The following is a 72089-nucleotide window of genomic DNA, read 5'->3' on the forward strand; positions in this document are numbered from 1 at the left end:
ACCATTAAGGATGAAACAAGCACAGGGAGAATGATAATGATAAAAAAACAAGCTTTACTTTTGTTAGTTTTAGTAAAATGGTCTCTTTTGTTAATCTTAGAATCCATTCATCTTTCACAAATATGCGACAGACCCTTAAGTCTAAGAGGAATTCATTAATATACAAATCCACACACATGACACAGTCATTATTCACAACTGGATGAACCTGTTTAAATGAAGGATTAAGAGAAACTGAATATCTGGATGTTTTATTGAGTAAATACTTAAAGCAAGCAAAGCTTTAGTCCTATAATCCCATAATACACTCACCTCTTTTTATTGACTTCAGTGACTAAGAAAACAATCATTTAGTGATTATATGGTTGGTGTAACAAAAAAAGGGTGACACTGTCAACAACTGTGCTGTTTTCCTGACCAAGATGGGGTTTGGCATTTCATGACACTTCATGACAATCTTTACAGAATGAAGGTATAACATGTGTTAAAATTGCAGATTCAGATATTAGAACTAAAAGTGTATGGGTGTATTTTAAATGCATGGAAGATGGGAAATTAATGAATGTACTGGCCAGAGGCTTTCATTCAAATGCACGAGCTATATGATGCAACAATAATGTTGCTTATTCAGCTAATCAGCAAATATATGTAGTTCTAAAGAACAGTCAACTCATCATTTCACTGACTGTAAAATGTCACTGAAAACAGACAAAACATTAAAGCAAGAAAACTTTAGAGAACTTTTAGCATCTCCAAGGAAATAACAAACAGATCTGATATATGAAGTATAACCTAAACAATCAATGAATATCATAACAATTATTCAGAACAATTATTTTATATGAACCTAACCACGTCAAAATATATCTGAGATGGAATAGTATTAGACTACACTGCAGAAGAAATAAATAAATAAACAAACAAACAACAACAATAAAAAGCTGATCAGAGTAGGAAGTTCTACAAGCAATTTCATAATAAGTGACCAAATGTATGTACACACATATATTTAATTCATATCAATATTAGCACAATCCACCGAGAGCAGTTCAAATTTGGACTGCACTCCAAACAGGTGCGAGTGATGGTGAAGTGATGGTGAGATTAACATGACATCTCTTAACGTAAACAGTTTCTTAGACCCATACCTGCATAGACATTGTAGACTGTAAATCCAGGCAATTCAGATAAAAAAAAAGAAGCAGCATGAGGAAATAAGTATGCTCTGATATACTGGCTTACTGTATATCTGAAAGTGATGGGGACTGTGTGAAGTATTGGAGTTGGAGGCAGCTTACTCTGGACAAATCTGACAGCTCAGGGGGAGCCCGGGAATTTTCTAGAGAGGCGCAAGCAAGTCTGTTATATAAACCTGAAAACCTCAATGAATAACAGGTGAGATACAGATTTACAAAAGAATCTCACCACTTTTCATGAAGAGTTTTTCCAAATTACTTTGAATGACACATTAGCAGCTTATTGCAAGGTTCAGAAATTCTACTAACCCTGACAGAAGGAGTTTGTTCATTTGTGATGCTGCAGAGCTCTGTGTCAGTGCATTGCTGGGTAAAGACACACAGAGGCTTTAGTGTTATTTGCAGTTCTGATTGTCCTACTTGAAGTCGAAATGAGAGCAAAAACTCAGAACACTGAACTGTTCCACCCACTGCAAACGGTAACACTGGCATTAATACCTCCATAGCCCGCATGAATCTTTTATTGAGCAAGTATTCTTCCCTCCCTGTGTCCACCTCATTGCCTCCTGCAGTATTGAATCATGTTTATATTTTCATTTCAATATTGTCCTTGCAAAATGAATAAATAATAAAAGGTAATATCTAAGATGGCTCTACCGTAGCCTGCTCTTAGAGAGGCAGAAACAAGGGAGCAGCAGAAGAACCTGAAAGTCCATTTTGAAGACAGAATGATGTGCAAGTCACAACTGGAGACTCACTGGAGCACACAAGCTTCAGCTCAAATGACAGGCTCTGTCATGCTAAATTAACCATAGCAGAACTAGAAATTCAATGCCCTCATTGACTGAGATAAAATACTAGATTACTGAAATAATCAAAATATATATACCGTATTTCCCGGAATACAAAGCGCACCTGAATATTAGCTGCACAAGCTAAAATCAGGGGAAAATCCTGTTTTGTACATACATTAGCCGCACCTGACCAAAAGCCGCAGGTGTTTCAATGTTGACTTATCATATGTAAGAGAATATACACAAAGCGAATTGTCAGGAAAGAGATGGCTGTTTGGAGACACACCCCTTTTATTAATATTTTGAAAAACAAGTTATGGGTACATATTTGCATAACTTTTTAGGTATATGTACAAGTAGCGGTAATTACAAGTAGGACACATGTACTGTGCTTCATAAATGAGTAACAAATGTAGTACATAACAATAACCTGCAGCACACCAGAAAAATAGATTCAGACTACCTTTTAGGTAGAAAAGTCAGTCATTCACCACCATCTTTCTCTTCTTCCTGCGCACTAAAACCACCAAAGTCCTCTCCTCCAGTGTCGGATACGAAAAGGCTCAGGATGGCTTCGTCATCCACTCTCAGCTTCTTTCCTTCGTTGTCACTTTCAAAACCAAAGAAATCCTCGTTGTCAGTGTCGGAGTCAAACACCCTCAGAAGGGCCGTGGCGGTGTCTTCCTCTCCATCATGCAACAGTCCAGCCCTTTGAAATCCGTTGGTGATCGTGTATGTTTTCACACTTTTCCACGCTGTCAGAATCCACCGGTGGAATTGAGCATAACTTGCTTTTCGCAAGTTTATCGCTGCTCCTCATCCACGACTCCCGCTGAACACATAGCGCTACTTTGAAGTTTGTTTTTCGCACTACTTGTACGGCACTATGTTGCCTGGCGGATGGACATGTGACCAACATACCACTCTTGAACCCCGATACTGTGTGTCTGATCACATGCCCTTCCGCCAGGCAACGTAGTGCCGTACAACAGCGGAACAAACAAAACAAATCGTCTTACGATATGACAAAAATCATGGACAATCCATAGAAAAGGTTCAAAGCTTGTGCAAAAAGTAGCGGCTTATAGCCCGACAATTACGGTATATATATATACACAAACATATATCGATACTGCTCTTCCAGTATTGTTCCGTCTCCAGCCTTGGTGGTACTGTTCTCTTATTGTTCCCTTGCCACTGAGAGTACACCTTGGCTGGTTCCGTGGAGAACAGCTGGTTTATTCTCCTGCCTTCTATCTCTCTGGTGTACCTCCTCAAGCGGCTGGCCAAGGCTGTGAGTCGTTGCTTGGCAGTTTCCAAGGCCTCAGGTATGGACAGCTTTCTGTACTTCTTAGGCACCTTCCTCATTGCGCCTTCCTCATTGTTGGCTAACCTCCCTCCATGCTACCTTGATCTTAGCCTCTAGCCTCCATGGAGGATACTGCCCCTTGTGGCTGTTCAACTTGTAGCCAAGCACCTCACTGATCACTGCTGCCGTATTGTAGATCAGCTTGTTAGTGTCGGTAATCGTGGCTGTAGGTATTGTCCGTAGTGCTGCATTAACATCATCTAGCAGACCTTCTGAGGGTACTTCACGTAATCTTGGTAACTGGCTACGGGGGTTCCAGGTTTCAAGCTTGGCCATGATCCTATCTTTCAGGTCAGTTCCTCTCGCACTCAACAATCCTTCTCCTATTGCACTTGGGGCTTGGTACCCAATCTCGGGTGGGGGTGATGATATCTCCCCCCTGACCTGGCGTCCTGGCTCCCCCTTGCCGTAGCATTTATGTTGTATCTCGTCAATCTCTAGCTGTGATAGCAGTCCCTTCTTTCAAATGTTGGAACACTGAGCTACTAGTTGTTTTGCCGTCATTGTGGATGTTGGGTATCGAAGAATCCATAGGTCCCTCATCCTATTCATGTAACCCCTTCTGCCAGGGTTACTTGCGTAGTAGCATTCCAAAAACGCCCTGTTTTCATCTCTTGCCCATCGATGCCTTCTTGTTCCAGTAGCCCACTTCTCGTCAGGGTGCCCTGGTTCCTCAACACCTGACGCGGACCTTGTTGATCCGGGCGACGTCCGAGCCGGCATGCCTTCATATTTATATATATCTATATCTATAGATATAGATAGATATATTAGTGCTGTCAACATTAATCTCGTTAAAATGACGTTAACGCCATAACTGCATTAACGCGTCAACGCATTAGCGCCGTGCAGCCCCTCTCATGGGGCGATCGGCATTAACTTGCTAACGCAGATTTGCCACGCTAATGCAGTTATGGCGTTAACGTCATTTTAACGAGATTAACATTAACGCTGACAGCACTAATATATATATATATATATATATATATATATATATATATATATATATATATATATATATATAAGCATATATCAGGCAACTGATACATACACATACACATGTGTAGCCATGTGTGTGAATGAATAATTATTGAGTTACAGTTAACATTAAATAAATGATTATTGTCATAGAGCTAATGTAGAATTGTTACATACATCTCACAGATCAGTAAAATACTTTACAAATGTGAAGTGTACATATTTGTTCAGTAGCGCCTTTGTGAAGCAGGATTATATTTTTATGTTTCACTTCACTCAAAAAGAAAAAAAATGTTACTTTTAAATATTACAAGTGCATCCTTCACATGGGTTTACAGTTTTACTTTCCATCTGTGAAGCTTCCACCCACAAGACATCATGGCACTGGTGGACTGTGCTTGCAAGGTTTATTTACATCCCCCACCTGCTTCCATCGCCCTGCTCATTTGTGTTTTAGACTCAGGGGACAGAAATACTGTTTCCATTATATTATGCCAGCAGCAAGACAAACAAAGGAAAGGTCTGTGCACCAAACAACAATGTGAAATAAGTGAGGGTGTTGATTGCCAAAGTAAGGTCAATTCTTGTTCCATTTTTCACTCAAATAGCCAAACTTATGTTTGGTGGATGAAATATGAAAAGTGATTTTTGCATACATGCTGCATGTAATCATGCATATTTCATAACCGTATGATATCAGTACTCTCTGTGTCTGGCTCTGTGCATGTGTGTGTGTGTGTGTGTGCACTTCGGGTTGGTGTGAGGGTTAATGTTCAAATTTTTGTAACAGACTCAAAATGCCAGTCTTCAGTTTGAGCCAAATGAATAAATATTCTGCAATGGTTTTGCTGCTGTTGTGTGAATACGTTTGAATTACATGCACAGCAAGAACCCATCAACCATTATTTCAGAGACACATTAGCTTAAATGTGTTTTGAGCTGCAGATTTATGCAATAAACAGCAAAAAAAATATGCCAAACTTCCCGCAGCACAATCACAGTCAAACAATCATAATCACATGATGATTGCTTGCGACAAGGCAATTTCAGACAATTTCTCCAACTTCATCGATAAGAGAAATAAAAATCACAGCAGCGGGTCAAATGAATCCTCATTATGTTCCATCCATTAAACAGGGAAATTCAGATTCATTTAACAAGGTCCAGAGCACTTAAAAGCTCCTAATGCCCATGTGTCTTGATTCATAATACATTTCCATTTTACTTTTTTCCCTGTGGTCCAGCAGCCCTTTGCATGTCAGTGTGAAAGCACGAATTTGCCAGATGAAGCTGGCAAATTTGTGGCTGCATTGACAGTAAGGAAAATATGCGAGATTTGAAGCAAAAATCAGGGGATATTTGTAAAGGTTCTCAGAGGGTATCATCCCAAACACAATCTCAGAGTATGTGGAGTACGAAAGTAGGTGTTTGGAAGGGAGAGCTAAGAGAAAGAAAATGTTAAATAAACCAATGGCTCTCAAAAGTATATGAAAAAAGCAAGAAATGAATATATAAGATCTTCATCGGAGGGTAAACCCAGAAGAACTGTTCACACTCACTTCCACACCTAAAGCTAACATAACAACAACATAGTTCTATTCTGACATGTGGAAGGAACTCTACACGTATACGATGTAATGAAAAGTCATCAGAGTGTGCGACACATAACAGCAGCAAATCAGTTTAAACTGGACTAATGTGAACTGAAATATAGTAACACAATCTGCAGCCACAGCCATGTTGCTCAGGCATCACAACAGCCTTTCTTTCCCATGCAGGAAGAAAATAATACAATTAGCTAAATCTCGCTGATTCTCTTTTACCATAACTGATGACCACTGTGAGACTATAGAGGAGTGTGATGGACCGAGTTGAAAAACAGGAGGAGTCCCAGGAATTATTAGAAAAATATGGTTTTCATTTATTTAACCCCCAAAAATTATATTTACAAAAGCAATAAATGTCTAGCTCATAAAAGAGGTCAAAGAAACAAACTGAACTCTGACAAAGACTGCAAACTTAACAAACCAAATGACTGCCCAAACAAACATAATTGATCTAAACATGAAATGACATACAAGGGTATATATAATGGCTGATCAGACCATTGTGACACATGAGGGGTAACAAACAAAACACAATCATGAATCACAAATGATGCAGTACAATCTAGTTTGTTAATAAACTAAACACCAAAGAAGAAAATCAAAACCCATCAAACCCTAAACCTAAATATTTAATTAAATACAAATACTTTTTTTTTAAATCAAAGAATACACACATTCTCCCGTTCTGCAGGAAGTGGTGGTGTGGTCCAATTATCCCCTTTGCATTTAGTGGTTTCAAACCCTGGCTACCATCTTTTGTCCAGCAACTCCCAGGGATGATAGCAGGTAAGAAATAAAAGGACATGGTTAGTCAAAAATCAAAGCAATGAAGTGGTATGAATACATAAGTAAACTAAATGTGCATGCTTACCAAACCAATCAATAAAGTTATTGGAAACTAAAGTGTATTACTATGTTCAAATGAAGAAATTAAAATACAAGAGTTACCGACTTTAGAGTGTGGCCACGGGTTTGGCCATCACAAGGAGCATAGAGCATAATGGGTTTACGTTGCCCATGATGCACTGATCTGCATCTCTTTTTGGCTACAGTGTGGGTTTGTTCATAGCAGAGAAGTTTCTTATTTTAGTTATTCTGAAAATTCCAGCATCTTCACTTTCCATCAAAGAAGACACATCAATAAAAGTTGTGCATTGATTTAACTTCTGAATATGACACCACTTTACACTGTACTCCCTCTGCAAAAGTGGATCACTTCACTTATTGGAAAACTACTTCAGTTTTGTAGTATTAGTACTACAAATGTAGTACTCTGATGCTAATGACTGTCAAAGCTTTAGTTTCCAGCGTCCTGCACCTTTGGAGATTCTGTCCTGGATAAAGAGCTCCTCTCTCTGTTTCTAGTCATGTCACCCCAGTGATTTCCACCACACCAAAGTCCTACTGACTGCCATCAAATCTACTGAGAATGTTTGATTTTACGGCTGTTTTGTTCTTATTAGGTTTGAGCTGTGTACTGCAACACTCAATTCTCAGCTGGCATGAAGAATCTATTTTTTCCAAAATACTCTTCGGTTCCCATTAAATATGATGGATTCTGCACTGGACCTTTACTCCAGAGAGAGCTGAATGTCACTATTCATAGTGAGATCTATAGTATTCATACTGTGTGTATAAGACTTCCATATGCTAAAGGTTGTATGACATGTCTCAGCTGTTAAAGAGAGGAATGAGAGGAAGTCCACTGGCAATGACAGAACAGGAACAGAAAAATCAGAAAATCTATTTTTATTGATCTTTATAGATTACTGGTTATGACTTCTTACATTATTTGGTCATCCAAACATTTATTTTTCTGTACAAAGAAATGCATATACAAGGTAGTGGTCCAGCTGCTTTCTTTTGAATGATAGTAAGCAAAAACACTGTGACTCTCAAAGGGAACTTAAAATATGTGTGAAAACCAATGACTGTCACTGGTGAAAACTATAAGATTAGCATACAACAAGGCAGCCTACATTATTGATGATAGCGGGTTGTTGGTTCTCACACATCATCCACCTGCAGACAGTTAATAATGTTATGCGGCACATTATATTGACAAAAACACACGCATCGCTCTTATCCTAAGATCTGGCACTTCCTGTTATAGTACACGCAGTACTATAACGTTGCAATAAAAATATCTCTCAATAACAAAAATGACAAATAAGAGAACAGAGGAAAAATATATTCACTAGTAACTCAACACCGACAAAAAGCTTTGTTGGCCAAGGAGATGTTTGCACACATTATGCACAGAGTTGATATTCAATTAACCATTTGCTGTAATTGATTGGTAAACACACACACACACACACACACACACACACACACACACACACACACACACACTAAAGTAAAACTCTTTCAGCATGTCCCAAAAATCAAGTTCACACCTCGACCTCATGGCCCCTAAAACAGTTCCTCAACAGTGGCACGGTGAAGTGGACTCAACAAAAGGTGGGCCATTTTCACCAGCTGTCTAAAGCACTCTGATTCTGATGAACCTGATGACAGTTAGACAAAGAAAATCACGTAAATGCACATGGGACATATATGGAGTGATGTGACAAAAATCATTCTTTATTCTCATTATTAAAACATCAATTGAGGTAACTTTTTTTTCCTTTCAGGGAATGTTCTGTAGGGTGGCTGTAGCTCAGGAGGTTAATGCAGATAATCCAGTAACTGGAAGGTTGCTGGTTGCTCCAATCTACACGCCAAAGTATCCTTGGGCATGAACCCCAAGATGCTCTCAGTTGCGTTCAGTGGAGTGTGAATGTGTGTGAATGTTATACACAATAAGAAAGTGTTTTTTGTATGACTAGGTCAACGTGCTTTGAGTGCCCAAGTAAACTAGAAAAGTGCTATATAAGAGCAAGTCCTTTTGCCAAGGTAAGCTGTTGGCTTTTCCATTACAGTTTTTTACAGACGCTAGGACACATTTCTCAATACTTAGGTCACTTTTGCAAAACACTTCACACAATCCTCCTAACTGACCATCAGCTTGGCAAAGCAGTTCATTTCACATTCAAAATGCACTACAACTACCAAAACACTTCATTCAGGTCTCAAATAAACTCATTCTTCCAGAACACTAGCAAAGGTTGACAGCCGACAAACACACTTTGTCACCCACAAGACAATGACCTAAAAAAACACTAACAACATGTAGCATGACACAGTGTTTTCTTGTGTAAAACAAGGACACATCTCTGTTTATAATTTCAATATATGTTACTGGAATGAATCAGACATCATGCAGAATTCGTTAATATTTGTTTATGTGTTTTTATTTTTTTGCACTAAGTAATCCCAAAATACAAGAATTTGTATACACACCATCCACTGATACAGTTTTTCTCAAATGTTAAAACACAAAAGCCAATCCTGTAACCCAAATGACCAGTAGTCTAAACACATTTACCAAATGTAGCCACCATATTCCAGTACCATAAACACATGTCACATGAAGACACAATTCACAAAACACAACCCTCTGTACTCATAAATCTAAACACATTTTTCCTTGCTAAAACACATGTTGCAAAACAACTCTGCTCATATTCTCAAATGAAAGCCCATGTGATGCAAAATGCTTGCCACAGTCACCAATCTTTGAACACAGGGAACACACCTGGCGTCATTCACTACACACAATGACTCAAAATTGAAGACACTTGTTGCTAATGCTGTACCCACATGTAAAAGCAAGTTCAGAGTGCACAGTATGCTGAAGAGTCCAAACAAACACAATGGATGAAGGCAGAGTCAGGGGAAGAGGAATTTGATGCAGAGGATGGAGAAGAGCTGGCCCTGGAAGAAGAGGAGCAGGCCAATGAGGAAGAGGAGTTCAAATGAGAGGAGGAAGAGGAGCGACCAACGAGGAAGAGGAGAAGGCCAACATGGGAGAGGAGAAGGTCCAGGAGGGAGAGCAAGACAACCTCGCACCATCATTACGGACGAGATGCGAGCAACAGCTCAGCGACATGATGCCGCACAGTGATTGTGGTGTGTGTGGTGTGAATAACGTAAATAAAAAAACTTCACACCCTGTTCATGTTTTCAAGATTACTGTTGTGTGCAATAGATTCTGTTTTTGCATTGAGTTGTGTTACAGTAGTGTACGTACATGCAGGATTTTCTATAGATTTATACTACTCATATGAAACTCACAAATCTAAATGCCTAATCCTCTGCAGAGATCTACGACGATCCGTTACTGTATAGTTTCTAAAATATGCATTGGCAGTTATGAAACAAAGAACCTTCTCACAAATTGGGCATTGTGTTTTCAATAGTTTTGCTGTAGTGTGTAATGCTGTGTATAGTGTTTACAGTTTTGACAGCTTCGAGCTGCTCTCTTGGTGTGGGAGTTTGAGTTTTGCAGTGGGAAGGTGTGGTTGTGTTTATGTAGCTTTAGAGAAGGGTGTTGTGTTTAGACATTGGGGGACCTGGTGGTAACGTTTGTGACATGTGTTTTAGCATTTGAGAAAAACTGTAATCTACTCGGTCTTCTCCATTTGGCCACAGGTTCTCATCCACATCACATCTTATGTCATCTAGGGCAACACACCTAGGAAATAATCTTCTGGCATGCCAGAATTGAAGGAGTTGAAAAATTGAAGGAGTAACACCTGTGTAGATGTTCATCTACAATGAGAATCAGCTGTGGCTGGTTAAACTGCATTTTTAGATTTAAAATATGTTTCAATAAAATATTGCTGTTGGATTTTGCTGTCTTTTCAAGTTTTGCATTGTGTTATTGTTTTGGCCATAAGTTTAACAGTTTTGAAAACAGTATGTAAGCACATGCAAAATGTCCTGTACGTACAAAGATTTTTGGCAGTTGTTGTGTCTGAGTGAGAAGATAATTCATGAAATTTGAGAGATGTAGTCATTGAATGCATTTTGTGCCAAAACAATGATAACTGGTCCTCAGTTTAGCCCACATAGACTTCTGTTGTGCTCACTGTGTGAGGAGTTTTGCAAACGTGACCTAAGTATTGAGAAATGTGTCCTAGCGTCTGTAAAAAACTGTAATTTGTTCCCCATCTGTAACCACTTTGCTATGTTACCATAAATGAAGCTCAAACGTCAAACACCTTAGCGCTACAAAACAGAATACTTAGCTCCGCTGATTTAAAGCCCATCTAACTCAGCTTATCAGGTGATTTAATGTTCATTTCATTTCTTCATTACTAACAGTCGTCTCCCCACCATCTGCTAAGTTACAGTCCTGATCTGCTCAGAAGACACGTTGCAGTCTAATAGGATTAGACAAGTGGGGAGACGTGCTGAATAAAAACAGTTCTGCTCAATGAAAGTAGCTGAATTAGAAACAGAATGCCAAGTAATCATACACCACTGTGCTGACATGTAAACAAATCTGTCTCCCTAGTAGGAGTAGGTTTAGTGCCAGGACAAGGAACAAAACCGCTTTTGCAAATTAGAAACAAAGCAAAAGTTCCAAGTTGTTTTAGAAGTTTTAGGCCTGGGTAAGGAACGCTCCTTGGTTGTGATAACTGAAAAAAGTTTGGACAACGTTGAAGAATGGATGATAAAAAAAAGTAAAAGATTAACTAGGGAGAAAAGAGCATTTATGGGTACTAAATAACTAATGATTTTGTCATTTCCGATGAAAAACATTTCCATTCTTCAGTAATTTCTCTCTGTTCTTTTATCTCTCTCTAAGATGAATCAATCATAATAATTAAAACTCACATTTAAAACAATCACCTGCTTCTTAAATTAAATCAAGCACAAATGCATGTATTTTTTCACAGCCAAACACAGTACTGTTGTTGTGTACTGTCCATGATTAAATTAAGAGTTATTCCAATGCTGATCGGAACTGCAACCAAACTCACCTTAACTTTAAACCACATGTGCACTAACATTTATGATTCACAGCAGAGAGACTGCCTGTTTGTCCCTAACACACAGGAATGTTAGCAATAGCTGGAGCTTCAACCAGACATACATTGATGAACAATGTGAACTTTATGACTTATGAGGAAAAATGTCAACAACCTGAGTGACTTTGATTCTTCAGATTTCTCAGAATTCAACAAATCAAAATGTGTTTTTCACTTTTACCAGCGTCCTTCAAAAAAAAGTTCAATTTCAAGGTTTTATTGAATATGAGAGATACTTTTTTCTGGTAATGATAATAATAGGTAATAATAACACAAAAATATATTCTCAGTACCAAATTACCTGGACACTACCACACTCTGATGGAAGTGGACTCTGACACTGATGTTCAAGAACAGGGGTGATGTGTAGAGCTGTAGCATCCACAGCAGTATAAATATGATGAACCATATCATGAAGCTATGAGAAAGAGCTGACAAAGGTCAAGGAGAGAGCTGATGATCTGTGAGCAGCAGTGTGGCTTCACGTCGAGAAAGAGCACTAAAGATGCAAAGTTTGCTTTGAAGAGCGTTGATATAGAGAATATAGAGAAGTTCAGAAGGAGTTGAACTCTGTCTTTGTGGATCTAGATATTATGACAGAATGCAAGTAACTGTGACACTGCATGAGGAGAAGAAGAAGAAAATGTGAGGACAGTGTCCGTGGATAAACAACGTCGCAGTGGTCAAGTGTGTGGTAGGAATGACAGATCAAAGTGAAGGTGGAATTGGCTCTGACCCCTTTCTTGTTTGCTGACAGATGAGGTCAGCCAGAAGTCTCTGTAGACTCTAGTGTATGCACATATGATTGCGATCTGTGAGAGTAAGGAGCAGGTGGAGGTATACACTGGAAAGGAGATGCATGAATATAAAGCGTCTTGAGGCGACTGTTGTTGTGATTTGGCGCTATATAAATAAAATTGAATTGAATTGAATGAAAATCAATTGAAGCAAGATGGAATACGTGTGTGAATGAAATAGAGATAGGTGGAAAGGTGAATGATTTTAAATGCTTGGGGTCAACCATTCACAGCAACAGTGAGTCCACAAAAGAGGCGGAGAAGAGAGGCATATGGGGTGGAGGGGATGGAGTGTCAGGGGTGATTTGTGACCGAAGCATAGCAGCAAGAGTGAAAGGGAAGGTTTACAAGATGGCTTAGAGATATTGGTATTGACAAAACGACAGAAGCCAGAGCTGGAGGTGACGGTGCTGAAGATGTTAGGATTTGTTGGGAGTGACTCGATTGAACGGGATTATAAATGAGTATATCAGGGGACAGCCCAGGTTGAGTGGCTTGGAGACAGAGTTAGAGAGGTGAGGTTGAGAGGGTTTGGACCAGTGCAGAACAGAGATAGTCCAGGGATGTACTGGACCTGGACAAAGGATGTTATAGATGGAGCTGCCAGGCAGGAGGAAACAAGGAACACTACTTTATGAATGTAGTGAGAGAGGACATGCTGACGGTTGGTGTGATAGAAGATGATGCAAGGGGCAGCGTGAGATGGAGGCAGATGATTTGCTGTGGTGACTGCTAAAGAGAGTCTCTGAAAAATGATGAAGAAGAAGCACAAGTGCTTACAAATGTAAACAAAAGTTTTCAAGCGGAGGGTCCTGTTTCTATTCTAGTCTTCATTTCCTTTCAGACTGTTTGGGCGAGGATACAGTTTAGCACTTCGGAGAAGGTGTAAATGTTGTGCAGCTGCCTCTTGACTGAAAAATATGTAGGAATGTAGCCTTTTTTAACTTGTAAGAATCTTTGCTTTACACCAGTGTTTGAGTGAAAACTAAAAAAACAAACAAACACTCAAGGTACTGCCAAAAGGAATAAAATGAAAAACGTTTTGAGCGGTACCCAGTGTGCATGTAGATCCTGATGAAATACAGCAAACATTTCTTTTGATTCAGAGTGCAGGCATTAATCTCATTATGAGTTCTTTTGATATATTATCTTACACTTTTGGTAGTAAAGTGAGAAATTTCACACACATTTGATTAGAGATTACGTCTTGACTCTTTGACTGAATGAAACACCTTTGAATAATAATAACAATAATAATAATAACCATCATTATCATCATTTTAGAGGAGAAATCAAATCCTGATTAATCTAAGCACGCAGATTCCCCTTCACAGCTGTTACCACATTAATGACTGGAGTGGTTTGCCTGTTATCTGACAGAATTGCACTTTCTTCCTATGCCCTGTACCACTTTCCCCTTGATGTTGCTTTCCAAACAGAAATGCAGTATGAAATTATTCAGAGTGGAGCCACTGAATCAGTCTATTATCCAAAATTACACCCTGAAAAGCTGCAGAGGGAATGATTGCACTCAAAGAGGGATCTACATTTATGTAAGAAACAAAAAGGGACCCTGCTTGATGTACTTATTCAAAGATCAATGCATCTCTAAAGACAAATATCTATTTCTGTATGCCCCTCTGATTGGTGGTTAAAAAGCTAGGTGCTATAAAGAATGAAAAGAGTCACAAAGAAAACTTGGGTCAGTCTGTGTAAAATTGAAATTGATATTTAAATTTCCCTAAACCTATGCTGAAGTGGGAATCTTGATCAGTAAAAGAGGAAAACATGCAAGTGCAGCTAGATGTTTGGAAAACCGTCTCAGATCTTCTCTCTCATACTGTATCAGTCCTGCCCACTCCAGCTGTGACGGGCACCTCCCGGTAGTTTTCTGAGTGTGTAACCTTGGCAGTGGCTCAGAGATATGCTCCAGAAACTAAAAAGAAAAACATAAAGGAGTTACCTGCCTAATATTATGTAGGTCACTGCTGCCAAAGCAGCTCTGACCCACAGATGCGTGAACTCCACAACACCTCTAAAGGTGTCCTGTGATACCTGTGATCAGGCACCAAAAGGTTAGTAGCAGATCTTTTAAGTCCTGCAAGTTTTAAGGTCTGATGAACTGGATTTTTTTCCCCCACCACATCCCACAGCTCATCTGGATTGAATTTACATGTTAAACCCATGGACCGTTAAACCAGTTGCCAAAATTTTCACGGTGTGTGAAATGCAGGAGTAAGGACCCACATGCATGACGGGTGAGGAAGACTGAGTAAACAAAAAGCCAGCCATTTTTATTCAGGTGGATGCACAAAATCCAAATGGCGAGCAAACTGAAATCCAGAATGATCATAGGAATACACAAAGGGAACCACACCAGTGAAATAGTTCAACAAAATTAACAAACAGAAAGTAAAAGTGAAGACAAGATACAAGAGGTACTAAGTGGCAAAGATAAACAGGAAATAACCAAAAAGATACCAACTAAGTACGGAGACACAAACTCACACTGGACAAGATATGAAAGGAACCCTGGGGAGACTAAATAAAGAACAAGACTAAATCAAAATGGTAATTAAAAAATACAGAAACACAAAAATATAAACTATAAATACAATAGGAGACAGAAACTCCAACTCAAAAATTTTAGCAAAGAATTCCAAATAGAAAACAAGGATTTTACCTCGGGACCATGGCAAATTATTTTTGCAATATGGCACTACAGTGCAATACTTTCTGAAAAAATAACACTGGGATCAGGGAATATTGTTGCCATGAAGAGGTAAATGATAAATGCTGTGGCTGATATCTGTCAAAGTAACACCCACATAAATGCCAAGACACACGGTTTCCCAGCAGAGCATTACCCAAGACATCAGACTGATTCTGCCAGCTCACAATCTTCCCATAATGCATCCTGCTGCAATTCCTTCCCTGGGTAAATGATGCACTTATACTGTGCCATCATTCAATTCAGATGCTCACATGCCCACTGTGCCTGCTTGCAGTAGGCAGGGTCAGCAGGGCATTCTGATTAGTCTGCAGTTAAGCTGTGATGCACTGTTTTGTCAGGTACCTTTCTATGATAGCCAGCATTAATATTTTCAGCAATCTGTATGATAATACTTCTGTGGTATCAAGCCACACAGGTTAGGGTTTCATGATTTCATTTTATGTTGTACTTGTTATACTTTGATCTGATGCACTGGCCCTTGATCTATCCGGTCGTTAAGTCTGACGTCACTAGCCGTGTCTGGGCCTAAATGCCGCTGCAGGTCCATATATCAAATGATCACTATGGCATTACTGAGAGTTGAAAAACTGTCTAAAGTCTTTCATCTTTAATAAAATGATCAGCATTTTGCTCTACCAGGTGTAACAATTGAGTTTACCATCCAGGCATCCATGAAAACGGAATTTATGACATTTAACGGAGTTAGAAGTTAGCAGGAAACAAATTCAAACGTAGAGCTCTGTTATCACTTCCAACATAAATGAAGACAGAAAACTAAACAGCAGTGACGTTTGTAGGGTTACTGAAGTTTGGCTAGCTGGTATATAATGATGTGCTACGTGACCGCTAGCGACACAGCTATGTTAGCATAATATAAACAAGCTAACTTTTTTTCCACTCAATAAAAGTTAACGTGAGTGTTCTCGGTGGTCAGGAACAAATGTAATCGCATGGCAGGATGCTGTAAAAGGACCAAACTTCAGCCAGGAGAACAACTGAGATAATCCATCCACAATACAAGGTTAGTCATTCATATACCGCTGCATGGGCTGGGCTGTAGTTACATCCTAAGGTTTTAAAAACTGAGCTTAAATAAATGATTAGCAGTAATAAAAGCCGGGGGAGGTCAACAGTGATCACTGACTGTTTTAGGAGCTTTTTGAGATTAAATAGAAGAAAATACAAAACATTAAACATGTTAACAACACAAAAGCCATATTAAACGCAGACTACTTTAGGCCCGGAAGTAGGATTCGTCACATCATCACTTAACGACCGGATTGGATTGTTTCTCTACTTAACATTATAATTTTAAGTAAAAGGTAAAAAAGGCGTTAACCTGAGTCAACTGTAAATTATTCAGAAAAAAGAGGCAGGTTATTTTAAAATGTATGCTCACAACTTTGGTAATCTATATGCACTGGTACTGACACACTTTATTGTGAGCAGTGATTTTAAGCTAGCATTACATGGCAGCAGATTGTTTGCATTGTTGCTGTTATCCATTTATTTATCAGACATTAATTTATTAATTTTTGTACCACATCTGCACATTGGTGATAGAGAGTCTAGTAGTTCTTAGAATCCACTTAGATACTTGACCCTTCATTAAATGACTCTAAACCTAAAAAAGAACCTTTTCATTTTATTCTAAAATACAATTTTTCTTATTCCTCAGAAAGCTGCAATAACGCAGGTAAGAGTTATTTTGGACTTGACATTGAAAACAAAACTTGGAAATTTTACATTTTTCACATTTCTAACAAGCTTGAAATTCAAAATTGAATATGGTCACCTTCATTTTTGAACACAGCCTGAACTTCTTTGGCAAGCTTTTATATTATTTCTTTAAGTAAGTAGGCTTCTTGAAGGACACTTCAAAAGCTCTTCTTTAGATCTTTTGTTCCATTCTCTGTCATTTCATTTCATTTCATTTATTTATTTATTTCACACTTGGTACAACAGTTTCCACAGTTAGTTATTTCAGACAAACCAACCACACTTTCTATCAGTAAAGCACTGCAACCATGTGTGAAAAGGAGCAGGCAGAAGAAAATATTCTTATTAAACCCTGGGTTTCATTCTCTGTCAGGATGATCCCACACTTCTTCAATAATGTTGACGTCCGGGCTCTGGGGAGGCCCTTTCATGACTGATGGTATTCCATTGTGTGTTTTTCTATCAAGGCTTGCTTTTGCTGAATTGGCAGTGTGTTTGTGATCATTGTCATATTGAAAAATTAAGCCCCTGCTAATCATATGTTTTTGAGATAGTACTATGGTTAAAATGTGAAGGTAGTTTTTCACAAATCCGTAACTTTTTAACAAGATTCCCAAAACTGGCTGAAATGAAAAACGCTGACAAAGCTTCCACCATGTAGACACTCATTGTTGTATCTCTCTCCTGATCTTACAAATTTCCCACGTGTGGGACTAATAAAGGTTATCTTATCTTATCTTATCTTCTCTGTACATACTGATGGAAGAGACCATACATTTCAAATTTGGATTCATCAGTCCATAAGATATGTTGCCACTGATTTTTAGTCCAGTTCTTCTCATCTTATTTGGCACACCTTCCCTATGAATGGCTTCCACCCTTCCACTGAGACCAATTTTGATGAATTTTACCATCAGAGCAGCAGACCCTGAGACTTCCCAGTATATCATGTAAAAGTGTGTAAGAGAAAGAGAGAGTGCAGTACTGGGAGTTGTTGTATGTATCTAATTAAAGTCTAATTGGTAAATGGCCTGCATTTGTATAGCGCTTTTCTAGTCCATAGGACCCCAAAGCACTTTACACTACATTCAGTCATCCACCCATTCACACACTGGCGATAGCAAGCTACATTGTAGCCACAGCTGCCCTGGGGCACACTGACAGAGGCGAGGCTGCCGGACTCAGGCGCCACCGGGCCCTCTGACCACCACCAGTAGGCAAACACGGGGTTAGTATCTTGCCCAAGGATATTTGGCATGCAGCCAGGGTGCAGCCTGGGATCGAACCACCGACCTTCTGATTAGTGGCTGACCTGCTCTGCCACCTGAGCTACAGCCACCCTACTGTCCAGCTAAAAAGCTCAACAGCAAGCATTATTTACAATCTGTCTGACAGAGGAGAGGAGAAATAGAAACACAGCTTCATCAACGCTGCAGGGGAAAACAAATCTACAATGAAAGCTTAAGGAACAAGCTTGTGCTGTTATTGTTTTATGATTCATGGGTCTTATTTATGAGCCAGAGTGAGACACTTTGTATTTATCTGTATGTATCTGTGGAGAAAATGTCCACTGGCTCAAAGAACACACAAGACAAGGGCTAAGTCCTGTATTTATTTGAACACACTGATTCATTTCCTGTTCTCAGTGCTGCCAAATTGTATCAGACGCATAAATCAAGTGTCAACAGATTTATGTATCAGACAAATCAAAGCCACAGTAGAGCTGCGTGATTCAGTTACTCTAAACAATCCGACAGTTTAAAAGACATGAAGTACAGAGATTTCCTAGCAGTTTTTTTCAACAAGGTTAAAGATCATTCTCAACAGAAAGTGACACTTTCAGTATGATAGTATGATGAACTTGATGAAAGATGCCCAACAGATAGATCCCTACTTCAGCTCAAAGAGAACAACAACAACAACAACAATAACAATAGTAATAATAATAACAATAGGTAATGCCTGATTACTGTAAAAGAATCTGGACAATTGCATTATAATAACATCAATGATAATGACAATAATTAATGTAGCAGCACATGGTGTGTTCAAAGTCCAAAAGACGTTTCAAGTACACAAGTATTATCCCATTCAAATTCCTCAAATTAGCTCTTTGCTCCCACAAAACCATTTCCACCATTGACAAAATTTTATTTGTTGCTAACAGCAACTGGGGATACGCACAATCTTTACAAGTTAGCTTGTAGAAAAGTCAAGCCTAATTTGGGAGCTCTTTCAAGACTGCACTATCCACACCTCAGCCAATAAACTGGTGCAAATGTATAAAGGTTCAAAGACAACCGTCAGAACTGGATGACTATACTTCTGGTCTGTTAGGCCTACTCCATTTCCTCCTTGCTACTAACTAATACATGCTACTGACTCCGCTGAAGTGGAATTCTTGCATGAGTACAAAGCTGGTTTCAAGGTTACAGTGAAAAATAGTTTTTACTCCAAACATCATTAAGAATGCAGTTGTGTGGGAATGTAATTTTGAGTAGACCGTGTCCTCCGGTGTCCTCTGTTTGTCGACATTGAAAAATACTGTAGGCCTGTACATATGTTTCAGGCAGATAAACCATGAACTTCACTAAGTGGCTATGATGCTCTTCATGAATCTATAAATCATCTCGCACACTTATTTAGATTCATATTGAAGGCAGGCTTACATTAGTTCATCGTTTACACTCAAACACAATCTGACTAAGTAGCATTGTACCCAGTATACTTATTTAAACATAGATTTTTTTGTAGCAAAGGTAAAGATTTGTAACAAAAAAGACCACTCATAGGAAGAAAGAAAGTTTTTCTTTTACCTTTAGGCAGACTAAAGTGGAGATTTACTCTTTTCTTTTTTTCTTTATTGCTTGGTATATCTATCTTGAATCCCCTCTTGCATACTCATTGATTGTTTTTAAAGTTCTCATTAAATGTGGAAGTAAATTAAAAGATATGGACGGAGCCCTTCACTAGCCACAAACAAACAACAATGATAGATGGAGGAAACCAATTTCCCAAAGTTCAACAGATAGGTGCTTCCTTGCCTTTAGCAGAGAAAGATTCAGCAAGAAGGAATACAGAAAAAACAACTTTCTTTCTTCTCTGACCACTTCTACAAACACTGCTCACTTTAATTGAGTTTGACATTCATTTACGAATAGAAATGCTCATCTATCAGCAATGGAATTTCCCTTCAAGAAAGGACCCCAAAAACAAGGGATCTACACAATTCCATCCTCAAGGATATCTAAAGACGTATGGCTGCCACACCTTCTTTCCTCACATTTCATTTATGTATTTTTTAACACATCTGCTGCTGATAAGCTCATAGATGTGTCTTGGATAAACATTGGTACACCACATTTAAGGAGCATGGAGGTCTGGGGAGAATTTGACAATTTTCTTGATTTTATTTATCTTCATAGTTCCACATTATTGTACAGAAAAAACCCTTGTCATAATATAAGGAAGCACACCTGCATGGAAACCATGAACAAACTAAATTCTCACAAAATGCAATGAAAAAAATAAACATTTGCTAATTAGAGTAATTGCACAGTTACCCACAAACTATTTAAAATAATATATGAAAGTGTAATCTGAATGTGCCATCTGACCAATAAATCACCCTCTTACACTGATGAGAAAACTGACTAATGACGGTTCATCATTCCAAAACTTATTGCTGCTCCATCAAGTTAACTACAGATAAAATCTGATTTGAAGCACAAAATTAATCTCAGACGTTACAAAGAAGAATGATGAGATTTTTTTCTTTTTTTGATTTAGTTAAGTGGGAAACATAATAATGAAAAAAAAGGTTCATTTTGATTTTTGTTGAAATGAGCACATATTTTCTTCAGTTTTCCTCCACTGAGGTGAAGCCTCTTTGCAGCCCTTGCTGGATGATGAAAGAGTAGGTGGAACAGTGGGCTACTGTTGCTCTGTGATTGTAATGATACTCAGGAGATGGTGAACACTTACAGAGTGAATCATGTAAAAGACTGGAGCTCAGTCAAATGCACAAACTGGATCTTGAAACATGGTAATAAATAAAAGATATAGGCATTTTTGTTGCATTTGTTCTTAAATGTGTTGGATTTTGTTTCCATCAACTTGTATGTGATTTTTGCCAGATATGACATAAAATGTGCTGTATTATATAAGGCATTAGAAATCCTCCATAGGATTCTTAGACCCTGGGTTAAGAATAATTTGTTATGCTTAGTTCAAAAAAGCAAAAAACAAGAACACCACGCAAACTGAAAGTCTTGACCCACTACATTGGAACAGAAAACTTATCATGAAAACATTTTTTAACAAAGTGAAAAAACCCTCATAGCCTCAGTGTTTGTTGTACAACTTGCTGGAATAGCTGCACAGCATTCTGTAATGACTTTCAGCCAACAAATGTTAGTACATGACCTTTCAGAGGATGTGAAATTGAGAAAGTGTAGTGATTTACAGTAACTGCAGCTCCTGACATGTTCGGCAAAGGCATAGGGTCATATTTCAAGTGTAATTCTCAATTTCAGCGCTTCCATAGAAGATAACTGAAATATCATTTGCCTATGGAAAATAACAGAATACTTTTAAGAGAAGACAGTTACTCACACACCAGTTTCATTTTACAAAAGTCAACCCATAAATGCTCTATGAACAGCAACATCTCCTCCATACTCATAAATACATGTACTTCATTGTTCAATATTTTGTCTCTTTTGATTTAGATGTAACTACCATAAAAATAGAGTCTGTTCATTTCTTTTTAAGTGAGCAAACATAAAAAATGTAGTATGGGAGCAAACAATTATTTTCTTCACTGTAAAATCTCTGGTTGAATAGATCTCTGGAAATATATACTTGTTATGGTTAAAAATAGTCAACACAAAGCTTCATAAATGGACACAATATATACAGTGGCTTGCAAAAGTATTCGGCCCCCTTGAACTTTTCCACATCTTGTTACATTACAGCCACAAACATGAATCAATTTTATTGGAATTCCACGTGAGAGACCAACACAAAGTGGTGTACACGTGAGAAGTGGAACGAAAATCATACATGATTCCAAACATTTTTTACAAATAAATAACTGCAAAGTGGGGTGTGTGTAATTATTCAGCCCCCTGAGTCAATACTTTGTAGAACCACCTTTTGGTGCAATTACAGCTGCCAGTCTTTTAGGGTATTACTCTACCAGCTTTGCACATCGAGAGACTGAAATCCTTGCCCATTCTTCTTTGCAAAACAGCTCCAGCTCAGTCAGATTAGATGGACAGCGTTTGTGAACAGCAGTTTTCAGATCTTGCCACAGATTCCATGTGTTTACAAAGAAATGTGTGGTTGTATGTTTGTGATAGCTTATTATTGTACTGTTACAGACAGAAATGAGCAAGAGGTTTGAAGAGGTGCAATGTTTACTGATTAAATATAAATTTTCAATTAACCAATTCCAGTCTACTTCATAATCACAACAATTTTAAAGTTGGCACTGATGGTACCCAAAAGGAAAGTGCCATGTGCCGTGCAGCTAAACCAATGACAAGTTATGTGTATCAATAATTAATCCAAAAACCAAGTGCCAACTAAATATTTGGACAGCCTAATATTTCTGACTTCAATCCAAGTCTGGTCTCACAGTGTTGCATACCTTTCTTGTAAACCTGATTAGCCATCTGATTGTGTGATAGTGGACCTTTTGCATCTCAAGTCACAAAGGGGTTGCCATTTGGTTTCACTTAATACCAGCTGGAGCTCCCAAAGGCCAGTCGGTGCTCTGTGCTGTTCTTCCAATATTAAAGACTGATTAAAGGTCAACTTTTAACCTTTCGAACATATTACACACATTCCTCCCCTCCACAAAAAAGCATACTTTCTCTATTTATTTACTGACTTACATTCATTCTGCCTTCTATTGTGTCACAGAGTTCACTTATACTGATTCAGAATCCAACATGGACTTGGCACTGACTGCAAATTGCATGTTGAAACAGAAAACAATCAACAAGACCGAAGGACCTTTGTCTCGTTTTGCTAGTTACTTTAATATTGTGTATATGTGTGCATTTGTACCTGTGTATATCAAATACATTTCAAAGGGTAAAACTGTCTGTGAAATAACACAATAATACCTACTCAATGCCTCCCCCTTCCCCTTTCTTTTAGCATTTTACTTCACCAAATTAATAGAATGAGTTATAGGTTTTCCAAAAACAGTTTTAAGAAATTTACAGTACAGGAATTGCAGACATGCATGCAACACAGATAAAATTATACCTTTTTTATAGTTATATCTAGAGATGGACCGATCCGATAATACGTATCGGTATTGGTCCGATACTGACCTAAATCACTGGATCGGATATCAGAGAGAAATAAAAATGTAATCCAATCCATTGAATATCAGAAAAGCACCTCACAAAACTTGCGACACGGCGTAAGTCGGCTCATAACCGTAGCACGTTGGAGCAGTATGCGTCAGGTGATAGGCTGTGTGTATTTGTAGTCTCGCTACCAAACCAGCATTTCATCTCCGAGGAAGTTATCCCAGAGAGAAGTAAAGCAAGTGTGTAAGTTCATCTCTGAATGTTTGTAAAGCATTCCCACGTTAAGCTTAACAACTGATATATGGAGCGACTGCCTCTTCTCTCTCCCTCCCTCTTCTTGCTGCTACTTCAATCATGAAACTGCTTAATGATCAGCTGATCGGCTTTTCTGTCGGGAGTCCGTCTCTCTTCTTTGTTTATCGCTCACTTTGCACCAGAAAGAGGAAACCAGTGGCTGAACAACAGCAGCACGTTTAACCTTGATAAGCTGTTGTTAGAATTTATTTAATATTACTTTCTGCACCAGGATCTTTTTCTACGCAGCTGACGGCTGGTAACTGTGCAGGGGCGGATCTAGCAAAGTTTAGCCAGGGAGGCCGATAGGGCATTAACAGGGAAAAGGGGGCACAAAGACATACTTTTCTTTCTTATTCTCATTTAAAATGTCTAGCTTTTATTAAATAATTATCTGAATCTTACACCCAAATTTTAATCTGATGTATAGAAGTCCATTACTGTATATAGTAACTGTTAAGTCTAATATACCCTTTATAAATACAGGCCATTTACCATTTACCATTTACCCTAGTAAGCTATACTACCTTTTCCTTTGGGAAGATACCATCTGTGCAGTCTGCAAATCTGTCGAAGAAAGATGTTGAATCTATTTAATATTTCTTGAAAAATAATTGATTTCTGTGCATTTTTTCCCACACTGCATCAAATTAAAGTTGATTACGTCGATTAAGCATCATGAGGTGGAGGGTGGTTCCCTATTTTTTTTGCTGGGAGTTTGCAACCCTATTAGTTAGGTTGGTTAATATTTCTGCTAAGTACTCTTTAAAATACCAGAATAGGGAGGATGGAGTAGGTTTAAGTTTATTAGATTGATCAGTATTGCTGAACTATGAAATATTTTGTTTTATTTTTTACATACAGGTATAGCAGTATAGCTTTAGTGTTGTTGTTTATTTAAACTTGAGTATGAACTTATACAAAATGTAGCAAGATATTTTAAAAAAAGAGTTTTATTGATTAAAAAACACACTATATCGGATTCCTATCGGTATCGGCAGATATCAAAATTTATGATATCGGTATCGGTCATAAAAAAGTGGTATCGTGCCATCTCTAGTTATATCCCACATCAGCTATTCACAATGTGGGTACATGCCAGACATCATCTTTGAATAGGGTCTGCACATTCTTCCCTCTTTACCAGGTTATGTTTAGAGAAAGGCATAAAGGTTTTCATGAGTATTCATTGTTTATCCATCCAGCTCCAGGTGTTTGCACATTAGCTATACACGTTCAGCTCCAAATGAAAAACACGGATGGCACAATTAAAAAGTTCAGCTGCTATTAGCAGTTCCACTGAAACATTAGTTTTATATTAGATCAAGTCCCCCTGTGTCTCGCTGCATCCCCCATTCAATGTAAAACCCATTTCTATTCAGCGCAGCTGCTATAAGTTAATTGATAATAATAGACTCAGCATGTAATTTGGTGACCAGTCTTTTGAACTTGTTGATTAGATGACTGCTTTCCAACTGATTACTGCCAATTTTCTGTTTTCATCAGAGATGATTAATGACCTGTAATCAAATAATTGAAGCTGTGAACGTTAGTAAAATGTGGGTGAAAATACAAGTCTGTCTTCTGTGAACATCTCCATCCATTTCCTTCCACTTATCCGCTACAGGGCCAGATGATGAAGAAAAGCTCCAGCTGAGATTCAAATGAATTGACCTTCTTGCTGTGAAGTGACAGTGCTAAACATTGATCAACTAGATTGTTTTTTTAAATGTAAACTTAAAAGTTCTGAGGCGGTGAGGATTATTATTAGAATGTTACCGAATGCTGCTACATTGTTTAGCTAGCTCTACAAACTGACACTAAAGCACAAACTTATAGAGACAGCAAAATAATGCAAGATCAGCAGAGGCACAATTGGAAATTAAGAAAGAGTAAGTGAGCAGTTCATTTTAACTGTGCCAATTACTGACAGAGCTATTTACTATTTAAAAAATAAATGTGTAGCTTATTTGACTCCAACATGGCAGTTCATACATCCTAATAGTGCTGTGAGATTATGTGCTTCATTAAAGCGGCTGTGAAGAGACGAATCAAGCATACGTCTCCCCCTTGCTTTGTCCCTGCTTTATAAACACAGAGAGCAAAGACGTCACTCATTAAAACGTCAAAGTTTAATTTGTTCTAATTAATTTGACCAGTCATTTAAAAAAGTTACCCTGATGTTAAGCTGATGAACAGTGACATAAAAGGCAGCAAGAGGGCATCTGACTGGAGAGAAACATTGAAGCATAAAGTTGCAGATTTAAAGAGAAGGGCTGCTCAGTGATGCTTGATGAACTGCAGATTTAAAGCTTGCATGTAATTTCATCATTTATACATGTATACATCAATCATGTATTGGGTTTGTACATGATGTGTTTTGAGAAATTATGTATTTTCATATTGTGAATCACTGGGCAAAACAAACTGAGCTATACTAACTTTGTGCTATTCAAATGTTGCATGAAAACAGTGGGTAGTTTAGTCCAAGATAAACAGGTTAGTTTGCAGTGCTGTGGTGAATTCACAGCAAAGCACTGAGTTGGACTGGTGCTTCAGGAAGGTGAACGCGCGCAAAGCTACTGGTCCGGACGGGATTCCCGGCCGCGTCCTCAAGTCATGCGCGGCTCAGCTGGCTGGAGTGTTCACACACATCTTCAACCTTTCCCTCTCTCTGTCTGTAGTCCCAGCCTGCTTCAAAATGGCCACCATCGTCCCTGTACCCAAATCCTCCACCATCTCCTCATTGAACGACTGGCGACCTGTAGCCCTGACCCCCATCGTAAGCAAATGCTTCGAGAAGCTGGTCAGGGACTTCATCTGCTCTGCACTACCCGACTCACTGGACCCTCTACAGTTTGCATACCGCCACAACAGGTCCACTGATGATGCCATAGCCCTGACACTACACACTGCCCTGTCACACCTGGAGAAGAGAGACACGTATGTGAGAATGCTGTTTGTAGATTACAGCTCAGCATTCAATACCATCGTTCCCTCGAAGCTGGACAGGAAACTGCAGGATCTAGGACTGAGCAGCTCCCTCTGCAGCTGGATCCTTAGCTTCCTGTCTGACAGACGCCAGGTGGTCAGACTGGGCAGCATCACCTCATCCCCCATCACACTGAACACTGGTGCTCCACAGGGGTGTGTACTGAGCCCTCTCCTGTACTCACTCTACACCTACGACTGCACAGCCACTAACAGCTCCAACATCATTGTGAAGTTTGCGGACGACACTACAGTGGTGGGTCTTATCACCAATGGTGATGAGACGGCTTACAGGGAGGAGGTCAGCGCCCTGACCCACTGGTGTCAAGACAACCATCTCACCCTCAACGTCGCAAAGACAAAGGAGTTGATAGTGGACTTCCGGAGGTGCAGAGAAGTACACACCCCCATCACCATCAACGGCGCTGCTGTGGAGAGAGTGAGCAGCTTCCGGTTCCTTGGAGTACATCTGGCTGAGGATCTTACGTGGTCAGTACACACAAACAAAACAGTGAAGAAGGCGCAGCAGCGCCTCTTCTTTCTCAGGAGACTGAAAAGATTCGGCATGAGCCCCCGCATCCTCAGGACCTTCTATCACTGTGCCATTGAGAGCATCCTCACTGGATGCATCACCACCTGGTATGGCAACAGCACCGCCTACAACTGCAAAGCTCTCCAGCGAGTAGTGCGGTGCTCTGAACGGATAATTGGAGGTGAGCTTCCCTCCCTCCAAGACATCTACAGGAAGCGGTGCCTGAGGAAAGCGGGGAGGATCATCAAGGACTCCAGTCACCCCAGCCATAAACTGTTCAGACTGCTTCCATCAGGAAGGAGGTTCTGCAGCATCCGGTCCCGTACCAGCAGACTGAGAGACAGCTTTTTCCATCAGGCCATCAGACTGCTGAACACGTCATAGACACCTCAGCTTCACTACTGGAACTTCAACATTATGCACTCCACATAATTGAGTGATTTGATTTGATTTGATTTGCACAGTGACTGTGGCGCTCATGGTCAGATGTAGGTTACTGATGATGCTTAGATTCGTTAACTGAATTTCAACATTAAACCAACTACATACTTTCTAATATCAAGACAGTATAGGGGATGGACATCAGCCAGGATAGCTTGTCAAACCGCATACAACTTGTTGAGTTCAGTTGTGTAAATCCACAAAGAAAATCTACTGAAGCTCACATCAGAAATGATTGTGAGCTGTGAATCTTTTCCCCATGCCACTACACAGTTCTTAGGGTTCTCCAAACTGCCGAATCCCACTGTAACCCCTGACTGTACTCATTTTAATGTTTAAATTTGGAGGCAAAGTCACCCTCTGCCATGTAGACAACAGAAAGTATTTATTTTTTAAATTATCTTTCACTGCATGTGTCCTATATACCAGATTGAAACTAAATACTTTCATTAGAATTAGAATTTAAACGGGACAGGCAAAAAAAAAAAAAAGAATTAGAATTTAGATTTGAGGGATATTTGTATTCTCATGTGATATAATTTTATTATTATAATAATACAGCACAAAGTTCAGTTCCTTGGTACAAAAACGGTTAGCAGAATTTTTCTTCAAGGAGCTAGTACATTTCTAAGCCTGTACTTTTCCTTGAGTAAAGAAGTTGCTTCAGTACTTCAGCTTTTACTGAAGTACTTTTTAAAAAGAGGTATCTGTACTTTTACTTAAGTAAAGCAATTCTGTACTTTTGCCACCTCTGGTCATCGTTGATCAAGCACAATCCATTTGCAGGTTTGAGAGAATGTCCAACAGGAGGACATTTGTGGAGTTTGACATATACCAGTACAGTATATAAAAACTGCTGGGAGCTTAACTTATGTAATATAAACATTATTAACAATATTATCATTAACTATGTGGCTTTAAGGTCCATTAGGTGTTTTTGAATGGAAACACTATGGACAGACAGCAAGTCAACTATTATAAAAGATACCGATATTAATAGTTATTTTAAAGCAATGCGTACTTTTACTGCAAATTGGCCCTTTTTGAGTGTATTCATCAATGCATCACATACTCAAGTAAAAGATGACATGAGATATGTCATCCATGTGTAAGAGGAGTACAGGTTTAGACGTGGGAAGTATGAGGGTGAGTTTTTTTGTTTTTCGTGGAGCCTGTCAATATTAAACCAGGCACCGTTAAACTGAAGATGCAGTCTGTCTCAAGCAGAATGATGAAACATCTTTGAGATATGGAAACAGAAATCCCTCTAGCTCTCATGAGAAAAGTAGGTGTGCATGGCTTTTCTCTTTTTTTCTTCAAACTAGCTGCCTATCTTAAGATGCAGAGATATTTCTGGTCTTGTTTTTTATCTTTTAGGTTGGTGGTGAAACCCCATTCATATTAGCCTTGTAATTTCCTTGGTGTACCTGACTGTAAAAAAAACGACATCATCCAGTTGTGCAGTATTTGTGATTTTTTTTATTTTATTGAAGCAACACTAGACCCGACACTGAGTAATCACCTCTAACTCTCTACTCCAGTATATCTACCATTTTAAGCAGCTTCTTTTTAATAAGCCGCTTATGCAAGAAGACCCAGCGCAGTTTATGTAACAAGGCAGAAATGAACCAGTAAGTCATCAGTGGTTTGTCACTTTTAAATTAAACATACAAAGGCGGTGCTGTTATTTTTCCTTGTACTATGCTCATAACCATTTGTTTTTCACTGTTTCCGTCTGCGGGCCTAGAAAACCAGACCTCATGGTAGATTTTATTAATTTATATTCACCTCTTGTTTTAAGCTACTCATTTGTATTGTAGACTCACAAGAGACAGGACTGTGTTCAACATAATGTGCACAGAGTTGAAAACAACACAAGTTTAATTAATCAACTACATAAGAAAAATCAGGTTTCTGTTACAGTCAGAAAAATGAGCCTGCTGCTTCCCAAAGAGACGTGGCTGTTGGTCAAACTGTAAGCAATGCAATCACACTGCCTTTCTGTATATTCCATCCATCATTTTTCTAATTACTTGTGACTAAAATCTGTATGTTGCAATTCTGTTGTTTTACTGTGCATTTGTAAGCTCAGTGGTCAACAGAAGAAGAATAACTGCGTCTTAGTCGTTGAGAAAACTTTTCAGGAACATTTAGTCATTCGTTTTTTAAATAAAGCACAGTGGAAAAACAAAATTACAATAACAAGCAGGCAGCCGTCTGAACATCTCATTCTGGACTGCAGAGGTAAGAAAAACATTGTGGGTTATTTGAAAAACCAAAATGAAATGTGGTGGAAAATTATGCTTCATATATTTGCGCTTATAAAAGAAAACTATTGACTTGGCCCAGGCAAATTCCCATTTTAAATGGAACTGACTCAAAAAATAAATAAATACAGAAACTTCTGCCAGTTGCTGCACAAAAAATAGAGTTTTTTTTTTTTTTTTTTTTTTAACAGTACTGATAATTGCTGTGGAAATGCAAGTTAATGACTAGTGACAGCACTTCAGAACCATCACAAAGAAATTCCACCCCCTGCACCTCAGTTTAGACTGTTTGCGGGTAAATTCTATGAAGTGGCCCAAACAAACCTAAGAGCTACATCTCACACTCTACAGGTCTCCGTTAGCATGTTAAAACTCCCGACAGTATAATTTAAAAAATGACTGAGCAAGTGTGCCTTTGGAAGGGTTGTCAGGCAAAAAGCTTCTCTCCAGAAAGAACATGGCTTAGGTTAGCAAAGGTACATCTGAGCAAACCACAAGACTTCTGTCCTTTTGGGACCAAAGAAAAGATGTTTGGTCATAATGCACAGAGGTATATTTGACAAAAACCAAACACGGCATATTGGACAAACACCTCATACAAACTGTCAAGCAGGTGGAGGGGTGATGATTTTGGTCTTGTTTTGCAACCACAGGATCTACCTGGGCACTTTGCAGTTATTGAGTAGACCAAGAATTCCTCTATATGACTAAAGTCAAATATGAGGCCATCTGTGTGAAATCTAAAGCCTGGTATAAACTGAACCATGCAACAGGACAATGATTCAAAGCACAGCAGCAAATCTACAAAAAATGTCTCAAAAAGAAAAGAATCAATGGCTTAGTTCAGAGTACAAAGCTAAAATGCTGTGGCTGGACCTTATGAAAGCTGTGCATGAAGGAATGCCCACAAACATCAAGAACTGAACTTAATGTAGCTGAACATCTTAAAGAAAAGCAAGCTAAAATTCTCCCACAATGATGAACGATACTGAGAGTCACACGGAAATCTTCAAGGTACTTCAAGTTACTGCTAGAGGTCTTTCTACAAGCTAGAGAATCAGGCGTGTTCTAAGATTTTCACACATTGCATTTTAATTGTTGCTCAGTTTTTGTTTAATAAACAATGACACAATGACACCTGGCAGCGCGATGGTGACTTTTCATCCTTCATCGAACTCTCTCCGAGTGGGTACTCATTCATCAGCCAGCCTCGGACGTCGGGTCAAGGAGAAGGTGTCGCTGCGGTGTTTGGAAGCCGGTTTTACTATCGCGCAGTGTTGGTCAGACATTTTTCATCCTTTGAACTACAGCTGGTTAGAATTGGAAATAAAGATCTATTTTACTGCGCTGTAGTGTATCGTCCACCTGGCCTAAACAGTATGTTTTTAAAGGAGTTCAGTGACTTTTTATCCTCGACTTTGAAGCTGTCCAGACTGGTTATAGTTGGGGATTTTAATATACACGTTGATGATGACTCTGACCTCTTTGCTAGAGGTTTCCTTAGCGTCATGGATTCTTTTCATTTTACTCAGCATGTGTCTGGTCCCACACACACCAAAGGGCACACACTAGAGAGTGATATTATACCCCTTTCGTCAAAAAAAGTGACAGGTTACTTCCGGAGCTCCGGAAGTAATTAAATTATTCATGAGCTCCGGAAGTCCGAAGTAATTAAGTAATAAAAATATGATATTCATAAAAATATGATATTCATAAAAATATGATATTCATAAAAATATAATTGATTATTTAGAAAGTTTCTTGTATATCAAAATAGCATTCTTTTATTTCTTTAAGCAATTCAATTTTTATTTTTATTTTTTTATGCTCAAAAAACGCCATCTGGTGGCGGGTCAGTGTGTGTGCGCGCGCCTGCGCGCGCCCGAGGCTGTGTGTCTGGGCGCGCGGGGGCGCGCCCGTGTCTCCGGACCGTGCTCTCTCGGGCTCCGTGCTCATGTGTTTAAAAATGTATTAAACCATATTAAAATTGTTTAGTTAAACTTGTGCTTTTGTAACGTTCAGTATGGCCACAAACACATGCTGCATGCCTTGGGGGAAAACTTTATTTAGATTTATATGCATTTGTAGATTTAGAATAAAACTCATACTCAGAAAAAACTCGCGATCCCCTAACCCTCCTTAGATACATAAGCAGGGAAAACTCCTTAAAAAACCCTCCGCGATTTCTCCAAAACCCTACAATAACTTGTTAGGGTACCCCCCCTATTCCCAAAACCTTATATTCGATAACAGGGAAAATCCTGAAAAAATCCTTAGTCTTTTTTCTCAAATTCAGCGTCCCGCGGCTCCCTTCATGCTCAGCCAAACAAAGCCAAAACTCCTTTTAAAAATTTCTCCGCGATTTCTCCAAAACCCCTAGAATAACTTGTTAGCTACCCCTCTATTCCCAAAACCTTATATTCGATAACAGGGAAAATCCTGAAAAAATCCTTAGTCTTTTTTCTCAAATTCAGCGCCCCGCGGCTCCCTTCATGCTCAGCCAAACAAAGCCAAAACTCCTTTTAAAAATTTCTCCGCGATTTCTCCAAAACCCTAGAATAACTTGTTAGCTACCCCTCTATTCCCAAAAAAAAAAAAGCGCTATAATCCAAAAACATTGGGAAAGCTCCTTGTCAATGGAAAATTGTATTTAGTAGTCAGTATAATCTTTTAGTGATATAAGTTTGCTTATGGTAGGATGCTGTTTGTAGTTATTTGGTAGTGACAGGATGTGTGATTTTTAGCAGGCTTGGTTCACCCCCACATCCTGGGAGCATGGGAGAGATCGTACCTTGTTTTATTGTTTTAACGTAGCTATGTCTGTTTTAGTCTAAGTGCTTTAACTGCTGGACTTCCTCACCGTGCCATCTAGGGTGGGGGAGACTACCCTCTTTATGACCAAGGATGTACCTTTTGTGCTTTCATGTTATATGACCCTTTGATCAACACACACACACACACACCACACACACACCACACACACATACGCTCAATGGAGTATAAATAAAGACCGGGGCAGTTCTCTCACTGGAGTCTCTTAGAGTGGAGGCTGCCCTTGCTAGCAAGAACTTCTGTGTGTTTCTCTTCTCTGAGTCTTTACTGAAGAAGTGTTTTTGAACATTTTCCCTAACATTTACTTGGTCCTTCGTAGCCGGAGCAGAATATATCAGAACTGTTATCTGTGACTCTGTTCCAGGATCCAGCACTGATTCCTGACGCCGTGGGGAGCTGGCACCGACGTCTGTGCACAGCCCTCTTAGACGAGGAGAGAGTCCCAGAGCGTGAATTCGAGTCTGGGCCGGTGACCAGGTCCACGGCGCTGGGATTCAGTCTGATGATCCGAACCGTCAGTGGGACGTCAGGGGTGAGAAACACTATTTGGTATTTAAAGACGGCCGCAAAGATTTAAAGTAACGTGACAAATTAAAAATACGTTTAAGTAACGTGATAAATTAGGTTGGGTTCGCCGGAAGGAGCCGAATTTGACTAGTTTTAGAGGTAGCTGAAATTATCTCGTGACAAATTAAAAATACGTTTAACAAATGAAAACACGTGGAGTATATAAAACGGCCGCAAAGGTTTAAAGAAATGTGATAAAATAGGTTTAAGTTCGCCAAAAGGAACTGTGTTTCGACCAGTTTTAGAGGTAGCTGAAATTATCTCGTGACAAATTAGGTTTAAGTTCGCCAAAAGGAACTGTGTTTCGACCAGTTTTAGAGGTAGCTGAAATTATCTCGTGACAAATTAGCGCGCAAATGTCTATGTGTGTGTATGTGTCTGCAAGTAAGTTGATTTTACAGCACAATACGCTGCTGAACTACTTCCATTTTTGTTTTCTTTGCTGAGGCTCACGTTCTGGTGACAAAGGAGAACGGTTGAGTTTCATCTCATAAAACTGATACCGCTTCACCGTTAGGGTGAAGTCGAAGGCCGTATCAGTGAACCACCCTGAAGTCAAGCGTGCCAGTGACGGCCCAGCAAAATCTTTGAAAATGGGGGATAAACAAGTAAAATTAACACCTGATGAGAAAAGTCTAGAAAGACAGTAACTCAGAATAGGATAGCAGCTCAGGTGAAGAGAGCAGTTCAGACTAGGAAGAACATAATAATCCCTCACCCAGTGAAAATTAGAGATCATAGTAGTTTGAAGTAGTTTAAAAAAGGGTTGGAAACTGACCCGACTGAATAGATATAAATGCAAGAGGAGTAAAGTAAAATAAACAAAAGGCTAAATTACAACTTAATTTTAATGCATTCAAACTAATAATAAAAAGGATAACAACCTATAAACTGGTATTAATAATGAAAGCAGATAATTCACACAAACAGAACTGTGATAACTGGAGTGTGCAGCGTTTCCGTGAGCAGTTTTCCTGCATCTTGACTTGTGTATAGTGTTCATAACATCAGCATTATGTTTTTGTTTATTTGTTTTGTTGGGTTGAAAAATAGTTAAATAAACTGGTGATCATATTTATGGATCACCATGGTACATATCAGCTATGTGATTTATTTACGCAGATGAAAAAGTGAGTGTGAATGTGTTTGACGTCACAGTGTTTTTGTGCGCTGTGTAAAAATAATTGTTTTTGATTGTGAGAGCGGTGATTCTGCAGGTCACCAGCTATTTAAAATAATAATAATAATAATAATACAAACAAAAAAGAGTGAAAAAGAGACAAAATTTACATTGTAGATGAAAAATAATTAAAGGAAAAAGGTTTTGTGTTGATCAACCAAGAACAACTACAATCTTATTTTCTGCTTTTAAGAAAGGACGGTTCACAAAAACAGAGAGAGAGAGAGATGTGTGTTGATTAAGCAGTGATGATAATAATGAAAGTCTCTCAGTCTGTCATTTACAGGTGGGGAACGGACCTGGATCAATTCTCCACGGGCAGCAGTCAGAAGAAAATTATAGGTTGAAATCATTAGAAAAAATTAGAAACACCCAGCCAGAATTTTTTTGGCTGAATTGTTTTGCAGCTTCCCGTCCTCATCCCGAACAAGCAAGCTCCAAGGAAACGAATCTCTCCCTGAAGACACCGAGTGCAGTTTCAGAAGCACGAGCATGAACATCAACAGTGGACAGGAGTCCAAGAGACAATACAAGAGTACTGAGCAGAGAGGTCCAGGAGCGCTGTGGGTAAATGGCATCAGAAAGAGAAGAACCACCATCTAGATTGGATGGATGGAGATGCGTTTCCAGCCAGCTGCAACCTCATTGTGTGTGAAGGACTTTTGAGAAGACTGTCTGAGTTTGACATTTGCCATGTTTGGAGTGAGATGGCAATGAAAGAGACAGTGGGACAAAGAGAGACACGGGACAATGCTGAAAAAGCTGACTGCCACTAGACTGAAAAGTGGGAGAGAAGGAAAGGAGCAGAGGAGGACTGAGGCTGCTGTTTTAGTGTGGGCAATCAAATTAGGTTAAGGAATTCGGGGAGACAAGCGACTGCCTGGAAGTGGAGGATTGACACAGTGTCCAGACCACCACAAAAGGGGGAGGAAGACAAGCACTGAGGTATGCAAGTGTACTGTTAGAAGAATGGAAAGTGACACGACACATACAGATAATATGCACCAGAGATAAAAAAAATCATACACAAAGTGTTACACATTAAGAGAGGGCATTTGTAGAAGGGGTTAACAACACACAGTGTGGTTGCCGATGGTAACCTGCAAGCATTTGGGGTTTAGCTGTGCCTGACTATGACAGAGTTTTTTATTTAGATGTTTCTGAAACAAAATTTGGAGTGAACGGAGTTTTGTTTCAGAAAAAAAAGGGGGGAAGGTACATGAAAGGATACATAAAAACAGAACATGCATTAACCCTACTAATACAAACACAAAATAACTCATGAAGATTAGACAACATTTTAAGTGTGCGAGTGAATGAGATGTGTTGTAGTTTGTTGTGTGTTGAGTGGAGACTTTAAAACACTGAGTTTCCTGTTTTGATGTGCGAGTGAATTCTGTATCTAGATATACAACTCTGAATACGTCAGAACAAACGTCTTTTATGAAGTGCATGACAGCATGTCACATGTTTTATGATGAAGGGAAAAGGAAAATTGAATAAAATAGATCTGTGATTTAGATGAGTGAAGAGCACAGACCTGGTGATTAAACTCATAGCTAATAAGACACATTAGGCTTATGTGTGTGTTGTGCAGCTGATGATTGATTTGGAGTGAATCTAGCTGATGATTCTTCTCCTGTTGTGAAGTTGATGAGGAGTTTGTGTCATGACTTAACAAGGCCTTTTTATTTTGATACTTTTACAGTGCACTGAAAGTTTGGTTTGATAATCTCTGTTATTTTTCATTTTTATCTTTTGAACAGGCACTGATTTTGTTTGCCTATTTCTTTTCTTTAAGCAGATCTGCACGTCGGGAATTAAAAGTGCTATACGACCTGTCGAGAAAGCCGTTACAAGTGAGTTTTCTCCACATTAAAATGGGCTCAGGAGGAAGCCACTTATTGGGACAATATTAAATGAAAGTCCTGGCCTAAAAAGGATCCAGCGATGTAATCCAAACTAAAGTTCTTTTTCTTTTTTGAAATGACGTCATTTTGCTGAGAGTGGAAACTAAATGCGACAATCGATTCCATTATCAGCAAAGAAAGAAAGAATGAATGTATGAATGCGTGAGAGAAAGGAAAGAAAGCTGACTGACTGGTAAAGAAACTGTGAGAAAGTGTACACACCTGCGCAGCGCTAACATTTACATTTCTTTTTACAGCAGATGATTAATCATGTGTTTGATCATGTGGTTTATAAGAGGATTAGTTAATGGTTTTTTTTACTATAGGATTTCTGGGTTTATATGTGAATGACATTCTTTCCACGAGAAGGGATGGTTGACTTTATGGTCTTTTTATGGCACCTCTGGAACCTGTTGACCTGTGTCTGACCTCCATCTGACCACAGTCAATGTGTATCGCTAATGTTTGTTTCTCTGAGAATGCTGTGGAGGATTCGGCAGAAGCGGACAAGTGACATGAGTAAAACAAATAAGAGATTACGGTGTTTATGGAATAGTTTATTATGGGCTCATTTGCTGGCCACTTTGAGCCCATAATAATAATAAATGAGTGGAGTGACTTTGCTTAAGAGAAGTCACCGATTACATTAATGTTAACTGAGCACATGGGATGATCCATGTTTGAGGCGAATTATGGTAATGATCGTGATTTAATGATTTGAGAAAACCTGCACATGACACTTGTCTTGCCCGTGCTGAATGCTTATACTCTTATGATATAATTGTTTATAAGTGCGAAGTTTGATTTTACTTCTAGATTTTGTTTTCCAGGCCATGATGGTGTATATGCAGGCTCCTGGTGGAGCCAGTTTTTAAGACAGGGATCCAGGTTTGGTGAGTTGACGCATGAGAAGTGTCCATGCGTCAAGAGGTGGAGTCCAAGGATTAACATTAAACAATGTTTACTATTATTGTTGCAGTGATTTAACCGTTTATTTACGGGTATTAAACCTATGCAAGTGGTGCACCCATGTTCAGATGAGGCTTTGATGGTCTATAAGTTCACTGAACTAAAGAATGTGGTTTGATGATTGTTGACATGCTCTCCAAATAGAAGTTTTTCTAAAATACAGGTGCAGCAGTAATCTCCTGGGTAATCTTCAGAGGCCCAGTGAGAAGCGAGAACCATTCCAGGCATAGCTGACAGCACCAGGCAGTGGTTGAGGTCAAAGGTCAAGCTGGGTAGGGCCCATCATGAGATCAGATTTTAGAGCCACAGCAAGGACCATGAAACTGCGTTGGAATGAGAGCTGTGCCAAAGGGGATTTCCAGAGGCCAACAGAGGAGATTGTGGACAACAGATGGGCACCTGAAGGATGAGGGGAGCGTGCCAAGCTCCATCGACAGCGCAGAGGGAATCTAAGGATGGCATCATGATTCTGTGAAAGCACAGGAACCAGAAGCTATGGTGGTGATGACAGCAGTTTCCTATGAACATCACCTTGACCTGCAAAATAACGGAGAGATCCTCCTGGATTTATCAGAGCCACTGCAAAAAGGTTGAGGTCTCAGGAAACCCCGACACCCCCAAGACAGCACAGTAGAGAAATCTCACGCTTGGTTGCTTCATTGGTGAGGGGGGAGTGCTGATTGAGCCCCCGTAGGGTAAGCTCGCACTCCAACCTCCAGCCTCTGATCAACTCTAGGGCAACCAAGTGTGAGGTGTGATGGATCTGTGTGCAACCATGGGGAGGTGGACCCTCCTGGTTACCTTGACTACGATGCTCACCCTTACAGGATTTCAGCTGACCTCAACAGCAGCTGAACCAGGAGGCAGGCAGAAGAGATGGACACACGACAACTCTCACCCAAGGGACATGACGCAAGATCACATTCATCCGTGGATGAACAATGCCTGGTACCGTTATATCCACGGCAGAACAAAGGCAGAATTGGCAAATACAGACTGTTATGTCTGTTCTCATATGCCCAGCACGTCAACACACCTTCAGGATGACTGCAGTGAACACCACTTCTACACTACGCCGGAAAAGAAGATTAGCGATCCCTAAACTTCAACCACATGACCCGATATGGGGAGGCGACGTGCCTAAGGAGTTTAAATTATGGACTACTGGATGGAAGTACTACATTCATTGTTCCCCTGGGTGGGAGCTGGAAAAAACATGCTGAGAATTGAAACTCTGGATTACCGGTTTGGACTTTTCCTGAACGCTTCATGTAAGATCAATGAACAGCAGAACCAGGAAATTGATGCATTACGGATTACAGCGATGCAACATCAAGTAGCTCTGGACATGTTATTAGCAGAGAAAGGGGGACTTTGCGTCCTTTTTAATACCACATGCTGCACTTACATACCAGACGATGTACATTCATCAAACATGACTGACGCCCTGAATGTTTTGAGACAGATCCAGCAGGCTCAAAATCAGGACTATGTAAGTGATACAAGTGACTGGTTCTCTTGACTATAAACTGGCTCCTGGTTACAGGTGCTAAAAAGACTACTCATCGGAGTTGGGATATTTTTATTTTTATTTTGTGTTTTTGTAACGTGTATATTGCCATGCCTAAGACTCATGATTAACCGCATAATATTTTCTACTGTTGCTGCATATACAGCTGTGACAAATGATGATGATAACTTTGGCCTGTTGGAACATGAAGACTTTGTGTGATTAATGACGATGTGACAGAAAATGTACGACAAGACGTTACAAACTGATATCTCACTTTAAAAGTTTTTTCTGACAACAGGAGGGAATGTCAATGGAAAATTGTATTTAGTAGTCAGTATAATCTTTTAGTGATATAAGTTTGCTTATGGTAGGATGCTGTTTGTAGTTATTTGGTAGTGACAGGATGTGTGATTTTTAGCAGGCTTGGTTCACCCCCACATCCTGGGAGCATGGGAGAGATCGTACCTTGTTTTATTGTTTTAACGTAGCTATGTCTGTTTTAGTCTAAGTGCTTTAACTGCTGGACTTCCTCACCGTGCCATCTAGGGTGGGGGAGACTACCCTCTTTATGACCAAGGATGTACCTTTTGTGCTTTCATGTTATATGACCCTTTGATCAACACACACACACACACACCACACACACACCACACACACATACGCTCAATGGAGTATAAATAAAGACCGGGGCAGTTCTCTCACTGGAGTCTCTTAGAGTGGAGGCTGCCCTTGCTAGCAAGAACTTCTGTGTGTTTCTCTTCTCTGAGTCTTTACTGAAGAAGTGTTTTTGAACATTTTCCCTAACACTCCTCTTACTAGCAAGCTCTAAAATTCAACCCACACTCTAAGTTCTACCTCGCTCTTAATCTCCGATCCACAACTTCTTGCAGAGCACAATTTTTTCCTGCTTGTTCGCTCCCCGCTCTGCTCCCGAATGCGCTGCTTACCTCGTTCGAAATTTGCGCCGGAGACCAACTCCCCCCCTTACTTCGCCCCGCTGCCAATCACATAACTATTGCACCGCTCCCTTCGCACCCCGGTTAGCCAATCCGCTCCAGGTCCGATTTTTATGATCTCCCGCTCAGGTTAAGACTACCCCCGAGCTCCCAGAAGACCCCTGCCTTCAGCCATATCAACAACTGGAACCGCTCAGACTGCTTGCGAGTTCGCATAGGGAGCGGCCGATTTCAACAGCAACTTGCGTCTCTTTCCTTATCCGCATATCATTCGGTAAGTGTTAATCTTCCTCTCTAACTACATTTTTGCATTTTCCTTTTTACCATTCTGTCAATCCTTTCATTTAAAAAAATAAATAAATATCACAATGGTTTGTAACAGGTACAATACACCATCCATCCATCCATTCGCCTCCACTTATCCTTTTCTCAGGCTCGTGCGGTGCGCTGGAGCCTATCCCACGTACAATACACTTTAAAATATATATAAGCTCCACTTTTAACTCCCGTAAAAGTTTATACATTACATGTCTACATCACCTATCATGGCCTCATCGGGTATCTCATATCATCTTGTTATTGTTATGTTATGCTCCTTTGATATTTTGCTAGTTTGCGTGTTTTAAAACTCTTTTTGTTTTTCTTTATATTTTTAGACCCAGATGTGTTAACCTGATCCCTGCGAAACACCAGCTCTGCGTGGATTTTGACCGCGAGTGACCGGATGTTGTTTCCGGCCTGAGGTTGCCTGAAATGCCGTGAGGCTCGTTTGAAAGATTGCGCCCGAGACCAACTCCGCCTCCAAGGCATGCCTACCTTTAGCTGCCACCAGTGAGATATCAGAGCCGGGCTCCACATATCCAATCAGGAGCACGAGCAAGACAGCTTTTGCAGACTCTCCAGAAATATACAAGTCCTTACCAACTGCTCTGCAACCCAGTGTTTCTGGTCCCCTCACTAACATCGCTTTTTGAGATATTTTTTATGAACCACCAAAAAAGCAATTTTACCCCACAGTACAGAAGACTGGGTCTGAGGGCAGCAGCTGAGTGTGGCATTAATAAAGTCTGTGTCTATGTCAAAGCTGACGTTTAAATTCCTTTTTAAATTTACCAACATTTCTGATTTGCGGTTAAGACTGTGACATGTTTTCACCATTTGAAAGCCAGAAGAGTGATCACTCTTGAAGCCTGGTTGCTGCAGAATACTAGGACTACTAGTACTAGTTCTAGTACTACTGCTACTCCACAAAGCACATTGTTCAGGAATTTCACAAATTTGCTTACGTCTAATGTGTTGGCTTACAGGTAAACTTGTTTTGCAGATGGATAGGATGAAAACTTCCAGCATCACATAATGTTTTCCGATCAGTAGGTTTGGAGTAAAAAAGAACTGGACATATATTTGTCTTCTTTGGGCTACTTTTATGTCAAGAAAGTTAACTTATTTAGAACTGTGATCAAGGATAACACATAAACCCTTGCAAATGTGATGGTAAAAGAGTCTAACATCTAGGTGTTACATGGTGTTGCAGGTGATAAAGATCCATAAACTACTTCCATTTGTTTAGAGGTGATTGCCAGTTTTGTTGGGATTTTTAGAGATACAGAGATCCTGTTCTGCTTTACTTTAAAAAAAAAAAAGGATTTTCAGAGCTGTTGATATATTAATCAGTGTTCATAGAAACATGGATCAACCCTGTTTTGACAGTGAGAGTGTTACATTGTGACAGTTTCCATAAAAGTCTGCAAATTCTCTGAACAGGTAGCCATGAAGCAGCCATTTTTTTTTTAAGATTAATTAAACTTAATATTATTTGTATGGCCATATCACAACAACAGCATAGCCTTAAACCAGGTTTGGAGTAAAGAGAACTGGACATATAGTTTCTTTTTTGGGTTACTTTGAAGTGAAGAAAGTTAACTTGTTTAGAACTGTGATCAAGGATAACACGTAAAACGTTGAACGTTTCAATATAAAAAGTGTACAAACTCCAGAAAAGTGGCAACTGAGGTGGCAAAATTGCAGGCAATTTTCACTTAAGTAGAAGTACAGCTGCTAGTGTCAAAAACACTCGAGTAAAAGCTTGATAAAGTATCGGGTCAGAAATGTGCGCAAATTGAGGAAGTCAAAGTAGTAACCTAACTGAACCTTGTGCTATAATAAAAAAATAAAATAATATTAGTAGATAGGACTACAAACTTAGTCTGGTGGTAAAAGGCACAAAGGCCTCAGGGGGACATTTGGCAGCCAGGGTTAGAGCTCAGACACCTGGAGCCTGGGGGTTGGGGCTAACAACACTGACTGGTAAAAGAATCTAACATCCAAGTGTTACATGGTGTTGCAGGTGACAAAAAGCCATAAACCACTGTTTAGAGGTTGTTGTGGAAGTTTTCCGTTTAATAAAGCCTGCAGACAAGCGATGAGCGGTAGCTAACATTCTTTAATCAAGACAAAGAACAGAAATCAAGCTTGGTGAGGGACTGCCATCGCTGGGGCAGAGGGTGAGCAGAGTCTCTCACTGAGCCTAGCATGGCTCTCAGTTTTGTCTTTCCCGCAAAGAAAGTTTCACACTGCCTTGCTATCTTTTACAGTGGAGAAAAGACAAAAAGACTCTTCCTGTGGAGTTGTCTGCTTCCCCCCAACTTCCTTACCAGACCCCACTATCTGTTAAACTGTTTAAATTGAGTGTGAGGCAGACATGCTAAAACAGTGACCTAAAAGCATTACCAATAAACAATGGGATCAATACATAAATGAAAAAAATGCAGCTGATAAAAAAGCCATAAACTACTTTCATTTGTTTAGTGGTGATTGCCAGTTTAGTTGGGTTTTTTTTGAGACACAGAGAGTGAGAGATCCTGTCCTACATTACTTTAAAAAAGAAGATATTTTCAGAGCTGTTGATATATGAAGCTCTGAGCATTGAGTGTTGCATTGTGAGAGTTTCAGTAAAAAGCCTGCAAATTATTGCATTTATACTGGAGAGCAAAGAAAAATTAAATTCTACTTGTACTATGGAAAATCAGTTTCATAAAAGCTACATAAACAGAGCTGAAGAAGACTGCGTTTGTAAAACTAGCGGTAACGTGTGAGAATTATAAGTTATAAGACTGTTTCTGCTATCGATACAATTTGTGTTGTTAATCCTAAATGATTCACGGTGACAACATCATAAGAACAAGGTCATTTTACTCCACACACACACATTTGGAAAATCACATAGTTTGACCATAAAAATTCCCAGAATAATTAGTATTTGAGATTGCTGAAGCAACATCACTAAAGAAAAATATCCTTGCATGTCACTTTCGTTTAAAAATATAAAAAATGTGAAGTTTTTTTTTTGTAAAACATAAAAACAACAAAACTTAAGACCTTAAGAATCTCCTTATGAATGTTGTGAATATCTAGATCATTGGTGTTTGGATTTGAGGGTCAACAGGGCGAACACTGAGGCTGGGTATTAGAAATACAACATGGCAACATGAGACATGTTAACTCTGAGAACACTAACATCTAGATTAAGGTGTGAGAGGTAAATACATAACAGAAGCTAAAAAGGAGTTGCTTGTCTCTAGATTAGTTAAAATAAATTGAAAATAAACTGATTTGAATACGTTTGATGCATTATACAAAAAAAGGTTCATGATATAGTTCACATGATCTAAGCAAGAGTGACTCGGAATCTCAAATGTTAAAGTACACTTACTGATTGTACTTTTACTACATGAGCTAATGTAGATGCTCTAAAAGCACGCTGGCTGAAAAAGAACCACACGTTTGGAGAAACTGTGCTGTAACTTCTCATACTGTGAAGTTTTCTGACAAAAGTGAATTGAAAACTTATGCTGTACAGTTTACTAAGGGGTCCTTTGCTGGGCCATGTGCAATTACACAAAAGAACAAGTTAAATTTCACCATAACACTGACTGGAGAAAAGCCAAATTGGGATTCTAATTGACATTACAACTGAAATCAGTGCTGTGATAGTTAGTTTAAGATCACAACCTGATTTAAAACACAGTCTAACATCAACATTCTTGCCCCTGAAAATAGGTCAGGGTGGCCGAAAAATGTACTTTAAAAATGAGATTTTCTTTTTGTTTCATTGGAACAGTAAAGTACCATTACAAAGAAATGAGTACACCTTTGTAGATATCACTGATATGGAGTTTTTCATGTTTTACATACAGACTTTCTCATTTAAACCATGGTGACTTAAAAGTTTAGCAGCAAGACACTTGTTTCCTTTGTTCCATCAAACATTTCTTTCAGCCATCTGTGTTTATCAGAGCGATATGTGACTAATTTTTTATTGAATCACCAGAAAGTACACAAATACAAGATTAAATATTTTATTTATTTATCAAAGATACATAATTACACATTGATACAATGAATAAGGTGTCTATAAAAATTACACATGGTGTAAGAAAAACATTATAACATACAAATAAGTGTTTTAAGATAATCTGACATACTTTAAAAGCATAAGAATAAAAGTTTTTTTTTTTTTTTTAAATCATGTTCTTTGATGATCACATTACATGTATCACATTTTTTAAAGCATAACGTAGGGTGTTCACAAAAACAGTTTTATGATTACTTTTTCCACAGTGCTTGTATGCCTCTTGCAAAACTATGTACTTATCACCATATGACATAATAACTCACGATTATGCAAGACCAGCCATGAAATGTCCGTCGCTTCATTACAATCATTTGTCCCCGCTGCTGCCCTCAGACCCAGTCTTCTGTACTGTGGGGTAAAATTGCTTTTTTGGTGGTTCATAAAAAATATCTCAAAAAGCGATGTTAGTGAGGGGACCAGAAACACTGGGTTGCAGAGCAGTTGGTAAGGACTTGTATATTTCTGGAGAGTCTGCAAAAGCTGTCTTGCTCGTGCTCCTGATTGGATATGTGGAGCCCGGCTCTGATATCTCACTGGTGGCAGCTAAAGGTAGGCATGCCTTGGAGGCGGAGTTGGTCTCGGGCGCAATCTTTCAAACGAGCCTCACGGCATTTCAGGCAACCTCAGGCCGGAAACAACATCCGGTCACTCGCGGTCAAAATCCACGCAGAGCTGGTGTTTCGCAGGGATCAGGTTAACACATCTGGGTCTAAAAATATAAAGAAAAACAAAAAGAGTTTTAAAACACGCAAACTAGCAAAATATCAAAGGAGCATAACATAACAATAACAAGATGATATGAGATACCCGATGAGGCCATGATAGGTGATGTAGACATGTAATGTATAAACTTTTACGGGAGTTAAAAGTGGAGCTTATATATATTTTAAAGTGTATTGTACGTGGGATAGGCTCCAGCGCACCGCACGAGCCTGAGAAAAGGATAAGTGGAGGCGAATGGATGGATGGATGGTGTATTGTACCTGTTACAAACCATTGTGATATTTATTTATTTTTTTAAATGAAAGGATTGACAGAATGGTAAAAAGGAAAATGCAAAAATGTAGTTAGAGAGGAAGATTAACACTTACCGAATGATATGCGGATAAGGAAAGAGACGCAAGTTGCTGTTGAAATCGGCCGCTCCCTATGCGAACTCGCAAGCAGTCTGAGCGGTTCCAGTTGTTGATATGGCTGAAGGCAGGGGTCTTCTGGGAGCTCGGGGGTAGTCTTAACCTGAGCGGGAGATCATAAAAATCGGACCTGGAGCGGATTGGCTAACCGGGGTGCGAAGGGAGCGGTGCAATAGTTATGTGATTGGCAGCGGGGCGAAGTAAGGGGGGGAGTTGGTCTCCGGCGCAAATTTCGAACGAGGTAAGCAGCGCATTCGGGAGCAGAGCGGGGAGCGAACAAGCAGGAAAAAATTGTGCTCTGCAAGAAGTTGTGGATCGGAGATTAAGAGCGAGGTAGAACTTAGAGTGTGGGTTGAATTTTAGAGCTTGCTAGTAAGAGGAGCTTTCCCAATGTTTTTGGATTATAGCGCTTTTTTTTTTTTGGGAATAGAGGGGTAGCTAACAAGTTATTCTAGGGTTTTGGAGAAATCGCGGAGAAATTTTTAAAAGGAGTTTTGGCTTTGTTTGGCTGAGCATGAAGGGAGCCGCGGGACGCTGAATTTGAGAAAAAAGACTAAGGATTTTTTCAGGATTTTCCCTGTTATCGAATATAAGGTTTTGGGAATAGAGGGGGTACCCTAACAAGTTATTGTAGGGTTTTGGAGAAATCGCGGAGGGTTTTTTAAGGAGTTTTCCCTGCTTATGTATCTAAGGAGGGTTAGGGGATCGCGAGTTTTTTCTGAGTATGAGTTTTATTCTAAATCTACAAATGCATATAAATCTAAATAAAGTTTTCCCCCAAGGCATGCAGCATGTGTTTGTGGCCATACTGAACGTTACAAAAGCACAAGTTTAACTAAACAATTTTAATATGGTTTAATACATTTTTAAACACATGAGCACGGAGCCCGAGAGAGCACGGTCCGGAGACACGGGCGCGCCCCCGCGCGCCCAGACACACAGCCTCGGGCGCGCGCGGGTGCGCGCACACACACTGACCCGCCACCAGATGGCGTTTTTTGAGCATAAAAAAATAAAAATAAAAATTTAATTGCTTAAAGAAATAAAAGAATGCTATTTTGATATATAAGAAACTTTCTAAATAATCAATTATATTTTTATGAATATCATATTTTTATGAATATCATATTTTTATGAATATCATATTTTTATTACTTAATTACTTCCTACTTCCGGCGCTCATGAATAATTTAATTACTTCCGGACTTCCGGAGCTCATGAATAATTTAATTACTTCTGGAGCTCCGGAAGTAACCTGTCACTTTTTTTGACGAAAGGGGTATAATATCACTCTCTCACACTGGACCTCGTTTTTACTTTAGGTTTAAACATTGATTTTATTTGTACCGAGGACATTTTTTGTCATGGTCCGCGGCCCGGCGTCCGGGGTGCTGTTGGGATGCCCACGCCCACGGGCGTGGCTGCTAACCCCACACCTGCATCCCATCCCAGGCGATGGCCTTTTTAAACTTGCTTTTGGTTGATTTTTATTTTTAGGTTTTAGCTTCTGTGAAGCACTTTGTGATTTTTATCTTGAAAGGTGCTATATAAATAAAGTTTTACTTACTTACTTACTTACAATATGTGCTGTTGTTTATCTGAGGTTGTATTTTTCATTTGAGGTTATTTTCTTGTCTTTTCCTTTTTATTATTATGTCTCGATTGAAAAACCTTCGAATTGAAAGCGAGGGTTCTTTCTTTCTACCATAGCTGTTATTAAAAATTACTGTATATTTTAATTAAAACATTAACCCATTTTAATTAAAACACGAACATTTAAATGATCTCTAACCCTTAATAGATTTTCTTTGAGGCTGGGAACTAAAGTGACAGAAAAGAAGGAAAGACAACATTTATTGGGTGAGTTTGTTGGTCTTATATCGAGATATTACCATTTTCATTCAAGATTCTTCAGCATGATGGCAGTTGTGTCAAGGACAGCAACAATGAAAATCAGATGTACTGAACTGACCTACAAATAGATGGATCCTTGGGCGGTAAAAAAGGGCCCTTTGCATATTAATCAGCAAGATAGACAGAGAGTGCATAAAGATTAAAGATTGCATTGAGCAATAAGTTAGCCCGTGGGCACGCCACTGCAACCCCCTCTGACCTCTGCTCCGTAGCTGCGGGGTGACCTCTCCTTTGGGGCTCTACTCAGCTCTTCCCAGGAGGGTGGCACGGTTCCCCCCCTTTGGTGGTCCTCCTCGGGTCCTTGTACTCTGGGGCCTCTGGATATCTGGGGCCTGGATCTCCTCCATACCTGCTTCATACCCTGGTGGACGGGGCTATGGCTCCCCACACTTCCTAGCAGATCGTTATATGGAGAAACCTTTGGAATACAAGCATGCTGATCCACACAGGTATGCACACAGGTGTACACACGGGTGTTCACAGACGCGGACTACAGCTTTCTTGGCTGGTGCCTCAAAGCACACTGTGCGCTGTCTATCTTGCGTGCTGGACAATATCGTTTATTATTTAGTATCTACTGTTATCTACTGCTAGCTAGTTTATTGTGATGGTGCTGTTCTTTTTATTATGTTGCTCTTTGTTGTTTGCTTTCTCTTCTGTTTTTTTTTTCTGTTTTGTTTGTTTGTTTGATTTTCTTTCTCTCCCTATCTTTCTTTCATTCTTTCTCCCTGTCCTATCCCCCAGTCATGTCTGTCCCGTTTGTAGCAACTGAAAATAAAATAAATTCATAATTATAATAAAGGTCAATCAAATGGACCAATATGGCAAGGCCATGATGATCCACTTGGTAAAATAAATCCGCTTGGCATCTTTCTTGGCCTTAAGACAACAATTCTGATGGCTAAAGATCCAAACGGGACACACACAAAAAAAAAAAAAGTTAGCCATTCACATCACTGTAACAGGCATGCTAATCCCCAGACATTCCAGCTGATAAACTACCCAAAATAAATAAATGTAACAAATCCTAACATGTCGCAAATATGGGATCAAAGAAAAAGTGGTCACAGACTACCAGACAGCTCACATGATGCAAGGACAAAGGCTCTCTGGCACTGCAGCTCTCTTTTCACTGGCCTGAGTGCCTACAGTAATTGCTGATTGGAGTCAGCTGCCAAGGGCAGTTCCATTCAGCAGGATAGAGCGATAGACACGCCCACAGGGGCACAGAATCCTTCTAGGGTTGTAACATTTTGAAAGCCATATTGTTTTCTAGATGGTACTAAACATTGCATTGTGAAAATGTCACAATGCAACACAAAAATGATTTAGCCAAAGGCTGATGTTGTGTGTTATTATATAATAATACTATGATGAAGTCTTGTTCACATGATTTGACTCATAAATATATTTTGACATTTTAAATCGTTACCTGCTGATACGTTAATTGAAATTATATATGTGGCGCAAAGCAACTCTTAAATAAATAATATAGATTCCACCCAACAAATGTGTGATAGGATGTTCTTCTTTCTGAATTCAGTATCATATTCCTCCATCCTCCCGGCCGACCCGCTGCTCTCGATCCTTCTCTCACACTTGTTTTCTCTCTCTGTGTCTCTGTTTGTGTGCAAAACTCAGAACTTGTGTTTTAGAGGTGGGTCTCCCTCCAGCTCCTGCCTGTCAGCACCTGGGCTGATTACCTCACCTGTGAGTGATTGTGTGATCAGCTGTTTTCTACTTAAGCTGGAGGAAGCCGTCCATTTTGGATTGTTAGCTAAAAGCTAAAAACATTTAGTGGAATTGGCTTCCAAATGTCTGCACTTGTGTCCACTTTGGCAAGAGATACTGCAGCTAACCTTCTGTTCCATTCTGCACATGATGTCTGGCCCTGGGTGTGAGTAATACTGTGAGAGTGATCTAGTGGAAAGAAGGATTGAGGATCTGTTTAAACTGCAGATGTCTCATGACTGTGACTAGGAAGTTGTAGATCTGTCTGTTTAGGAGCTTCAGCTAACCACTAAATGCAAAGTCTTTCTGTTGTCATTTTTTATTGAGTCATTCACTGTAAATAAATGCACTGAACTTTGCATTTGCAAGTCTGCACTCTACGTCTACCAGAAAACCATCAACATGACATCCAGCTTTGTCCTCTTGTCTAAATATCGCTGGTTGATTTTGAGTTTTTTTTTTATTTTTAAATATACCAGAACTCCCTCCCACACACATTTTTACACCCACGCACAACCTACACAAGTGACCTTACTGATTTGGACACCTCATTAACTTTGTATTTAAGTTTGGTTAATAAACTACTTCCTTGAACTGCTGAATAGTATATCCATCCCATTATCACTGTCTTACGAGCAAGGTTGTGACATTGCAAAATGTAGTTGAACACGTGTGGATAGAGATAGAGATATCTCTCTCTCTCTCATATATATATATATATATATATATATAAAACACAAAAAACACCCAGCACGCCCCTGCGGGCAGTTTATCCTTCAAGCTCGGGTCCTCTACCAGAGGCCTGGGAGCTTGAAGGTCCTGCGCAGTATCTTAGCTGTTCCCAAGACTGCGCTCTTCTGGACAGAGATCTCTGATGTTATTCCCGGGATCTGCTGGAGCCACTCGCCTAGCTTGGGAGTCACCGCACCTAGTGCTCCGATTACCACGGGAACCACCGTTACCTTCACCCTCCACATCCTCTCGAGCTCTTCTCTGAGCCCTTGGTATTTCTCCAGCTTCTCGTGTTCCTTCTTCCTGATATTGCTGTCATTCGGAACCGCTACATCGATCACTACGGCCGTCTTCTTCTGTTTGTCTACCACCACTATGTCTGGTTGGTTAGCCACCACCATTTTGTCCGTCTGTATCTGGAAGTCCCACAGGATCTTAGCTCGGTCATTCTCCACCACCCTTGGGGGCATCTCCCATTTTGACCTCGGGACTTCCAGGTTATACTCGGCACAGATGTTCCTGTACACTATGCCGGCCACTTGGTTATAGCGTTCCATGTATGCCTTGCCTGCTAGCATCTTGCACCCTGCTGTTATGTGCTGGATTGTCTCTGGGGCATCTTTACACAGCCTGCACCTGGGGTCTTGCCTGGTGTGATAGACCCCAGCCTCTATGGATCTTGTACTCAGAGCTTGTTCTTGTGCTGCCATGATTAGTGCCTCTGTGCTGTCTTACAGTCCAGCTTTGTCCAGCCACTGGTAGGATTTCTGAATATCAGCTACCTCCTCTATCTGCCGGTGGTACATACCGTGCAGGGGCCTGTCCTTCCATGATGGTTCCTCGTCTCCTTCCTCTTTCTTGGGTTTCTGCTGCCTGAGGTATTCACTGAGCACTCGGTCAGTTGGGGCCATCTTCCCAATGTATTCTTGGATGTTCGTTGTCTCATCCTGGACTGTGGTGCTGACACTCACCAGTCCCCGGCCCCCTTCCTTCCGCTTAGCGTACAGCCTCAGGGTGCTGGACTTGGGGTGAAACCCTCCATGCATGGTAAGGAGCTTTCTTGTCTTTATGTCAGTGGCTTCTATCTCCTCCTTTGACCAGCCTATTACCCCAGCAGGGTACCTGATCACGGGCAGGGCGTACGTGTTGATGGCCTGGATCTTGTTCTTACCATTCAGCTGACTCCTCAGGACTTGCCTGACCCTCTGCAGGTACTTGGTGGTTGCAGCTTTTCTAGCGGCCTCTTCATGGTTCCCATTCACCTGCGGGATCCCCAGGTACTTGTAACTGTCCTCTATGTCTGCAATGTTGCCTTCTGGTAGTTCAATCCCCTCAGTTCTGACTACCTTCCCTCTCTTTGTTACCATCCGACTACACTTCTCCAGTCCGAACGACATTCCAATGTCACTGCTGTATAGCCTGGTAGTGTGGATCAGTGAGTCGATGTCTCGTTCACTCTTGGCATACAGATTGATGTCATCCATGTACAGGAGGTGGCTGACAACTGCTCCGTTCCGTAGTCGGTATCCGTAGCCAGTCTTGTTAATGATCTCACTGAGGGGGTTCAGGCCTGTGCAGAACAGCAGTGGGGACAGAGCATCTCCTTGGTAGATCCCGCACTTGATGGTGACTTGTGCTATGGGCTTGGAGTTGGCCTCTAGTGTTGTACGCCACATCCCCATTGAGTTTCTGATGAAGGCTCTTAGGGTCCTGTTGATCTTGTACAATTCTAAGCATTCCAGTATCCAGCTGTGGGGCATTGAGTCATAGGCCTTCTTGTAATCAATCCAGGCAGTGCACAGGTTGGTCAGTCTGGTCTTGCAGTCTCGGCTGACTGTTCTGTCTACCAGTAGCTGGTGTTTTGCGGCTCTGGTATTCTTGCCAATCCCTTTCTGTGCCCCGCACATGTATTGACCCATGTACCTGTTCATCTTAGCTGATATGATGCCTGACAGGAGCTTCCATGTAGTACTGAGGCAGGTTATTGGTTGGTAGTTGAAGGGGACCGGTCCCTTCTTGGGGTCCTTGGGGATCAGGACCGTCCGACCTTCGGTTAGCCATTCCGGGTGTCTCTCGTTAACTAGCAGCTGGTTTATATATATATACATACATACATACATACATACATACATACATACATACATACATCTTTTCTTTTTTTTTTTTTTTTGACATGGTCCAAAAAATAAATAAATTGTGGCCACGAAACACTATTTCGAGGTCACGAAATAGGTATAACGTGCGCACAAAATGCTAAAAAAGAGACATTTTTATTGTTAAGGAAACTTTGTTCCAGTAGCTACCCAGAGAATAAACCCACTCTTGTGAATGTAAATGTGAACGTTTTTCATCTATTGTGGATTATGAGGAAACCTCAAAGTTACACACTCCGATAAAACCACAGTCATGCTCCAAGAGTATGGCTATAGGGATTGTGCATTGATTAGATTACTTTCTGAAGAGAAACTAAAGTCAGTTTTATTAATGTTAGATTAAATGTCTGTCACAAGTTTGTTTCTCATTGTGTTTTTCAATTTAATCACCAACCTGCTACTAATACTGACTAGTCAGGGACATTATTAATACAAAGCTCTGGAACTGTTTCTCGTTCGCGTCTCATCTCTCGCTAACCTGCATACAAGTGTGCAAAGATGCACAGCGCTGGAACAACTTCTTCCATTTGATCAGCAGAACTGTATCTGGCCTGCTAATTTACAATAGGTTACAACAGATTGCATTAGAAACAGTAATGGATGGCATCACTGTGTCTGAAGACTCAGAACGTGTTAGCACTTGATACCCAGAAAATGGACACTTAAGCACAGGTACTTAACTGAAAAGACAGGAATGGAAGAAGAAGAAAGGATAAACAGAGAGAGAGAATACATAACAATATTCTTATGTGCTCTGACTGCTGAGAGTCTATTTTCTCTAAAACAGGGACCACAGCTTGAATCACAATTAGCTTCTTTCCACGTTCATAAACCACAACATCAAAGTGCCTCCATCCTGCAAACTCAAATGAACTGAAGGTGGATTCATAGTGACAGCGAGATTATGCTGGAGTAACAAGCAGCAGGAGAATGTTTGTTCAGAATAGGAGTAAAAATAGTCCCATGGCTGTGCTGATACACTCCAAAGAGCAGTATCCCCATAATATTTAGCATAATTAAGATTTTAGTTTTAAGAATACCAGTGTGAGTGACTTTAAGTTTAAAACAACAGCCTGTTGTGATCTACTTCATATGTTTTTATACACCACTGCATTTAAACATTAGCTATTATTAATTCCTGGCTCTTTTCCACAGTGTGCTTGTCCTGTCTTCCTCCTCCTCACTCCAAACAGGTGTCGGTGGATGTCTGCCCTCCCTGACCTTGTTTCTGCCAGAGGTCTGTTCCTGTTAAAAGGCAGTTTTTCTTTCCCACTGTCGCCCAAGTGCTTGCACATACAGTAGGGAGTCATGTGATATCTTACACACACATGACTCAGGTACAGAGGATGGAATTATTGCTCTAAATCCACCAACCTATATCTCCCTTTCTTTTGGAATTATCAGCTATCTGAAACATTCTAGTATTCTTCTGTGGAGGGTTAATCTTTTTTTTTTTTTTTTTTTTTTTTCCCCGCCTGTCCCATGTGGTTCTTTAGCCATCAGAATTGTTGTCTGAAGACCAACAAGGATACCCAATGGATTTACTTTGCCAAATGGATCATCGTGGCATTGCCGTATTGGTCCATTTGGTCGATCTTTGTTTTTATTATTTATTATATTTTATTTTCAGATGTTACAGACGGGACAGACATGAGTGAGGGATAGGAAAGGGAGAAAGAAAGAGGAAAGAAAGGAAAAACAGAAGGGGAGAGGGACAGTGAGAAAGGGGGGGAGAAAAAAAAATAAAAATCTCCTGGATCACCTGTTGAGAGAAGAATAGAAAACAAGCAAAAAAAAGACAAAAAAAACCCAAAGCAACATACTAAACACAACACCATCGCATTAATCTAGCTAAGTGTAAACAGCAGTAAATACTAAATATTCAATGTTGTTGTGCAGCACGCAGGACAGATGTGCTTCGAAGTAGCAGTGAACACCCGTGTGCATACCTGTGTGGATCAGCGCGCTTTTATGTTATCACTGTGCCATCATTGTGACACTAATCAGAGAGACTGATGAGTAGACACATAGATGAACTGATTTGGTTGCTTTTCTAATGACTACCAGATGTTCTAGAATTCATGCACTTGGTGCAGCATTGTGGGAAAATCATAACCATTTCTAACCACTTCTTCAATCAGCGGAGTAATGTGTGAGTGTTGAATGAATAATAATTACTTATTTGATGGAAGAATAATCGCCAGAAAGACTACTTTTTCTCAAAAAGCATCGAGTAATTTCTCTTTGGCCTTTGAAAAATTTTCCACATGAAGCGTGTGGGTGGAGTCTAATTACTTGTATGAGATTAGATGATCAACATATCTGAATTAAACAGTGCACACTGGTTACCATTGCAATGTTGTATATTTCATACCTCACACATATTCAGCTCTCTCCCTTACAGGAGTACGCAATCCAGTTTAATGTCTACATACAATTGCAACCTTCCAGTGCAAAAGTTCATAGTGCACTCAGGAGTGTGGCCCAACAGCCACTGATGCATAGCATGTATATCCATGTGATCATTATCCTTACCGTCAAGCCAAACAGCCAGACTGAGCCTCTTTCGTTGTTGAGTGTCAGGGCTGTAACGGACCAACAGACAGGGGCGTGGGCTAAGACAACTGCCATAAACAAAATACAACCCAGCAGGAAACCAACCAAGATGAAAGTAGTCTGAGACACCACTTCTGTTCCCACCGGGGTTCTTAAACTTAGAAAGGACAGAGTAAGAGTTACATGTTACCTGCCTTGCCAGTTCATCTAGCATCTAGCACAGGGGTGGGCAACTCCAGGCCTCGAGGGCCGGTGTCCCTGCAGGTTTTAGATGTGTCCTTGAACCAACACAGCTGATCTAAATGGCTAAATTAGCTCCTCAATGTGTCCTGAAGTTCTTCAGAGGCCTGGTAACGAACTAATCATGTGATTCAGGTGTGTTGACCCAAGGTGAGATCTAAAACCTGCAGGACACTGGCCCTCGAGGCCTGGAATTGCCCACCCCTGATCTAGCATGTCACCGGTGTATGAAAGAGAAACCATGGTGCCCAGAAAAAAACTACAGTGCATATGCATAGGAATAATATGCAAACACAGAAAGCCTTAGGAAGATTTAAACCCAGAATCTTTGAGATAACATTGCATATTTCTCTGCTGATGGTTATCCAAGAGCTGCAATGCCACTTTATTAATCAGGCAGATTAGGTGAGAAGACAGTTAAATAGCCAGTTGAATCTGAACCATGAGATTTTGGTGTGAGTGTTCATCTTTGTAAAGTTGTCTGAAACATGTCAGTCATCTAATGTTTACAAATTTTCATAAAGCTGAGTTTGAGAAATTCTCATCGTTACAGGAGAAATTGTCACAAATGACTGAAATTATTATAAAGTTCTCCCAGATTGCCTTATGGAATGCCTAAGTTCACTTCAGCAATTAGGATACATAACTAATCTTAGACTGGTGTCCAACACTAGGACTTCACGCCAAAATAAATTCATTTTTACTTGGAAATTGATACTTTGCACCTCACAGTAGGCTAACAGGAAATGTGTAAGACACACACACAACTGGGCCTATTGGCTATGAATTACTGCATTAATGCAGCATGCTTCAATAGAGCACTCTTCAAACAGACAGCCTTTTCAGGAATGACATTCTGTGGCTTGTCCTCGTTGTGGAGGGTTTTAACAAGTTAAAACAAGAAGCTTGAAATATTTCACATCACATGTAACGTATATAGAAAAATTTTAAAAGTGTATCTTTTTAAATCAAATCAAAATAAAGAAGTATTTCTTAAATTATATTCTGATATATTTTGAGAAGCACTGGTATCACACTTGCTGTTTGCCTTTGGCCTTATTAAGCTCACCAAGTTTCTGAATATTAAATACCTCACATTCCCGTTTCCCATCGCTGGAATGGTTTCATTAGTAGTGCAAGATATAAACAGCCTTTATGCAAGCTTCTAAAATTTAATCACAAACATATAAGACCAATTACCTCTAAAAATGATTGTAAACTCATACAAGGAGGATGTATAGTGGCAAGACTTGATTTTCATGTGTTCATGTTTTCTCTTTCTCATTGGATTCCCTTCACCACACATAGTGGAGGCAGATGACCACTCTAATTCACTTTTAGATAAATTACTTTATTAGTAATAGATAAGTAAGTTCATCTTACTTAAAGTATATGATCCTAAAGTATATTGTAATAAAGTTTTTATTTCCCTTCATAGGTATTGAGGCGTGATCACAGTACACAGAGCAAAAATGTGTGTTTGCACATCAATAAGTGTTGTTTGTTTGTGAGCTATGATGATTTAACTTATACCATCATTCACACTTTAAAGCTGTATAAAAATTATTTACTTACAAGTGGTGTAATATTAAGTAACCATAACACCTATGTTTGAGTCACGATTATACCATTCATGTCCATAGACACATTTTCTGGTGCAAATAAGAAATATTACAATGAAATGTAGCAGAACTGTGTAGTTTTGCATTTTAAGTCCCTCATTCCTAGTTATTGCATGTCAACTAATACATATCTTTTAAGGTAATCAGATTTATTTAAGATACCTTTGATGGGTTAGATAGGAACTTCCATGTTTACAGTCATTAAGTCCCAATATTAAACATTGTTACCTATAAACTAAGAAAAATTAAAAATGCTATTTGGTAGTATTAATTCCATCATCATAATATGATAACAGTATCCTAATATTTTAAAGCATCAGCAAATATTACCTTTTTATTATGAGTTTACTACCACAAGTCAGTATATCAAAATGTCAATGCATATATATTACCCACTTATTGTTAGGTTATCACACTGTTACTCATATAATACTATATCAAGAGCTATTGATATATGATCATTACTTGGATATTATTAATTGAGTGGTAATAACTTGCTATTTTCATGTTATTACTTTGTTTACATCAAATTACCCCAATATTACCACATCATTAACAAGCTGCAATAGGAAATATTTCCAAATCCAATGAGAGTTATTAACTTTATTCTGTCAATGAACATTTCTATCCTGATGGGAGTGTCATCTTTCAGGCTAACTATGTCCTCAACCTCAGAGGTGAGTGTTTTAACAAGCATGACAGCGATGCAAATTGTGAACTTTAGCGTTTACAGTCACCAAAGCTCAACCCAGTTAAATAGCATTTGGCATTGATGCATTTTACAGCCCTCTCCTCTATCGTCATCAAAGCACAAAATGAGAGACTGTAAGAATAAAACTCACTCTCTGCAGTACTGTTTCATGAAAACGATGATCTTGTACAATAAATCCCAGGTGACAGTAAACATTGTTCAGGTGGCACGTGTTGGCTGAACACCTTACTCAGACACTTGGGGTAAGTGGATTTTCAGTAGTTGTGTTATATATTACAACAGTCTATCATGTGGCAGGTTGGCTGGATTAACCAGAGGGGGGAAGAAAAAAAAGAACTTGAGGTTGGGAATAAAACTCTTATCACTCTGCACTGCATTATTTATCAGTAGGCATCGTGCAGAAAACAATGTATAAATCCATAAACGTTGCCATGAGCAGTTTCATATAGGATCTGTTTTCTTTCTGCTAAGTTTACAGCAAGCTGTCACTACAGATCAGCTAAGAGGGACAACATTAATGTTTGCAACCTGTACACTGTCACAGAGATGAGCCTTTATTCACATGAGAATGCATGTTTCCTTTACAGAGTAAAACTCAGGCTAATAATTTTATCAATATTACTATTATTATTATTTAATCTTTTTAGAAAACTTGACAATTTGAGCATCAAAAAGGAATTATAAAAAAGGCAAGCATAATATTGTCTGTTCCCAGGAATGTGTACTTTAGTGTTTAACAGTGTTGGGCAGTCTAGACTGTGGACACTACAGACAAATTTATGTACATTTGTTTTTAATGAACAGCATTTACAGGCCAAGGAGCATACACAATTTCTACAGAAAATAGAACAAAGAATAGAAGAGAAAGTTTGAAGTGAGAAGAGTTTGACTGAGGTTTAACAAATCTGGGTTACATATGTGAGGTCAATGAACCTCTGCTTCTCTAATACCTGGCATTGTCATTAAAAGCTCACAATATTTTTATCTTCTTCACTATTTATTTATATTGTTTTTCTCCAGCATTTGGAACAGTTAAATGAAAAATCAGGTCCAAATGTGAATTTTTATAATCCAGCAAGGACAGAGTCCTCATACAGGGCACCATGGTGGCACGGTGGCTAGCACTGTTGTCTCACAGCAAGAAGGTCCTGAGTTCAATTCCCCCACCAGGCCGTGGTCTGTCAGTGTTTGCATGTTCTCCAGAGTACATATACTCTGTGGTAAACATGAGTCTCTGTTTTATGTCAAATATATATGAATGTTCTTCTTAAGTTTTTATTGTATCAGCAGCAACAGACCATTATGATACAGAAAGTCAAGAGCATCATTATGATGACTCATCACGAAAAATTTTATTCTTATAAGGAAAGTAATTTCAAAAGAATAACACATTAAACTCTAGTTGCATCTTCAAGACCATAAAAAAACATTAGCAGAAGCTTCTCTCTCCTGTTGACCTATAATTGCAGAACAAAACATTAAAATGATAATCTCACTTGAAATTATTTTTATTTGTGAGAAAGAATAGCTCAGCTTTTGCTGTGAATAAAGACATTTGTTTTACACTTAAGAGCCTGGGAGAAGTCTATATATATAAGATCTATAAGCAACAGTTTCTGGGGGTTTTTGCTAAACCCTGAGCATCTGACCTGTTCTCTTGTGGATTGTAAATATTATTATGAGGTTGTATTGCCTGACTTTTATGCTACCTACTATCATATTCGAAATGGACATGGAAATAGACTGTGTTTTCCACAGATTAATTCTGATTAAGTGATTAACTTCTCAAGTCTAAAAAAAAAAAAATTCTAAAAGTTCTGCTGTGTGTTGTATGGACACTGTTGTAGTGTTAATTCAGTGCGGAAACAAATAACTTTGTATCACACGTCAAACTTTACTGTTTATCACCAACTTGTTATTCAGTGCACACTATAATTAAGCTAATTGAAAATCATTGCCACCACCCAGCAAGCAACTGAGTGGTCAGCTTTTTAAGCTTGTTGATTAGAAGGCTTATCTGATTGCCTACAACCCCCTGGTTTCCTCAAACAAGGAATTATCTTGTTGTTGATCTATGGTCATTATAGAAAAGAAACATATCTGAAGAAACTTCAGAGGGTTTATTTTTTTTAACAAACACTGTTCATATATCCATATATCTATTTATATATCTGATTATATTTGTGCTCCAAGCTGATTATAAAAAATGAGCTCAACACATTTGCCTTTAGTTTAGGACATTGGGATTATGTGCAAAATTAATTTACTTGTAGGTTTTAACATTATGTTGTTGTTGTTTTTTTGTTTCTTTTGTTTTGTTTCAATCAGGAGAACTAAGGTACCCAGCTTCATTTAATGAATAATCCATCTAAATCTGCAGACATGCATTAATTTGAACAGAAAACACATTGTTTGGCTTATAATTTATCTATTATGCCATTTATTTTGCAAATATCTTTCCTTCCAGAAAACAATTATTTGTTGAAATTTTAAATGCAATGTACTGACCTGGTGTTTAAAATCATGACAGAATAAATACAACATTTCTTATCGATCATCTGTCTTGTACATCAGAGCTGTGACTTTGGGAGACCTTCTGCATCTTTCTCCAAACGATATTGTGCCAGTACTAATTACATTAGTATTATGAGTCCAATCCATATTTTTTCATTTTTAAATTGATTGTAGTTCTAAAAGAATGAGACAAACACTTAAAAAAGAAAAAAAAAAGATAAAGATTGTTTTTACAACCCTCTGCTTTAATAAAACAAATATGCTGCTAAAACTTAACTTTCCTCTTGTCTTCTTTTTTGTCTTTATTCTTTCCTATATTGTGTTTCTATTGGACAGAATCAGCCATGTCTCATCCATCAGGCATCTTCCTTTGTCTAATGACTAAGTGCATGTGAAGTAAGCAAGAAAATAAGTGAAGTCTATTTATATTGCACATTTCACTGACAAATGTCACAAAGGGCTTCACAAGAAAAGTAATACGATAGAAAGCAAAACACAACACAAGCATAAATGCATTATAAAAGCATTTAAGATCTGGTCTGATTAAAAGCTTTGTGAAATAAAAATGTCTTTAGCTGCTTTTTAAAAGTCTCCACCGAGCCCAAACTAGAAATAGAGACAGTGCATTCCACAGTCTGGGTGCAACAACTTGGATCGGTCTCCTCGAGTTCTGAAGCGTGTGTGGAGGACCACTTAAAGGTTTTAGTGGACTAACAGGGGTTATATGAGTTCCTCTGTTACATTGAGTCAATAGTCTCACGGCAGAGATTTGGACAACCGGTAGACTAGCAAGCCCTTTCTTGTTGAGCAAAAGTAAAAAGATCATTACAATAGTCCAATCTTGTAGAGACAAAAGCATGAGTTGACACCATTTATCTAAGCTTTGAGATGTAAATGGTAAATGGCCTGTATTTGTATAGCACTTTACTAGTCCTTAAGGACCCCAAAGCACTTTACACATTCAGTCATCCATCCATTCACACACACTGGTGATGGCAAGCTACATGTAGCCACAGCCACCCTGGGGCGCGCTAATAGAGGCGAGGCTGCCGAACACTGGCGCCACCGGGCCTTCTGGCCACCACCAGTAGGCAACGGGTGAAGTGTCTTCCCCAAGGACACAACGACTGAGACTCTCCAAGCCGGGGCTCAAACCAGCAACCTTCCGATTACAAGGCAAACTCCCAGCTCTTGAGCCACGATCGTTCCACAAATGAAAAAGGCTGTTTTTTACTACCAACTTAATCTGTTTTAAGTTATGCTCCAAGGACAAATCTTAATCAAAAGTTGGTCTTTAATATCGGATATTGCACTGTTCGACGCGATAATCAAAGTTTCAGTTTTATCTGGGTTTAGCTTTAAGTAGTTGCTATTCTACCATTGCTTTACGTTTGTAAAGCAATTAATCAAAGCGACCAGTTTGTAATATTCAGAAGGCTTAAAAGAGCAGAATAACTGAATATCATCGGCAAAAAGATGACAAGACATATCACTAAACTGCTGTATTATCTGGTCTAACGGAAGACTATATATGAAAAACAAAATAGGTCCCAGCATGGAGTCTTGAGGGACTCCACATAGTAGCTCTCTAGATTCAGTCATAATCTAGTTTGCAGCCACACTAAAACTCCTACCAGACATGTAGGATGAAAACCACTCTAAACAGACCTGAACATCCCACCCAGATCACTCAGTCTGTTTGTCAAGGTAATAAGATGTGTCAAAATGTCACCTCCTTATTAGAGAATCCCACATTCACAAAAACACTGATCTTCCAAGAATTCAGGTAAAGCATATTAGCGTGATGATTCCTAGATGACCGTATTGCAATGAGAAGCCTTCTTAGGACAGTTACTTCAGTAGTAATATGTCTTGATGCATGCTCAATCATCCAGGTAAGTAAATCCCAAAAGGTTGATTCTGTTCCTCTGGGTTTTCAGTGGGAGAAATGTTTCGCCATCTTACAATGCTGTGATTGCAGCCATTTCCCAACTCTCTGTGAATTCCACTTATTAGTACCAAGTCTTTGATCAATGGACTTTGATCAGTAATTCAATGGTCATCTGCATATTAATGATCAAGGAACTGACCTCCCAGTCCATTGTTCAAGCAGTGGTGATAGTTTCAGTCATTTTGCAATGTACTCTTTATAAGGTTGGGGAATTATGCAGTCAGCTGAGACTGAAGAAGTCACTTGGATGAGTGACGAAACGTTTCTCCCGCTGAAAACGCTACGTCCAGATGAACAGAATCAACCTTTTGGGATTCAGAAGTAATATGTTCCAGTCAACTGAAAAAAATAACTTAAAGGTAAAAGAAAAATAATCCATTCAGCTGTTCATTAAATGTTAAAATCTCTATTTTAACAACTCGTTCAGCAATCTCAGTGGACTGGATAATGACACATTAGCAGGCACAGCCCTAATCATGTAAAACAGTGGTTTCTGTGACTGCTGTAAGAACTCCCCAAAGCCCCTCCCAGTGACTTCCAGTTTCAAACAGCCAGGGATTTTTCACAGTGCCTTTTTCTTCACTTTCACAGTGCTGGAAGTGTGGTTTCCCATTGTCACATATTAAGTTATTAACAACAGAACAAGTTTTGTAGCATTGGAAAGTATAACGCATATTCTAATACTATTTTTGTCATGCGCTCCAGTTGGAATAGTTTGTTAAAATACTAAATTAAAAATGCAAGTATGATCAATTGCTAAAAAATATCATTAACTACATGCCATCGGTGATAACACTGTAAGGCTTTAACATCTGATTTAATATACTCTAGATTGGTGTTTTTTGTATTGTTTTAACAGTCAGAAATTCAACAAAGTACTAGGACTGCATGTTTTGCTAGTTAGCAAACTTTTCATTATTTGAGATAAGATAACATCGAGTGAAGGTTATGTTAGGACTTGCATTAGAATGAAAACACAATTACAACTGGAATAACATCAATTTTTCTTTTTTTCTTTTTTTTACTGTTTTTCTCTTGAAAGTGACTTTGAGACAAGTTTTCCTTTATAAAAGTGAAATAAATAAATAAATAAATAAATATATATATATATATATATATATATATATATATATATATACATACATACATACATACAGTGGGGCAAAAAAGTATTTAGTCAGCCACCGATTGTGCAAGTTCCCCCACCTAAAATGATGACAGAGGTCAGTAATTTGCACCAGAGGTACACTTCAACTGTGAGAGACAGAATGTGAAAAAAAAATCCATGAATCCACATGGTAGGATTTGTAAAGAATTTATTCGTAAATCAGGGTGGAAAATAAGTATTTGGTCAATAACAAAAATACAACTCAATACTTTGTAACATAACCTTTGTTGGCAATAACAGAGGTCAAACGTTTACTATAGGTCTTTACCAGGTTTGCACACACAGTAGCTGGTATTTTGGCCCATTCCTCCATGCAGATCTTCTCGAGAGCAGTGATGTTTTGGGGCTGTCGCCGAGCAACACGGACTTTCAACTCCCGCCACAGATTTTCTATGGGGTTGAGGTCTGGAGACTGGCTAGGCCACTCCAGGACTTTCAAATGCTTCTTACGGAGCCACTCCTTTGTTGCCCGGGCGGTGTGTTTTGGATCATTGTCATGTTGGAAGACCCAGCCTCGTTTCATCTTCAAAGTTCTCACTGATGGAAGGAGGTTTTGGCTCAAAATCTCATGATACATGGCCCCATTCATTCTGTCCTTAACACGGATCAGTCGTCCTGTCCCCTTGGCAGAAAAACAGCCCCATAGCATGATGTTTCCACCCCCATGCTTCACAGTAGGTATGGTGTTCTTGGGATGAATGACAGCAATATCAGGAAGAAGGAACACGAGAAGCTGGAGAAATACCAAGGGCTCAGAGAAGAGCTCGAGAGGATGTGGAGGGTGAAGGTAACGGTGGTCCCCGTGGTAATCGGAGCACTAGGTGCGGCTCCAGCAGATCCCGGGAACAACATCGGAGATCTCTGTCCAGAAGAGCGCAGTCCTGGGAACAGCTAAGATACTGCGCAGGACCCTCAAGCTCCCAGGCCTCTGGTAGAGGACCCGAGCTTGAAGGATAAACCGTCCGCAGGGGCGTGCTGGGTGTTTTTTATATATATGTGTGTGTGTATATATATATATATATATATATATATATAGATATATATATATATATATATATATATATATATATATATATATATATATCAGCCTGAGCAGAAAGGGCCAAACCTCTCTCCCTAAATATAACATGTTTGTGGGAAGTGATGACCTCTTCAATGTAAGACTACAGAGGGGGGAAAGGTTATTTGATCCTCTGCTTAAGTTTGCTCACTTCCAAATAAATGAACTGTCTCTAATTTTTATGGCAATTTAATTTTAATGGAGAGTCAGAATATCAATCAAAGACTGATTTGATCCCCAAATAAAACATTTCTTAGTTCTTGGTGGAGAAGCCTTTGTTGGCAATATGTGTCCTATTTCACCAATGCTTTGTTGTCTTGGAAGTGTGTTTTGGGTCATTATCATTCTGCAAAACCCATTCACAAAGCATCTTCAGTATTGTGGCTAAGAAAAATAGATTCTCATACAAGACTTGGCCTATCAATGCAGAGAAGTCATCCTGTACCCTTAGCATGAAAACAGAATCAAAGCATACTGGTTTCACCGCTACCCAAACACAGTAGGTTGAGTTGATGCCAAAGAAAGATTTTGGTTTCATCTAAACATAGCACTTTCTCCCAATCCTTCTTCGAATCATTTAGAAGGGACCATCTAGCTCCAGATTGAGGGTGAGTGATAGACATTTTATATTCCTTTCATTTTGGAATAATAGCAATTTCTTGTAGCCCATTCCTGCCTTGCTCACGTCTACAATTTTGTCCCCGATGTCCTTTGACAGCATTTTGGACTTGCCCATGTTGTATACCTGTACTTTATATGCATGATGAGTTGAGATCAAGAGTATCTTTAATTGATTGATTGATTGATTGATTGATTGATTGATTGATTGATTGATTGATTGATTGTAATCAGGAGCCAAGAGTCGGCCTGGGCTGTAAGTGCTTAACTGTAAGTGCTTAAACACTTATCTCAGTCAATAACATGCAATCAATTCATACCTTTTATGTAAGGTGTTTTTTTTCCCCTTGGATTTTTTGTTGAAAGTTTTTCTCCAGTAACATCATACTGCCATAAAATTAAAGACTCTTTATTTATGTAAGTGAGGGAACTGACAATTTCAGCAGGGGACCAAATAATTATTTCTCCCACTGTAATTGGAGTCTTTTTCTATAAAATATATTTCAATATATATAAAATATTGAAATACTAATGCCCTGTTTCAGAGATTATGTTTTTAAGGCTATGTTGGGTGAATGGATAGATGTATGAATGAAAAATCAATTTGCATTTTTTTTTATTCCTTTCTTAAAGTGAAACAGGTGACTGAATAATTTGTTAGTAATTCGTGTTTGTCAGTCCAGTGAGAAATTCTGTTTTGGGATAAAGGATAGAGACATCTGAAAAAGTAAAGAATAAAAAAATGTGTTACTAACAACTTCCATTCTTCCCTGCAAACAATTTATGAATACTGTACAGTGCTCCATTTAAACATGTATATTTTGAAATTACATTGAACTTTCCTCTGTATTTCAAAATTCATTTAGGGGAAAACTATTTAAGGGAAACTAAGGTTTATTTGTTTAAAAAAAACTGTGATAGTTTCAACCCTTGAGCAACGTAGTAATGGGATTTAGAAACTAAACCAAACTGAGTCCATGACCATCTGAGCCCCCAGCACTTTAATCACATAAGCTCATTCTGCTAGAGACAATGGTTTCAAAAGGACAATAATAAACACTAATTAGATTTTCTACTATAATCCTCTGAAAGTACATTAGCTACTGTCTTTACAAATGTAAATGAAGATGTGAGCCATCTTGAATAAACTACCTTACCTTTTACTGAGAGTAATATATAGTTGTTCTGACAGAAGGCATTACTATCCCTGAGGAGACCTGCACCATCTAAAGCCGCTCTGGGAGGTCTGTGTTTTCTATAGAGGGGAGACTTTCTTGGTACTTACTAATTATAAAGGGTGACTGACGCCTGAAAGCAGGACACAGCATAGACTGAAAGAGAGAAAAATCTCTCAGACAAACAGATTAATTATTTAAGGTGTGTGACATCTTTTCCCACACTGCTTCCATTTCTGTCTGCATTCACCCTGATGTGTAGAGTTGGTAATTCCAAGGTCTAACTTTGTCAAGATTAAGATTTGATTTTAATAATTAATCAAATAAATGTTTTAATTTATATCTAACATTAATCTGTAGAGAATTGTTAAAAAAAATGTCTCTTTACACCAACCCCAGTCTATCACTGCTGACTCTCCAGTTTTACAAGTTGAATTAAAAGTATGGTTGGAATTTGACTTATAGGTATTTGTTGTTTGTAGTAGCATTGTTATGTATGCCATCTGCCAAAAGCACAAAGAAAAAAACATGTTAGAAGTTAACACTCATTTCTGTCTGCATGTTATTTCCAAAAAGTGAAGAAATGTAAAAAAAATTTCACATCATGGGGCAAAATAACTTTCAGGAAAAAAGAGAGTTGTAAAGAAGTAAAAAACAGGTTTATGTACATTGGATTATGGCTCCTATGTCAGCCGCTCGAAGGGAAGCAACATTTGAGATGCTATAATATTGCTGCACTTCAATTATGTTTTTTTTATGTAATGATGTTGCGGTTATGATTATATACACAGATCAAAACAGAAATATTGTTCTCAAAATAAAGAGAAACAGCAGGCCATTGCATTCAGGCTTCTCTACAAAACGAATGTAAATAAACTGAACAAATGAAACTGAAATTGGTATCACCCTTTTTAGAAAAGAAAGAAAAATAAAACCCACAATGTAAGCTCCACCCCCCAAGTTTCCATACAATAACGTCAACCTGGTATCATGACCTTATCAGAAAACAATAACTGGGCTCTAATTTCTCTTCTATTTTCTTAATAAATTGCAATTAGTAGTAGATGTGATGGCAGCTGATGACATAGAAGGAAAATTAACTGTGATGTTGAATTTAATAATAATAAAAAAAGAAATTGCTTTTTTAATGGCTTCCACCTTTTTCTCATCACTGCGTTTGGCCATCTCAGGATCACAAAGGAGGTCATTGTGTCTCAAATTCTGACAAAAAAGGGGAGATGCAATCTGGACTGCAGATTTGGCAAATTCCATTTTTTCTTTTGAACACCTTGTACTTTGGGGGACTAAGATCTCTACCACCCACGACTGTCTATTAAGGTATGCCATAGGGTATAACAGTGACATGAGGTTACATAACACAAGCTTACAATGTCCTTGACTTTGTAATTAGTTGTTAAATTATTTGCCACATCTGAATAAACATTTGCTCAAGCAGCTAAGGCACACAGAGGCTACTGATGCAAAGAACCTTGAAAACACTCCTACTGTCATTTGAGATGGCTGCAATCAGCTAAGCAGTGAAAAAACTTGTGTTCAGGGTCTTCAAAAGGTCACTTGGTTATTATCCTAATAACAAAAATTGCTAAACCAGCTTAAAAACCTAAATTAAACTTTTGTTACTGTAAAGTCACAATTGAGAAGTGATAATGAGGAAATCAAAGAGACAAAACAAATCAGCTATTTTACACTTCAAGACACCAAGATTGTCTGAAATAGAAAAAGACAGTTTTCGCATGTATTTTTACCTGCAGTATTAACACAAAGACGTGTTGATGCCACCTGGGAGTTTCTGTTCTTGATGAAATATGTTGCAAGAACATTACTGCAGCACACACTGAATACAAATGGAACAAATACGTCTTGAAACACACTCAAGGTTACTGGAAGGAATGATGGAATAAAGAAAGCAAAACTGTACAACACCCAGTTCTCTAATACAGCAATCAGTCTTCTTTAACAACACCCTTTTCCCCCTTTATTGGGCTATTTTTTTTATCCCCTAGTCTTTCAGTATTGACCAATGGGAGTCATGCCAGAAAGATTTATTCTACAAACTGCCCACATAAAAAATGTGTTCTTACTATAGAGCAAAATTGAAAGAGAAAAGTGTATAAAAATATCTGCCTATGTCTATGCCTTGTAGGTGGGTATCTATCACACATCTATTTATATATATATAATCCATGACCTACCTATCTCTCACACACGCAAACACTTCATGGTGACTTGTAGCATTGCCATACAGTTGGCCTCTATTGTTGTCCTCCACAGTCCCATTGAGTTCTTATGGATGTTATTGTTCTCTATTAGCATTGCACAGTGGCAAGCATGGATGGAGCATTGAGTTGTTAGGCTTACTTGGAGTCAATCCCAACGGCTCCTGGTCTTAAGAGACTGAGTTGAACTGTCTAGATTGTTGTGCCTACTCAGCTTGGTTGCTATGATGACATGTTGTGGAAAGCAGCTATATGTGCATTCCCACTGATTAATTACATAAATGAACTAGAGATGGCACGATACCACTTTTTTATGTCCGATACCGATACAGATATCATAAATTTGGATATCTGTCGATACCGATATGAATCCGATATAGTGTGTTTTTTGATCAATAAAACAGTTTTTTAAATATCTTGCTGCTTTTTGTATAAGTTAAAACTCAAGTTAAAAACAAAACAAAACACTAAAGCTATTCTGTTATACCTGTATGCAAAAAATACACCAACCCAAAATACCCAAAATATTTAATAGTTCAGCAATACTGATCAATCTAATAAACTTAAACCTACTCCATCCTCCCTATTCTTGTATTTTAAAGAGTAAGCAACCTAACTAATAGGGTTCTAAAACTTCCAGCAAAAAAAAAAAATAGGGAACCCCCCCTTCCACCTCATGATGCTTAATCAACGTAATCAATTTTAATTTGATGCAGTGTGGAAAAAAATGCACAGAAATAAATTATTTTTCAAGAATAATTAAATAGATTCAACATCTTCCTTCAGCAGAATTGCAGACTGCACAGATGGTACCTTCCCAAAGGAAAAAGTACTATAGCTTACTAGGGTATATTAGACTTAACAGTTACTATATACAGTGATGGACTTCTATACATTTTACATCAGATCAAAACTTTGGGTGTAAGATTAGAATAATTTTTTTATTAAAAGATAGACATTTTAAATGAGAATAAGAAAGAAAAGTATGTCTTTGTGCCCCCTTTTCCCTGTTCATGCACCCCTGGCTAAACTTTGCTAGATCCGCCCCTGCACAGTTACCAGCCGTCAGCTGCATATAAAAGGATCCTGGTGTAGAAAGTAATATTAAATAAATTCTAACAACAGCTTATCAAGCTTAAACGTGCTGCTGTTGTTCAGCCGCTGGTTTCCTCTTTCTGGCGCGAAGTGGGCGATAAACAAACAAGAGAGACGGACTCACGACAGAAAAGCCGATCAGCTGATCATTGATCAGTTTCATGATTGAAGTAGCAGCAGGAGAGGGGGAGAGAAGAGGCAGTCGCTCCATATATCGGATGTTAAGCTTAACACGGGAATGCTTTACAAACATTCAGAGATGCACTTACACACTTGCTTTACTTCTCTCTGGGATAACTTTCTCGGAGATGAAATGCTGGATTGGTAGCGAGGCTACAAATACACACAGCCGCTCTATCACATGATGCACACTGCTCCGACGTGCTAAGGTTATGGGCCAAGTTATGCCATGTCGCAAGTTTTGTGAGGTGCTTTTTTGATATTTAATGGATCGGATTACATTTTTTATTTCTCTCCGATATCCAATCCAGTAATTTACGTCAGTATCGGACCAATACCAATACGTAATATCGGATCGGTCCATCTCTAAAATGAACACATAATAGGTACAGGTCCAACAGTGGGTTCACACAGTCATAACTGTGTGCATCAGATTATTTTTTCCTCCTTCCATACTGGTTTCCTTTGTTCTTTGGTTGTGATTATCTACAGTTAGATATCAAAGTGGAAGTTCTCGTGAATCCACAGCAGGAGACAAAAACACAGCACATCTAAGGTAAAGAACAGTTGCTAGGTAATGTAGAACTTAATCTTAATTTAAGGCAAACACCACATGGATACAGATCCAGATACAGTCCGGGAAAATAAATCACTGCTGCTGTTCACGCAAACTAAATACTAACTTTAAAGTCTTTGCATGAACAGCAGCAGTGATTTATTTTCCCGGAGGTCTTCTGAAGTATCTGATTACTTGTACATACATCTCTGCTGTGTCTGTGATTTTGTCTACTCTAAATTTTCACTCCCATTGTGTAAGTAAAATAATGTGCTGCCCCAAACGCAGTAAACAACGAGCACAAATCGAATGTGTCCTGCATTTATTTGATGACTGTGTTTTCCGTATAAATGACTCACTGTACTATCCCTGCACAGTCTAATAATGCCGTTTACAGGATTTGGTCATGACAGCACATGCTCTCATACTTCGAGATAACCTGAGTAACTGCTTACACATAGATGGCGTACCAGAATAAAGATATTTTACAAGACACAAAATGTTACCAGCAGCATGTTACCATCCTGTAATGACACAGCTACAGCTGCTTTGCAATAAGGACATTCAGATAACCAAGGGCACTCTAACAGCCTCCTACTCTACTCAGACCTTATTACAAGGATCTGTGAAGCAGCACAAATCACCTCTGATCCTCATGCCACAGCAGTCATAGAGGAAGACTGTAGAGCAAGTACAAAGTAAAGCAAAAAAGCGACCTCTGACTTCATACTCCATACATTCTATGGCTTTAACAAGAGACTGAAAACCTAAGAAAAGAAAAAAAAAACAATGTTCCAGAAGAGAAAAGAGGTATTTCAGATATTAAAATTGATACTATATAAAGAGTACAAAGACTACAAATAGCAGAATTTGTAGTCTATCATAATGTATGCATTATTTTAATTACAATTTGCCTTAATCTCCAGATTATGGAGGAATCACCAATATCAGACAGTCGACTTTTATAATAAAGACGCCTTAAATTAACAGAAATGTGGTTTCAGGCTTTACTTCTTATTACTTATGACAGATCATGTTTGTTACATGTGCATTTCATACCACCAAAATAATGTAAGTTGTAACAACACAACCCACAACACAACGCTTACACACACTACAATGTAAGATTTATTGAGTGTATATAAAATATGTACCACAGTTTAAAAGGAGTGTTGTCACTTTCTTTGCACAGAGTTACACATGTGAATGAAATTCATGATTGTACCATGTTGAATAACTAAAACAAAACTATATTAAATGGTGATTATAGCCACGCCACATGTTTTTTATTTAAATCTAATTTAATCTAAGAAAAGTATGGGCTGTGTCTCAAGTTCAGACCCTGGGAGTTCTGTGGATGAACTGCCCTACAGGGAGGAATATTTATGTCACTACTTCCACTAAATTTTCATCTCCAATACAGCTGTGATTATACAACATAAAATAGTATGACATGTTTATACATAAACCTGCTGGACTCATTGACATTCTCTTGGAAGGGGGCTCTGTTATTATGCCAACGTCGATGAGTTTCTATCTAAACCCTGAAACCACACTCCTGGGAAAAGTTTGATTAACCTGACCGTGCTAACATAACTGAGTACCCTGTCAGTAGGGGTGGGTTTTAATAATCGATTCATCGATTAAAATTGATTCTGGCTTGGATAACGTGATATTGATTCATTAAAATCCTGAATCGATTTTTTTATATAAATGTCTTTTGCCCAAAATTCCAGAATCTCAGGTGAAACGTCACAAAATTTTGACAACCACCAAACATTTAAAACAGTAAATGAGAGCAGGTACACGACTTCTGCACAAAGACGTAAACACAAAGCGCGGATCAGAATCAGTGAGATGTCGCCTTTCTCACCCGATCAAGCCGACAGCTCGCTGATTCTGATGTTTCGGCAGGTCCGCGCTTTGTGTTTACGCCCTTTTTGTGCTGATTCTAAAGCTGTTAGTTTTATCTCTCTCCAAACAATACTGACTGAACCAGCAGCAAAAGAAGATCCAAACTAAGCTTCACATAAACATCGTCATGGACTCCCTCTGACTTTTGCTGTTTTGCTTCCACCGTGATAAAATCACACTTCATACACAGCTCTCTCTCTCTCTCTCTCTCTCTCTCTGTACTTCAAGAACAGTTTCCCGTCTAAAAATCTGTTTTATTCATTATTTGCTTGCTTGTTACGCACAAGTCTACCGTTGTTTACAGCGCTGTCGGCCGCTGTTTTTTTTTCCTTTTACTGACTTCCGAAAAGAATACCTAATTTCTGCTGTTCAATAGGCTGCTGAACAATTTTAAACTTTTTAAAATTATACAAAATTCAAAACGCTTAGCCGTGTCTGTAATAAAACCGCTGTAACTTCAGAGGTAATGTTCATTTGTTGATTAATGGTTTTCTTTCGTTTTTGATGTACTGCAGAAT

At 39.0% G+C, this 72089-nt stretch overlaps 3 long non-coding RNA genes across 3 annotated transcripts; 2 read left to right on the forward strand and 1 right to left on the reverse strand.

Annotated features, from left to right (window-relative positions):
• The first annotated feature begins 32607 nt into the window (after positions 1 to 32607).
• Positions 32608 to 35309, forward strand: LOC146653704 (uncharacterized). The gene is made up of 2 exons (XR_014907256.1): positions 32608 to 33571; positions 33645 to 35309. It is a non-coding gene; the product is annotated as an uncharacterized LOC146653704 (long non-coding RNA).
• Positions 35310 to 39771: 4462 nt separating this feature from the next.
• LOC146653705 (uncharacterized) lies at positions 39772 to 40591 on the forward strand. The gene is made up of 2 exons (XR_014907257.1): positions 39772 to 40170; positions 40553 to 40591. It is a non-coding gene; the product is annotated as an uncharacterized LOC146653705 (long non-coding RNA).
• A 3649-nt stretch (positions 40592 to 44240) lies between these two features.
• On the reverse strand, positions 44241 to 46386 carry LOC146653706 (uncharacterized). Its single transcript, XR_014907331.1, has 2 exons — positions 45402 to 46386; positions 44241 to 45019 (listed from the first exon to the last, which is right to left on the reverse strand). It is a non-coding gene; the product is annotated as an uncharacterized LOC146653706 (long non-coding RNA).
• Between the last annotated feature and the right edge of the window lie 25703 nt (positions 46387 to 72089).

The sequence above is a fragment of the Rhamphochromis longiceps genome, linkage group LG14 (genome assembly GCF_057381845.1).
Source record: "Rhamphochromis longiceps isolate RC_006_pf linkage group LG14, R_longiceps_female_GT1.1, whole genome shotgun sequence".
Taxonomy (NCBI): Eukaryota; Metazoa; Chordata; class Actinopteri; order Cichliformes; family Cichlidae; genus Rhamphochromis; species Rhamphochromis longiceps.